A 72089-nucleotide genomic window follows, 5' to 3' on the forward strand; every position below is an offset into this window, starting at 1 on the left:
CTCGTTTTTAGGAAAAAAGGTTTTACCTTGCTGATCATCGAGTTTAAAGACTTCCGAGATGGATTGTGGAGTAATTTGAATCTTTTTACCCTGTATGGAAGAGTTAATGGCTATGACATTCTCGCATTGTTTGTCAAGGGTAGCATTTTTCCAAAACTCTCTTTGGGTTTATTGGTAAATTGGAGCATCAGTAGTTAACAAAGTTTTTTACTTTGAAGCTGAAATGATGTCGATGATGGAATCGAAGGTGTGGGTGGTGGTGGGTTTTGTGAGTAAACCCAAGTAATTGTGAGGGGATTTGTATGGGATTTCTATGGGTTCAGCGGTCTTTTGAGTGCCCTTTTTGGAAGATGAAGATGAGGATGATTTTGATTTTGATTTCGTCATTTTGATGAAGAAGAACGAAGAATGATTTGAGATGGAAAGTTGGAAACTGCTTTGAGAAGAGAATTTTGGAATTCAATTCGACAGTGTAAAGCCCTGTTTGGGGGTTTTGGTCAGGGTTTTATTTAGGGAAAAAGTGAATGCTGATGTGGCAGCGGTTACAAAGATCTGATGGCTAGAAACTGACCATGTGCCAACCTCTGTTGAAAAGATGAATAATGGAGGACAGTTGTTTAGAGAACCACTGATGAAGCAAATATCAGTGGTTGCAACGGTCAAAGTGAAGACAGTGATGATTTTAACTATCAGTGAATAGCTTTATCAGTGGATAAAACACTGATTTTGAACAACAGTGCTTATCAATAATATGAGAGAACAGGGGTTGACATTCAGCAGTGGACAGTATTTAGGAAACAGATGTTTGAGCACAACAGTAGTTAGGGGTAAAGAAATGGTAAGGGTTTGAAAGACTATTAAGTCAGCAACTGTTAGTGCAACAATGAATAAGCTTTTGACAAAAGTTTTGAGCATCTGCTTGTTCTGATGAAGGGAATGATTTTGTCTTGTGTAACCACAATATCATGTCCAACATCTGTTGATGGTGATTTATGAAATATCTGCAAGAATGCTATCCTCAACAAAATACATTTTAGATGCAAATTGTCAAGTTTAATATGTCAGCAGTTTCTACAGGAATTTGTATTCAAGGTTTTGCCACATGTCTATTACAAGTTTTGAAACTTTTATAAATTCTTGACAGTGGTTTAGTACCCCAGATGATGGAAACCCTTTTACAATGGCTACTCATTTTGTGTCATAATATTTTAATTAGGACATGAGTATCCAAGTATTTTAAGGTCTGTTAGCAATCAATCTTTTATTTGTGTTAAAACAAACTTGAGTTTGACATGACCTTGACACTTGTACCATTTCCTTATGATCTATTTTCAAGGATGATATTACCACACAAAAAAATAAGGGTTCTACATCCTGACAGGAGATTGAAACTTTTAATATCAAAAACAGGTAAAAGTACAAAATATATCATTCTAAAGAAAAATAATGAATAATATATCCTGTTTTATTTGAGTAAAAACCTTTTCAAGAAAAATAATTAAAGGTTATTCTGAAAACAACATCAAAAAGGATCTGGTATACTTTCCAATTAAGCTCATAATCACATCATTCTCAAGTTTTATGAAAATGGTCAATGATTTGAAATACATTGTAATAACCACTGTTTGAGACCATTTCCTTGTCAATTGATTGCAGAAATGGGGAGACATGTACACATAAGTTTTGAAAGTCCTCTTATAGACTTTGTTACCATGTGATGACGCTGAAAAACTTGCCTAGTCCTCTTTTAAGTATAATCACTGGTGATACTATTGTTACCAGGTCTTCCTTGAATTAATGAATGCACACAGTTGCTTGATGACCATTGTTCACCCAATTTTGGACTCTTAAGTGTTTTATATTTATACTCTTTTCTTTTGACTTCAAAAGTTTTGAGACAAACACACTTTAGAGTTTTTGTGATTTTTCTTCTTCCCATTTTACCCTTCCCATTCATAAGTACTAAAATACTCATAGGGAGGTCTTTATTGAAGAAATGCTTAACCCAGAATCATTTTGCAGCAATGTTTTGAGAGATCTGGCCATATTTGTACTTGCTTACATCAAATCTCACATTACGTATGATTTGGACTATTTTAACACTTGATTTTCTTAATGCATTTTTAACAAAGTTGATTTGATCCTTTTTAATAGGATTCTCAACCTGTTTTTCAACACATAAGATCTAATAACTAAAGTTTTAATCTCCCTCCTTTTATGTTAACAAAAACACTAATGTTTTTACGAACATAGGTTTTTGTTGACCAGAGGTTTACACCTTAGTATCAAACATGATGGAAACAACACAAACTTCATATCAACACTTGAAATCAAATTTGTAAAGAAAATGATTATACCATAGTCATCAGTCATATTTTCAGATCTGAACACTATAGGTGGTTTATGCATGATATCACTTGTTATGAGAAGTTTGTGTGTCTTATGACATCTTGGTTGTTTTATAGAGTTTTTTTTTTTTTTTTTTTGAATAGCAACTTTGAACGTGCTCACTCGTTACTCTGTTTTTCAACAAAATACGATCAACCTTAGCATCAATGAATTTTGAGCTGAACTGTTATGTCAAATTGATTGTTAGATCGAATTTGACTGTCCAAGCTCTGATACCAATTGTTAGGATCGGAGGCCCTCATGATTGTGTTTGTTTGTATAAATTGACCAAATCATTAAAGATATGAATAGAGATTAAATGCAGCGGAAATGAAAACAAACTTTGTAAACACAATCAAAGGAAAAATAGTTTTGATAAACACATGCTTCTCATTGAGTCAAATGATTACAATCAAAAGCTTACATGCATGCTTACAACAGAACTCCCCCTCAGCCTGATGTCCCCTGGTTGATCGCACAAGATGAAAGGATTGGATTAGAGGAGAAGAACTCACTCAATCAATTGAATGTAACAGTACAGGGTACTGTTCCATTTATAGGCAAATCAAACCACTGAAGCATCTAAGCTGACGTCACCATGAAAGTGACATCTAACAACCTAACAACCTTTAACCACTGTTACATATAACTATTGCTAGCTAAACACTGATACTATTACAATAGACAAAGTAAACAACTGTTTCTTCATTCCACTGCTTCATTCCAAGCAGGGCTTTGGTCTTTAGCAGCACTTAACTTAGGGCAGTAGATTAAAGAGCAGCACTTTGTCTTCAGCAGTTGTTATAGACAAGCAGTACTTAATGGACAGCAATTGTAGTATACAAACAGTGGATGAGGGCCATCAGACGTTAAAATTACTTTTAAGGGGAAAGCCTAATGCAAACAACTGCCTATGATGAATCCACTGATGTGAACCAGTTTTGGCTCTTATTATATGTTCCTCTGATAGGGTTCAATCCCAACACCACTTGATAGTGCGTGTAAGGATCGATTCCGATGCACTTGAATGCTCCTTTGATTGCATATATCTCGTATCTTGTGCGGAATCCAAGTACAAGAGTGGATTGAACAAAAACAAGTAATTAACAATGATTTCTATTACTGATTTGATGTTACAGAACCGTGAAATCACTTGGACAGAGTTTCATTACTCAAGTCCACAAAGATACAAATGAATAATACCTAACCACTATTTATAGATATCCTAGATCCACACCAAACAACACGCACGGATGAACCTAGGTTCGTGCGGACCTACTAAATGCGCATATGCGGATCAAGATCAAAACCCTAGAACTGTGCTGCCTTGGTTCATGTGGATCTGCCTGTGCAGATCCATGCAGATGGACCATGATCATGTATTCTTCACTTTAACACCAAGTCTTGATCATTTGATAGCTACGATACGTGATTGACGTAAGCAATAGACATATGCACTCACAAACTGTTAAAAATGGTCGATTTCGAGGATTAAACTTAGTCACACAAAAATATTTTTCTTCGTTTCTGTAAATTTGTTTTGTAAAATTGTTTTTCGTTTATTCTTTTTATTTTCAATTTTAAGCAAAAATTTAGGGGGATGTAGTCTCTCAGAAAAATACAAAAAATACAAAAACATTAAAAAATCAGAAAAAATACAAAACATTAAAAAATCAGAAAAATACAAAAATAGTTTTTGCTAAGCCTTTGACATAACCCGGGAAATGAAATAAATTTTCAATATGTGGATTAACGCTGACTCATGTAAGACCAATATTGAAATGGTCTAACTCTAGAGCGATATGTTGGTAGGCTTTATCCTGATGGCTGGACGCTTTGACTGGTTCTATGCAGAACACTAAATTATTCTATGACCTCAGGAAAGAACGTCCCTTGGAATTAGGACATGGCTATTTGAATGCGTGTGTGACATCCCGATACACACAATTTTGTTCTAGTTCTGAAATCTTTTCTGACCAACTCGTGTATCTCCTCTGTTTTGCGTGAGCAAAGACCTGGAGGTGCTAGGCAACCTCAGCTTCTGTTTTGCGTGAGCAAAGACCTAGCTGTATGTTGTTGCACTATAGATCAATCAAGTGCCCAAAAGAAACCCGAAAAAAACCTATATCAAACTAAGAAAACTCAACTGATTTGTACATTATATCCATCTTCGCAAATGATCTATTTTGTTCTTTTCTCAACCCAGTCCCAGTCAAGGTTTCAGAATCCTAGAACAGGCTTGTGAATTATGTGGTAGGAAAACTGCATGTATGATAGCGTGTTCAGATTAAAATTCCAAGATTTGATTATGATTGAATTGACTGTGCATATTAATTGAACATAAAAACATGATAAATCATTTGCAGACCATTATATGAAAAAGGCCTAAGGAGATAAGTTTAAGTGGACACATATACTGGCAATCACTCAGATCACCTAAAGTAAATTAGTGTTGATAAGTGTGGTCTAGCCTAAAACTCCGTGATTTGGTCCCGTAAGAAAAGTGCGTGCAAAAATTGTGTAGATTTGTTTGAGAATTCTGGTGTGAATATATTGTGTTTATTTAATTAATTTGTGTAAATATAATATATTTAGAATAGTTTATATTATGGTGTATATATATTAATTTTATTGAAAATGTGACCTTGTTTGAAAATCGAGAGAGACCGTGTTTTTCGAGAAAAACTATCTTGCACAGATTTTTAAATGTTTGGTCTTGGGATTCGAGTTGGACCCACCGCACACTTGGTGGGTCCCACAAAATCCAAAACTGATTGAAGAAACCTGTTATGGCCCCCGCACACTTGGTGGGCCCATTGGTTCAAAAGGGAGACTAGGGTATTAATGATCACATACTTTGACCGCTGCACAAAAATCAAAAGGGTTTTCAAAAATCAGTATCACACAAACACAGTTCGCACATTCTCTCATCTTCATTCTTTAAAAGTTCAAGATTTAAAGATACTCAGAAATCATGTCTAATCAAAAGGGAAAATCGAAAGGTTAGTATGCTTAATGCTTTGATTTATTATGATGTGTGTACAGGATATGTGGAGGGTAAATATCTTGAATCTACAGATGTTTAAGGGTTTTGTTGATGAACTTAAAAATGTTTAGGAATTGTGTTAAATTGATGACTGACGATGAGTGTTGATGAGATTAGAAGGACATTAGGGATTATAGTTGTTACAGATTGATAAAATTTTGAATCTTGACCGAAGAAGATGATCGAACCCTAAAATTATGCCGGAAATTGTTTGAATTCATCGGAGAAGGTGCTCGAAGACGGCGTGTGACTTGCATGCACCGAATAAGGAAACTGCACAGTGGTCAAATTACAGAAATGCCCCTCGCACACCTTAATTAAATAACCTGGTTACCTTTGAAGGGTGTGCAGGATAAAAGATGTGACCTGTTTGGACACTTATGTCCCTTGTACAGTCGGGGAAAAGACATATATACCCCTCGCACACTGAGTTATTACTAGTGTGCGAGTCAGGTGGTTTGATTAACTTTTGTTGACCAGTTGACTGTGCGGTTGACTTCTGTTGACCGTACACGGTGTGCGACTGACCTGAATTTACATAATTGCCCTCAAAGTTCCATTTGGTGTTACTGTTATACCCTCGCACACTGGAGTGTGGGTCGCACACTCATGTGCTAGACCGCACACTCCCTTATAATTAGGCCTGCTTCATCTATTTGGGCACGTATTGAGAAAAATTGGACTTAATAATTGTTTACTTATAATTTGCAGGTTTTGTTAATAAAATTGTTCAGCAACAGTTATATTTTTTAAAAATTGAAAATTATTCTTAAAAAATTAGACTTAGTTTGACCAAGTTTACGGTCAAACTCGGGAATCTCGAGTTTCAATATTTGTCAAATGTGTCTCACTTAATCTGTTTGGTGCAGAAACTGGAAAAGCAGCAGCTGATATTCATATCCCGTCTTGGGAAAAGAGCATGAATGTGACATGTTACATGACGGACCCTCCAAAAGGATTCGAGTCATACAAGTCGCTGATAGTAGGATTGAACACTTGTCGATTAGCTCATGCATTCAGATAGAATCTAGTTATACATGAATATTGGATACGCGACTTTTGGAACAATGCAACGACAAAGAAAGGAGACACTGTGATTAGATCAAAAGTTCAAGACAAGGAGATTGTGATTACAGAGCAGGTTATTCGTGAAGTGTTACTGTTCGGAGATGCTGCTGATGATCCGGTTGAGTATTCAAAGGAGAAAGTTATGGGGGGTTTTAAGCAAAATGAGTTACGAGGGATCTTATCCTCCCACAACCAAGAAGTTATTGCACCCATACTGGAGGTTCTTGGCTCATGTCTATTTAGTGTGCATCAGTGGGAATAAGAGTGGCATTGATACGCTGACTATCAGGCAGTCTTCGGGGTTGGTATCACTGGTCGAGAGATGGAAATTCAATTATTCCAAATGCATATTTGATGATATGATGGCCAGTATCAGAACTCTAAACAAGAAGTACTGGTTCAAGTTTCCCAGATTTCTTCAGATGATCTTGGAAACTAAGTACCCTTAGTTGCAGCCTACTGTTACCATATATGACACCAAGATGATGAATCACATGGTCTTTTCTATGCTGAATCAGAAACCAAGAGATGATGTTAAAGTGACGTATTAGAACAAGAAGCCGTTAGCCAAGTTTGGTGCATTCTATGAAGTTACTGAAGAAGTACAGGCACCGGTGAATGCTATAGTTGCTGATGAGCATGATGTCGAGATTATAGATGCTCCTCATAAGTCAAGTGAATCAGTTGAGAATGTAGATTTAACAGGAATTGAGAGTGAAGATGATGTCGCTGATGAAAGGATGATAGATGATACAGAAGTGAATGAGAATGTGGGAGACAGTGAAGCAGAGGTTAATGTTGAGAGCCTCACAGCAGAAGCTCAAAATGTTGAAGAGCCGATTAGTGTGAATCCTCCTCATGCTAAATCGGTTGTGATTAGTTCTGCTAAACCTGAGAATGTTGATAAAGATCCCACGGCTTCTCTTCCTCCTAGGAAACATAGTAGAAGGGATCCTAGGATCAACCGTGAGGTTAGTACTGAAACAAGAATAACCCAGGAATTGACTATGCCCGTTGACCACCCATTCAAGTAACGGGAACACCTATTAGTCCAGCAATCATTGAATTTATTCAGAATGAAAGAGCGGCAATGTTCATGCCAACTCCTAAGCCTGGTGAGGGTTCAAGCAGCGGTCCATTAGATGCCGATGTAATTAAAGCTGCTGAATTATTACAAGATGTTGCTAGGGAAGTTGAAGCAGCTCATAGTGATGATTTGTTTGAAGAAAATGAAACCACAATCCTGATGAGAAGAATTATTGTTCTTGAAGAAGACAAAATCTTTAAGGATGCTTAGATTGCCAGCTTGATGGAAGAAATTGTCCTCAAGAATCAGAAGCTTCAGAAGCTCGAGACAAATTTGGGATCACTTACAACTGTAGTTATGGATTTGAAGCAAAAATTAGAAGGAAAAATTTCCTAAGGAGTTTGGTGATCCTCCTAAGGAATCTACTGCTGAAGAAAGAGCTAAATAACAACAAGAACATGAGGAGGCGATAGATCGTTATATTCAGAATCCTCCTCGAACAGGGAATCAGAAATTGAAGAAAAAGATGGTTATCATGAGGAATGTGGGAGCAGAGAGGAACTTGGAATTTGGTGATAAACTAGATAGGTTTGATGATTACGGGAACAGGTCGGGAACAGGTTGGGTATTCTGAGCTGGGTGTACAATGAAGAAAAAGGAATGTTCATAGTGAAAAGAGGCAATGGGGAGGTGGAGTACTATGATCATTCTGATGCCTTTGAGTCTTGGACGGCTATGGATCTGAGGGAATTAAGTCGTGCTTCATATCATGATCAAACTATAAGCCCCAATTGCAAAATTGATGGAATTTCTTCAACAGGCTACGGCAGCAGGCCAAAGTTAATTTTAAAGATATGAAGCTAGCTAAATCCATTCTTCTGGAAGATGAGGAAGTTCTAGATCCTGCGACTAACAAGCCCCTACAAAAAAAGTGATGTGTCCTGCAACTAAGCAAACAAAGACTATACCATTGCTTAAAGAATTTCCCGACAACAGCCTAAAGGATCTGCAGTTTTGGATGTACGATCCTGTTACTGGTCAGGCTGTGATTGTCTGTGATAACGCTGAGTACAGGATTATGGACACTAGAGACCTGATGCGCTTCGGGAAGAATGATATCAAGCTTCTTGCACAAATGCAGATCAGAAGTGATCCTCAATATGAAGTTATGAAGTGTGTGCTAAAAGCTTCACAGGTGCAATTGCTCAGATTATGCTATTCAAGTTATGGTCGGGTCAGCGGACAAAAGTGGAGACTCAGCTCTTTGGTCCTTATGTTGGATGAACGCTACCTGACTTACAGAAGAAGCAAAAGAAGCAACAAAAGAAACGCAAGTAAAGAAAGAGCTGCCAAGACAACATAAACCTAGGGGATATTGTAAGGGCATAAACTTGTGTAGGTTTAAATTTGTCTTGCTTTACTTGTTTTGATTTGGTTAATATAGAATAGTGGGCTTTGGATGGTGGTTAAGAGGTCGATTGGGTTAGGGCTTGGCCCATTGTATTAGGGCTTCCTATGTACTTATAAATAGGATGTTCCTTAGCTTGTTTCGGTTGTTGATTCTAGCTAAAACTTTGTGATATTTGCGCAAGTACCAGACGATCCTTCATTGAGATCGTGTGCTTGTTTGAATCAATACAATCATTCTCTTTCAATCTTCTACACTTATTCTTGTTATTCCGCAACTAATTTAGGTATCATGATATCCGATTGTGAAGTATTCTGGACTTACAATTTGAACCAGCCGTACCAAAGAATGCATGCTAAATCCAATGATCTTGTGATGCAACCGCTTCAAGCATCATAGCCAGTTTTTTATGATAACCACTAGTGTGTTGGCCGCGCCACGCAGCTGGACAATTTTCCCACTCCCATTTCATACAATCTAAACTACCGATCATCCCAGGGAAACAATGTCGATCTTCATGAATATTTTTTAAGTATAGATCAATGACATACTCACAAAAATAATGAACACTTTCCCTCGCCACTCGTTCCGACATTTTTATATTATCATCCACCCGTGCCATAAGCCAATTTTCTAATCGTTACCGTGACTTTTTGCAACGTGCTAAATGCCATACTGCCACGCGCATCGGGTTTTTGATGGAAAAATTCATATTTAATTTGTAAATCGTTTGCTATTCTTAAAAATAAACCTCAATTCATACGAAAACAACGCCTAAAACTCCTATTATAATATGTTTTGTTGGGTGAAAAAATAATCACTTACCAATAAGTCATGTGCGCTGAGTCGATTGCGTATTATATATTTCCTCCTTTTAGGTTGTGATGGCCCTTCGTCTTCAAATATAGTTTGAACAACTTACAGAACGATGAAGATGATGAACTTGAGCCTTCCATTTTTTAGAGAATGATAAAATTGAGGGCGAAAAAATATGTTTGTAAGTAGAAATAGGTTGGATTTGTTGTATGTGTATAGAGAAATAAGGTTGGGTTGGTTTAATATATAAGGTTTTTAGAAAAAAAAATTGATAGCCGTTGAATGGCTACTTTTTGAGCCAATCCATCACCACTACGTCACCACCTTACGCCCCTCCACTCCGAGCAAAATTCCCACGCCTCCAAAGCCACGCCATAGGAAGGGGCGGTGTTATAACACCCCAACCGTTGGTCGAAACGTCAGGGCGTCACGTATAGTAGATTGCTCAAAGACACATGTCACTAATTAAAGTTTCAAATATAATATTAATTCAAATTCATGTTCGACAACCAAACAACTTGTCCAAAACAAAACATATAATTTGCTTAAAAGTTAACCAAGCCAAACCGTTACTAACGGTTTTCGATAATAAAAAACCGAAACGAAACGTTGAAATTCGAAATCGAACCAAACCGAACTGTCACTAACGATTTGATTATGGTTTAGTTTCACGGTTTTCTACTCTACTGGGAAATTCATATTCACTTCCATTATCATTCTCATCTGCTATGCAAATACATGACTAGGACCAAAGGCTAATGATTTCTTTAAAAACAAAAGTCACTTTAACTAAAAAGGCGTGTTAAACAAAATCAAAGAATCAAACAAATTACAACAGCAAGTGAAAACAGAATACAAAAATAAATAGTGGTTCAAATTCTAATTATAAGGTTAAGGGGTATTGAGGCATTGGGCATTGAATGGGTCATGGATTGCCACCTAGGATGGTAGATGATGTGCTACACCACCTCCTTTAGGAACCACCACGGCTAGCATGGATTAAACCATGACAACCATGCACCACCTTTCCTTAATTAGTTAAATATAGTTTACATAAAATAAATTAAAAAAACTGGGGATGGTGATTTGGGTTATGACCACACCATAGGATGGTCGATTTAAGTGAGATAATATGACGCTAACGTGAAGTGTCATAAGTCGTAACCACACCCAATAGCTTAATAGGATATATATTCCAACATCGTTGATTCAAGTGATTTAAATAAACAGCTGGAATTTGATTTTAAGATTTCCAAAGTGTTAGAATGTTAAAAGAAAGGCCCAATCCTTAAGGAATTAAGGGATTAGCCCATATGCAGCTAGAGGCACTTAATCCAATTAATTTCATCTAACAATATAAGTATTTTCAAAATTTTAAATATAAACAAAATTTACGGTCTGATCCAATTTTATACTGTCAGTTCTTGGTATAAACCACAAATCAAACCGTTCACTACAATTTGAATTTTTTAAACCAGCCGACCGAAAGTTAAACAGTAAAACCAATCATGAAACCAAACCAATGACAGGTTTTAACGTTTTCACGGTTTTAAACCGAACCATGAACATCTTACTTGGTCTAGTTGGCCGGAGGTACGGTGTGAATTTCTCACATGATATAAACATACAACAAAAATACCGGGTTCAAGTTTTGATTAATTTTAGGTTGAACCTTCAACAATATAGTTAAACGAGTCATGTTTCCGTCATGGGATTAGTCTCAAGAAATTCATCAACCATAATACGAGGCTGTCAGCAAATCCAACCCACAAGATCCGTTTGTTTGATTTAGACTTCTTTTACAAGAATAACGGTAAACAAATATTCTTCAACCCACTCAATTAGTCTCAGTTTAAATATGATTTGAATTAATCATATATTTATTTATTCTACATAAATCGGGAACCTAAAAAAGTAGGCGAATATATGAATATATAAAAGAGGGTGACAGTCGAACACAGCCCAGGACGCGGAGAGGCCGAGGTGGCTTAGGCTGGATTGGACCAACTTTTTTTTTATTATAATTATAAATAACACAACTTCTTCACGGAATTTGCATTTCCCCCTTTTTTTCGCTTTTTAACATTAAATAATATACGACAATAAGTTTAAAAGTTTAAACAAAAAAACCATAAAAATATTGTTATCAGAGCTTTCACAACTCAATCTCTGTGGTGTGGTACGAATTTGAGGACCTCACCCCACGGACCAACAAGCCATGTAGGTTAAGTCCTGACACCAAGCCCGTGATCTTGGTCCGAGGCTGCAAACCAAGTCCAAACACCCCATGTGTGACCCTATTCAAATTAAAAAAAAAAACAAACAAACAATTGAACATGAGGTAATATAAAGAGTAAATTGCTAAAATCGTCCCTGAGGTTTGGGTATGTTTTTCATTTTGATCCAAAACAACTTTTTTGTACCATATAGTCCTTCACTTTTGGGATTTTTTTGTCATTTTCATACAAACGTCTGACTTTTTGCCAAAATCGCCCCTAAGATTTATGATTTTTTAACATTTTCATTTAACATTTTCATCTAGATATTTGATAGAAAAAATAAAACAAATTAGATTTTGGATGAAAATAGCAAAAAATCCAAAAGTGAAAGATTATATTGTACAAAGTTGTTTTGGATGAAAATGACAAAATGCCCAAACCTTAGGGACGATTTTGCCAATTTACTCTAAAACAAAATAGATAAATGTAAAAGTCTGTGATAAGGTGGAGTGTGAGGTGGTAGTTATAAAGATTTGGTGTTCTGAGAAAAAGAAAAGCTTTTTAGGGAATTTGAAAGCTTACGTAGCATGTTGAGGCGAAGTTAAGCATTGTGTAAGCTCTCAATATTGTAAATTAAGGATCAAATTACAAAAAAAAAAAACGACTGATTTTGTCGATTCGGTACCTTATATTTGGATAGACCGAAAAATACCAAAACCGAAATATGATAAACAAATACTAGTACAGTTCTGTTGGGATTGAACCCTATAGAGGAACAGATGATGTAAAGCCAAAACTGGTTCAGAACAGTGGATTCATCATAAGCAGCAGTTTACACTAAACTTTCCCCTTGACAGTGGTAATCTAACAGCTGATGGATCTTAAGTACTGCTCACTAGAACAACTGATGAACCAAACACTGATGAAACTCTAAAGACTGCTGAAGACAAACACTGTTGCTCTATCTATTGTCGTTTCCTAAGTACTGCTGAAGACACAAGCACTGCCCATTCAAAAGACTGATCACCTTTGAAGAAAGCACTGATGCTCAACATCAGTGCTCAGGCTACAACAGCGGAACGTGAAGCAGTAGTTATTTCTTGTTTTGTATTGTACTTATAATCAGTCGTTAAACATCAGTAGTTTGTATAGAACAGTGTTTATAGTTTGTTAGGTTGTTAGATGTCACTACCATGGTGACGTCAGCTGAGATGCTTCAGTGCTTTGGTTTGCCTATAAATGGAGCAATACTGTGTACTGTTACGTTTGATCGTTTTGAGTGAGTTCTTCTCCTCAATTCAATCCTTTCATCTTGTACAACCAACCTTGGGGCATCAGGCTGAGGGGGAGCTTAGTATTGTAAGCATGCTTGTAATCATTTGCTTTGAAATTCAATCATTTGACTTAATGTGAAGCAATTGTTTATCATATTATTCTCTTCTTTGGATTGTGTTTACAAAGTTTGTATTCATTTCCGCTGCACTTTTCACTGTTTAATATTCTCTGAATGATCAATTTACACAAATAAACACAATCATGAGAGCCTCCGATCCTAACCATTGGTATCAGAGCTCGGACAGTCAAATTCGATCTAACAATCAATTTGACATAACAGTTCAGCTCAAAATTCATTGATACTAAGGTTGATTGTATTTAGTTGAAAAACAGAGCAACGAGAAATCATGTTCAAAATGATGACTCAGATACTCTGAAAAACAACCAAGATGTCATATGACACACAAACTTCACATAACAAGTGATATCATGCATAAAACACCTATAGTGCTCAGATCTGAAAATATGTCTGATAACTATGGTATAATCTCTTTATTTTACAAAATTGATTTCAATTGTTGTTATGAAGCTTGTGATGTTTCTATCATGACTGCTGCTAAGGTGTTTACCTCATGTAAACGAAAATCTATGTTCGGATGATAACATTAGTGTTTTCGTTAGCATAAAAAGAGGGAAATTAAAACTTTAGCTAATTAGATCTTATGTATTGAACAAACAGGTTTAAAATCCTCTAAAAGGACCAAAAATCAACTGTGTTAAGAATACATTAAGAAAATCAGCAGTCAAAATATCCAGATCATAAGTAATGTGGATTTTGGCATAAGCAAGTGCAAAAATATCCAAATCTCCCAAAACATTGCTGAAAATGATTTCGGATTGAATATTCTTTCCTTGAAAACCTTCCAGTAAAAAGTTTCATTACTTTTTTATGGAAAGGGCAAAAATGAAAAAAATTACAAAAACTCAAAAGTGTGTTTATCTCGAAAACTTTTTTGAAATTAAAAGGAAAAGAGCATAAATCTAAAGCACTTAAGAGTCCACAGGTTTATCCTACAAAAGGAAAACCAAAAATAGATCTGCATTTTTGGTCAAACATATGTCATCAATCAACCATGCTCAATCACTGTTTCAGGGAAGTTCAGGTAACAAAAGTATCTCCAGATAATTTTCAATAAAGAGGAATAGGCCAAATTTCTCAAGAATTATTCACACGGTAATAAGGTTCACAAAGAACTTTCAAAACCTTTGTGAACAGGCTCCTCATGGTAACAATCAACTGACAAGGAAATGGTACCAAACAGTGGTTACAGGACTTTGGTTCAAACCACTGACCATTGTCCTAAGCTTGAGAATGAAATGATCTTGACCTTATTCGAAGTTACTTTAACTCTTGAGACACACCAGATCTAATTGATTTTGTTATCAGAAAACTTTTACTCTTTTTCTTTGTAAAGGTTTCTCCAAATAAAACAGGATATATTATTCTTTATTTTTCCTTAAGAATGATATACTTTGCACTTTTACTTGTTTTTGATAGTAAAAGTTCAATCACCTGTTGGGATATAGAATCCTTTTATTTTTGCATAGGGTGATATATTCCTTGATAATGAATCAAAAGGAGATGGTAAAATAGTTAGGATCATTTCAAACTCAAGTTTTCTTCACATATCAAAGTTGATTGTTAACAAATTTCAAACATCTGGTTGCTCATGTTTTACACTAAGTTCTCAAAAGGAATATTAAAACACAAAATGGGTGATCAAAGCTAAATGTGATAATCAACTGGGATACTCAACCACTATCAAAATCTATAGAAGTGTTCAAAACTTGAAATAGATAAGTGGTAAAACCTGAATGCAAGGGCCAGAAAATTTTCTACATTAAAAATCCCTGTAAACCCTGTTGATATGATTAATTCTGATAAATTAGCATCTAAAATGTGTTTGTCAAGAATTTGATTCTGCAGGTAACTCATAATCACCTTCAACAGATGTTAAACATAATACTAAAATCATTTCCATCATCAGAGCAGCAGATGTACAAAACAGCTGTTAAAGTTCATCCACTAAGGTGCAAACAGTGTTTGACCAAAATCCAGTATCTCATTCATCCATCATCACTTGACATCAGACACCACTTTGTGGGGGATTACTATAAAAGGTTTGATTTCATGTTAACATGTCCATCCTAAAGATCAGATGGTAGATGTACAAACTTAAGAATTGGATTCATCTACTGTTGAAAACCTTGATCCCTATGATTGGAGTGCTAAACTTGGATTAAAGCAAGCTTTCTTGTGTTCCATGTGTATATAGCATCAAAATGTTTTCAGAAAATCAAAATAAAGCCTTAAAAATAGTTAAAGTTGAATTTTTTTTTTCAATAAATCTCTAAAGTCTGATGAAACCATTATTTCCAAAACACAAGTAGAGGTTCCTGAGCAGACTTTAGCAGCTACCACTGCTCCTCAGGCACCTGCTGCTGAGCCCACTGCTCAAGGTGATCACAGCAGCAAGACAACTGTTGTGAAACCCACACCTAAATCCACCAAAACAAAAGAAAATTCAAAACCCCCCAAACCTACAATATAGGCAACTCTGGAAATGAGATCCCAGAGCAACTGCCAGTGACAACACAAAAGTCACTAGAAACCACTGCTGCTACTTCCTCACAGCAGATGGTAAAAAGGTCTCAACCCATGCCTCAAACTCCTCCTGCTTCTTCTCAAAAAGAACAGGTTGTAAGAACAGGGACACCAAATTATGATGCTCTGGAATCACTTGATTTCATCATCCACAGTCCACTGCCCGGGGCAAATTCACTTTCAACTCCCATCATCATTTCACAAATACCACCATCAATAATGACCTTCTTGCATGCTTTGGATATAACTCAGACATAAATCAGTTCCTCTCAACCACCTATCACTGAGAGTATACTCCAACAAGTGACTGAGTCTGATGCTTATACCTCTGCGATCCCAGCAACAACTGAGGAGGTTACACCCCTTGAGTTACAAGTAACTCTTGGTGGTAGTTCAAGTGAAGCAGCTACTATAATTGTTGAACCCACTGGTTTGCACTTGGACAGAAGTTTCATCAATAGGACTTCCTTGAAGGCAATTTCTTCACTGGGAACTCTTGTGTATCCAGTCTTCACTGATTCACTAAAAAGCGTTTCTCATTATGAAGAAAGAAGTCCCCAGTACCAAGACAAAGGGGCAACAGTGGATGATTTTTGGGATACACTTCCTCAATCAACCACTGTGACAACCACTGCTAGTGGGAAATCAGATGACCCCATGTAACACCTCGAATTTTTGTGTCCAATGATGTGTTAACACGTGTCATTTGATTGCACGTGGCATTGATATTAAATAAAGGACTAATTTTGACAAACCTTGAATGTATGTAAATTCGAGGGTTATAGATGTCAAACAAGGGTAAATATACTGTATGGTAACCCTAGATGGTGCTTGTACCTTCAAACGAATAAATCATGGATCGTACGGAAGCGAAACGCGGAAGAAAGTGAGAGATTACAAGCTACAGGGGTTAACTGTGTCAACATGTTTAATTATACCTCTGAGTGACCCTTTAACGTTCCCAAGGCTTTGTAACAGTATAATACGCTCACTAGAATGCAATATATAAATTTCGCGAAGTTCCGTTTTAAAACGAGAAAGTTATGATCGAATTCGTATGAAAAGGGTTAAAAGCGTCAACAATGAAAGTAAAGGCTTTCAGAATAATTAAATAAACTAACCAGGGACTTAACTAAGCGGGTAAATAACACGAGGTCCTTAGTTGTAATTTACCGAGGGCCAAACCGCAAAGTTACCCCTTCAAACCCGAAAGGTCAGGCACCTAAGATACGCGTCTGATTTTTAACATCAGGCGGCCCGCATTAAAACATGCATGGATCCTCCATGCGGGCCGCATTGGACGCCCAGATGCAGAAAACTTGGATTTTTATGCCTTTTGAGCTTGTGAACGATCAAAACATCAATTAATGAAGCATGGGCGCCCCCTACTCGACCCATAGCTCTATGGGACACCTGCCCATCATCCATGATCAGTTGTAGGGGTTGTGTGATGATCTTAGGTGCCTTGTTTCACTATAAATAGCCACATTTGGTTCATAACTATCACACAACTCAAATACACTCAACTGATCATTCTAAGAAGCTCTCAAGTATTCTTCTCTGCTCTCTAAGCAAGACACAACTTCTGTAAGTCGTTCACATCCATTGTGGTCTTATATTTCCATAGATTTAGCTTATAAACCAAACCGTCGTAACTAACGGTTGTTATAGCGATAATTCACAAATGGTCCAGTGAATTGTCGGATCAAAAGTAGTTATGAGTTGGTATTTATGTGGGTAATAAACCCCTAAAAGGGTCCCCTCTGATCACCACTCTAACTATGTCAAATGTCGAGTCAAACATGCACTTAAAAAGTCAACAGAAAGCTATTTTGCCGTTTTATACATAATCTGTAATGTATATGCTATGAAATCTGTTTTGACACTCATAAAACACGATATTAAGTATATAAACTTGTTTACGCTCATTTGAATCGACCATTTGCTATATTGACCCGGTTCGGAGCCGAATGTCGCAAAAGTTTGACTTTTGCTTTGACTTCAGTTCTGACCCGTTTTAGTGAGGTATAGATATGCCTTAGGACTCTCTTAGGACCAGGTTACATGATGGTATAGACCTCTGTGATCGGTTCATGAATTGTCCGAGTCTTTTACGCATTTCCGTTAATCGCCTAAAAGTTGACCGTAACGGCCTTTTAAAAATAAAACGAGTATTTCGGACACGTGAATGGACCATAACCTTGCTTACTAAATTATAAGCATGCCCTTAAAGTTTCACGTCAATCCGAGGTCTAGAATGAGAGTTATGCTAAATAGCGCATTTATAAGAAACTTTTGTAATAAACGGCGCAATTAGCATAACCCCTATCTAAACCAAGTTTCCGTCACCAAAACTTTTACCCACTGTTATAAAATAATATTTTTGGAATTTTAAATATTTTTAATAATTTTTACCTTGCTCATAACCTGCGGTTATGGCTACGGTTCGGTAAATACCGAATATGCCCTTTTCGGCCAAAACGTGAGTTCTACAAGGTCTTTTGACCCGATTCCAGTTGCCACTGATTTTAAATAATAAATAAAGTATTTTAGACTTTATAAACTGTTCGGGAAACTCAGATTTCCTGTAGAACTCGAAAAGCTCTTTAAAAAGTCTTTAAAATGACCGAAAACCCCTACGGGGCGTAATGTTAACTTAAACTCGTTACGGGCATCACAGTAGGTATCCTACTGATACCACAACCTCTTTAAGGCATATTGACTTAGGAAATAAGCGTAGGACTCTCATGGTTAACCGTTTCGCCTATTGCGCGCACGGTTCGGCTTATGAAACTAGTTTTCATAAATTAGCCGATACGGGTCAAACTATATTATTTTGACCCCGAAATACAGAGTGTGAACATTGAACCCATATAAAACAAGTCTCTGAACTTGTTTGGGGCAGAATCACATTCCATGCCCGGTTTTCGCCTTTTCGCGCGATTAAACCGTAATTATAATTCGGAACCAACCGGTCTAGGCTACGGCCAATATAAACACTCGTTAGGATTCTAATAGGTTAATTAAAACCTTCGTTCCAGATTAGGAGCCCCAGTAAAAGCTATCGGTGATTTAATCAAAATAAGGAATATACTTGCAAAGGTAAATACTTTTAACTTATTTCCCCTATACGGGCTTGGGATACGGTATAATAATACCGCTTGATTGAGCATCATATCTTCCATCGCTGAGGTGGTTAATTTGTATAATGTGATCGGCTCATTTAAACAGTTTTGTTTCTTAAAAGCCTTTGGGGGGTTAATGACCGTTGTCCCGGATATCCTTGGCATCATTTTACGAAATGGCCACGACCTCGGCATCCCGGTGTAGGCGTACACCCGGTATATATTGTCGACATTTAATTAAAAGACGTAGCCGTTGGTTTCTATACTACGGTTTTACGCAATGTGGTGTGTCTATTAATCTTTAACCCGGCACGATCCGGGCTACTGAACGCATAAAAGAACATGTAATACGTTCACAAGATTTTAATAATTTCCCAAGTTATAAAAGAGTTTGTGCCTCGTGCATTCAAATCAAGTTTTAATAAACATTTTTAAATGTGTCAGTTGAACGTATTTACCAGTGTAAACTGACGTATTTTCCCCAAAAGATTAAGTGCAGGTACTCTACGAAATTGGCTGGTAATAGCTTCCTAAGCATCACGAATAGTCTCGCAAACTCGATGCCGTATCTGATTGAACAATATTTTATTATTATTTTGATCCGTTGTGGATACATTCGACTTCTGTAATACTTTTGATATTACAACCAGAGGTTGAAGTATATATTTATCTTTAAGCTTCCGCTGTGCATTTATATAATTGTGTGGTTTGACTATATTGTTGCCAACTACGTCATGGTAATCCCCCACCGGGCCCACCGGTGATACACGTGGAAATCGGGGTGTGAAAGGTTGGTATCAGAGCCAACATTGAGTGAATTAAACACGTTAGGCAATGTGTTTAATCTCAATGACACAATTGCACATACTTGAGTCTAGACAAGAACTTAGGACAAATTCGAATTGTTATTCCAATTTTGTCTTTTTCTTTTATTATTGGTATTTAAAGTTTTATAAAGCAGGAAACATGCCGCCAGTAATATTCCGAGGAAGAGGAAGGGGAAGAAGAGGCAGAGGAGAGATCGTTACTCATCACGATCACGAAGCCGGACCTTCTGGTACGCGAGCTCCTTCGACTACAAGGAGTGAAGAACCACAGAGGCGAAGAGACCTTTACGAACCCGCGAGGCATTCCACCTCGCACAGCTCGACGCCATCGTACCGGCACTCCTTTGGGCCAAACTCAGAGAATGATCCCAACAACCCACAACCTTCCTTCATACCTCTACAACGTTCGGTATCACACCGAAATTACGACGACCCTACTCCATACTTCATAGGTCAGTTTAATCCAGCTGACTACATACAGGAACCTTCAGGCTTTGTTCCATTAGGGCCACAAGATCACTTCTCCGAAGACCATATGGATGAAGATACTGATCCAACAGAACCTGCTCGTGGTACGCCCACGCATCCGATAGAAGTCTCTGATGGGTCATCCTTCCATGGCACACCCTATCAGGGACCAGATAGTTTCCAAGCGTTGTTCGACCGACATGAGTGGTACTACACACCACCTCAACAGACATCACAACAACCGCGACATCCACAGGATCCCTCTGAGGATTCACGCTTTGTGGCAGTTACGCCACCACCTCCGCCACCGGCGCAACCAGTAATGCCTGATCCGCCAAGGCGTAGGAGGACAAATGCTCGTATGTCCACACGAGGAGGAGGAGGTATCCACTTCAGCACCCCTCGACACTCTAGTAGTAGCCACTATCCGCCACTACAAGAAGAAGGACCTTCAAGTCCTATACAGGAGGCGAACTCCGCACCAGCTGCACCAAATTCGCCACCATTTGGGTATGACCAACCCATACCTGCTTACACGGGTCCAACGGCTTACAACCCGTTCGAACCGTCTCAGGCACATTACAACTACAATTATGAGCGCGACCCATATGTGGTGTCGGCTAGATATAATGCACGATATCCTGACGGAGCTCATGGGAACATGGGAGCACCGGACTACTCAGCTCATGGGTATCCAATACCTCCCAGACCTCCAGTTCCGCAACAAGCGCCACAACCACGTTTCTCTCCTCCTGAACAGGAAGAGATACTCCATCGACTAGATCGTGTGGAGAGAGAGTTCGAGGAAGAGAAAAAGAGCCACCAAGGATTTCTCAAAGGCTTGGCGAACCTACTAAAGGGCAAAAAGAAGAAACGTGACCACTAGCCCTTAATAGTTGTACTAATTTCTATTTTGAAATAAGTCCCTGCGTGGACACTTATCGTATTTCAGTCCCTATGTGGACTTATCTTTTAGTCCTTGCATGGACACTTATTTTATGTTAGTCCCTGCGTGGACTTGTCACTTATTTTAAACCTCTATGGAGGTATGTACTATTTGAAAGACCCATTTAGGGCAATATGTGATTGTATTTGAGATTATGGAATGTATGTTATGAGTTTTGTTTTAATATGTATGAAATAAATCAAAACCATTCCTTTTAAATTGATCTGCCTAAATAAAGAATCTTACGAGTGAAACTTAGCCTGGTGTCTTTTAAGATCCGGCCAAGATGGTAGGACTTAATTAAAAGATTCAGATTCCCTGTTAACCGCTGCAAGCATGTTAACAATCATTGCAGATGTGATTCGTTAAAATCACGCACGTCATTCTTATACAATAATCCTTTAAGGATTTCAAAACCCAACTAAATGATTTATAAATCGTGGGTTAAATCACCAATGAAGGTGATCAATCATGTTAAACATCCATTTGTGATGTAGTGCCTACGGGCCAACCTTATTAAAACATCCATTAGTGATGTAGTGCCTACGGGCCAACCTTATTAAAACATCCATTAGTGGTGTAGTGCCTATGGGCCGTAATAATCGTCTTATAAAGACAAAAGACAGTGGTGGTCTATGACTCCCTGCCAGAAAGGGGTAAGAGAACTACGGTTCAAACCTCTATGCCTTTGATTCTCTGAAATCTCGGCTAAAATTATAAAACATCCTCGTGATTAGGCTTTATGCCGCCAATATTATTGATATAGCTAAAATAGGATATATTCAAATCCTAAGATTAAATGAGTAATAAGTTAACCAAATATGGTCTCTGTTACCATGGTTGACAAATTGTCATAAAAGACAATTATATAATAATCTCCTGAATAAAATTTTGTTATCTTCTGTAACAGATTCAAGTTACAATGGCGGATCCCAATGGAGAGAATAGCCATACAAATGAAGATGACTACGACAATGCGCCAGTGCATTTGATAGGCGCACAGTTAAAGGCTCTGATTGACAACGCTGTTCAGGCAGCTCTGGATCGTCAATATACTGAGTCCCAAGGCAGAACCGTATCAAAACCACCCTCCAAACCAAAGTCACAATCCAAACCACTCTCCAAACCCAAGAAAGATGATGATAACCACTCGTCCGCTGAGAATAGTATTCGTCGTGAACGAGAATATACTGATGCGTCCGGTGCCAAGGGTTGCACCTACAAGTACTTCGTGTCTTGTAAGCCCTGGGAATTCACAGGGGAGAAGGGTGCTGTTGACTGTATCACCTGGCTGGATGAGATGGACACTATTGTGGACATCAGTGGGTGCGCAGAGAAGGATGTGGTGAAGTTTGTGTCCCAGTCATTTAAGGGCGAGGCCCTGGCATGGTGGAGAGCGTTGGTGCAGGCATCAGGTAAGTCTGCTTTATACAAGATGACATGGGAGGAATTTATTGCTCTCATTAAGGAAAACTACTGCCCTCAGCATGAGGTTGAGAAGATCGAGGCTGACTTTGTGTCACTGGTGATGACGAACCTGGACTGCCAGGCTTATTTGACGAGCTTCAATACGATGTCTCGCCTGGTTCCGTACCTTGTGACACCAGAGTCTAGAAGAATCGCCCGTTTCATTGGGGGCTTGGAGCCTGCGATAAAGGCTAGCGTGAAGGCCTCTCGGCCGACGACCTTCAGGTCAGTTACTGACCTCTCCTTGTCTCTCACTTTAGACGCGGTCCGTCTGAGGACCCTAAGGAGCAAGGAGGCTGAGAAGAGGAAACGTGAGGATGATACCTCACGAAGGTCTGGAAAGAAGCACCGTGGAAACGGTGACGGCAAGAGAGGGGCTGAGACGAAGAAGGATGGGCAAGCTGGTGAAAGACCCAATTGCAAAATCTGCAACAAACCCCACTCTGGGAAATGTAGGTTTGCGTCGAATTCACAGTCGCAGCCAAAGACTTCCTCCTGTGGACTATGCAAGTCCAAGGATCATAAGACTGTAGATTGTAAGAAAATCAAGGACGCAACCTGCTACGGTTGCAATGAAAAGGGGCATATCAAGAGTAACTGCCCTAAGAACGCCAGGAAGGCGGAGGAGACCAAGAAGACAAACGCGAGAGTCTTCCGCATGGATGCAAAGGAAGCAGTACAGAACGACAATGTGCTTACAGGTACTTTTCTCGTAAATAATATATTTGCAAGAGTACTTTTCGATTCTGGCGCTGATAAGTCCTTTGTAGACCAAAAGTTTTGTAAACTATTGAACATGCCGATCAAAACCCTAGATATGAAATACGAGGTAGAGTTAGCAGACGACACAATAGAAACCGTCTCCACTGTTCTGGAGGGATGTGAAATGTCCATTAAGAACCATTCTTTTCCTCTATCTCTACTTCCCTTCAAACTAGCGGGTTTCGACATTGTTCTAGGCATGGACTGGTTATCCCGTAATCAGGCCCAAATCATTTGCGGCAAAAGGCATATAGTATTAAAGACTCCGAGTGGTGAATCGCTTACCATTCGAGGAGATACGCAGTACGGATTGCCCGAGGACGTATCTATGCTCAAAGCTTCTAGGTGTTTGAACAGAGGCTGTGTCATTTACATGGCTCAGGTAATAATTGAAGAGCCTAAGCCGAAGATAGAGGATCTTCCTGTTATTTCTGAATATCCCGAGGTTTTCCCCGAAGAACTACCTGGTTTACCACCAGATAGACAAGTGGAATTCAGAATAGATATCATTCCTGGAGCAGCTCCTATAGCTAGAGCGCCCTACAGGCTAGCTCCGACGGAAATGAAGGAATTAAGGACCCAGTTGGATGAACTATTGGCAAAAGGTTTTATCAGACCTAGTTCGTCTCCCTGGGGAGCACCTGTCCTGTTTGTAAAGAAGAAGGACGGATCGATGCGTTTGTGCATCGATTACCGAGAGCTAATCAAAGTTACCATAAAGAATAGATATCCTTTGCCAAGGATCGACGATCTGTTCGATCAGCTGCAAGGAGCAAGCTATTTCTCGAAGATCGACTTAAGGTCGGGCTATCATCAGCTAAGGGTCAGAGATGAAGATGTACATAAGACAGCATTTAGGACTCGCTATGGTCATTACGAGTTCCTAGTGATGCCTTTTGGGCTCACAAATGCACCGGCTGCGTTCATGGATCTCATGAATCGCGTCTGCAAGCCGTATTTGGACAAATTTGTCATCGTCTTCATCGACGATATTCTTATATATTCCAAAAGCCAAGCTGACCACGAGAAGCACCTCCGTTGCATTCTCGAATTACTACAGCGTGAGAAACTCTACGCCAAATTATCGAAATGTGAATTCTGGCTACGAGAGGTTCAGTTTTTAGGTCACGTTGTAAGTGAGCGTGGTATCCAAGTGGATCCCGCTAAGGTAGAGGCAGTCATGAACTGGCAAGAGCCAAAGACGCCTACTGAAATTCGTAGTTTCCTGTGATTAGCAGGATACTACAGGAGATTTATTGAGAATTTTTCAAGGATTGCTGCGCCCCTGACTTCCTTAACCAAGAAGAAAGAAAAATTTATTTGGGGCCCAAAGCAGCAAGAGTCCTTCGAAGTTCTGAAGCAGAAGCTAAGCAACGCACCTGTGTTGACACTACCCGAAGGTACAGATGAATTCGTAGTTTACTGCGACGCATCACACACAGGCATGGGGTGTGTGCTTATGCAGAAAGGCAAGGTGATCGCCTATGCTTCAAGACAACTAAAGGTGCACGAAAAGAATTACACCACCCATGACTTGGAGTTGGGTGCCGTTGTATTTGCACTGAAATTGTGGAGGCATTACCTTTATGGTATTAAATTTGTGATTTATTCTGATCACAAAAGCCTCCAGCACCTGTTCAACCAGAAGGAGTTGAACATGAGGCAGCGCCGTTGGATGGAAACCTTGAATGACTATGATTGCGAGATCAGGTACCATCCCGGCAAGGCGAATGTAGTCGCTGATGCCCTGAGCAGAAAAGAAAGGGTAAAACCTATTCGAATCAATGCCAAGAGCATTGAGGTCAAGAACAATTTAATTGAAAGGATATTAGCTGCACAGCGAGAGGCTGTGTTGGAAGCTAATTATCCTAATGAAAAGTTAGGAGTAACTGAGGAGCAGTTGACTCTTAGCAAGGATGGAATCCTTAGACTGAACGGACGTATATGGGTTCCGATTTATGGAGGACTACGAGATGTTATCCTCCAGGAAGCCCATAGTTCCAAATATTCTGTCCATCCTGGTGCAGACAAGATGTATCAAGATTTAAAGGCAAACTATTGGTGGATAGGCTTGAAAAAGTCTGTGGCCGCCCATGTAGCAAAGTGCTTGACTTGTGCTCAAGTCAAAGCCGAGCACCAAAAGCCGTCTGGCTTGCTACAACAGCCTGAGCTTCCCGAGTGGAAGTAGGAATGCGTAACTATGGACTTCATAACCAAGTTACCAAAAACCAGGAAAGGAAACGATACAATATGGGTTATAGTCGATAGGCTGACTAAATCAGCTCATTTTCTACCCATCAAGGAGACGTATAGCTCCGATATGTTAGCCCAACTTTATGTTGATAAGATTGTAGCCTTACACGGCATACCTGTGTCTATTATCTCCGGCAGGGATACTAGATACACGTCTCATTTCTGGAAGAGTTTCCAGCAATCTTTGGGCACGCGTTTGAACTTCAGTACGGCTTACCATCCACAGACGGACGGTCAGAGTGAGCGTACCATTCAGACGTTAGAAGACATGCTTCGTGCATGTGCGATCGATTTAGGAGGTAACTGGGATAAGAATCTACCCCTAATCGAATTCTCCTACAATAATAGTTACCATACCAGCATAAAGGTTGCGCCTTTCGAGGCATTATACGGTAGGAAATGTAGATCGCCTGTTTGTTGGGCGGAAGTAGGAGAGGTCCAATTATCGGGACCAGAGATAGTTTTCCAGACAACGGACAAAATTGTCCAGATACGGGAACGTCTCAAGGCTGCCCGCGATAGGCAGAAAAGCTACGCTGATCCGAAGCGTAAGGACCTTCACTTTGATATAGGTGAAAAGGTGTTGCTTAAAGTGTCGCCCTGGAAAGGGGTGATGCGTTTCGGCAAGAAAGGCAAACTGATTCCGAGATACATAGGACCTTTTGAGGTCATTGAACGTGTCGGGTCAGTCGCCTATAAGTTGAACTTGCCTGAAGAGCTCCATGGAATTCACAATGTGTTCCACATCTGCAATCTCAAAAAGTGCTTCGCCGATGAATCATTGGTGATTCCACACACAGATGTGCATATAGATGAAAGCTTAAAGTTTGTAGAAAAACCTTTGTCGATTGAAGATCGACAGGTGAAGAAGCTTCGAAGAAAGCACGTACCGATTGTAAAGGTCAAATGGGATGCTCGTAGAGGTCCCGAATTTACGTGGGAAGTCGAAGCCACAATGAAAGAAAAGTACCCCTATTTATTTGAGTAAATCTCGGGTCGAGATTTATTTTAAGGGGGTGAGGATGTAACACCTCGAATTTTTGTGTCCAATGATGTGTTAACACGTGTCATTTGATTACACGTGGCATTGATATTAAATAAAGGTCTAATTTTGACAAACCTTGAATGTATGTAAATTCGAGGGTTATAGATGTCAAACAAGGGTAAATATACTGTATGGTAACCCTAGATGGTGCTTGTACCTTCAAACGAATAAATCATGGATCGTACGGAAGCGAAACGCGGAAGAAAGTGAGAGATTACAAGCTACAGGGGTTAACTGTGTCAACATGTTTAATTATACCTCTGAGTGACCCTTTAACGTTCCCAAGGCTTTGTAACAGTATAATACGCTCACTAGAATGCAATATATAAATTTCGCGAAGTTCCGTTTTAAAACGAGAAAGTTATGATCGAATTCGTATGAAAAGGGTTAAAAGCGTCATCAATGAAAGTTAAGGCTTTCAGAATAATTAAATAAACTAACCAGGGACTTAACTAAGCGGGTAAATAACACGAGGTCCTTAGTTGTAATTTACCGAGGGCCAAACCGCAAAGTTACCCCTTCAAACCCGAAAGGTCAGGTTAATAATTACGAAAGATTTCGTTATTAATTACCAGATTCTGTTCATGATTATAAAAGATTTTAAAAACCTGAAAATCTACCCTCTCGCGGGCCGCATTAGAGTTTGGGTTAAGTGAAAGCGGGCCGCGAGCCACCTAAGATACGCGTCTGATTTTTAACATCAGGCGGCCCGCATTAAAACATGCATGGATCCTCCATGCGGGCCGCATTGGACGCCCAGATGCAGAAAACTTGGATTTTTATGCCTTTTGAGCTTGTGAACGATCAAAACATCAATTAATGAAGCATGGGCGCCCCCTACTCGACCCATAGCTCTATGGGACACCTGCCCATCATCCATGATCAGTTGTAGGGGTTGTGTGATGATCTTAGGTGCCTTGTTTCACTATAAATAGCCACATTTGGTTCATAACTATCACACAACTCAAATACACTCAACTGATCATTCTAAGAAGCTCTCAAGTATTCTTCTCTGCTCTCTAAGCAAGACACAACTTCTGTAAGTCGTTCACATCCATTGTGGTCTTGTATCTCCATAGATTTAGCTTATAAACCAAACCGTCGTAACTAACGGTTGTTATAGCGATAATTCACAAATGGTCCAGTGAATTGTCGGATCAAAAGTAGTTATGAGTTGGTATTTATGTGGGTAATAAACCCCTAAAAGGGTCCCCTCTGATCACCACTCTAACTATGTCAAATGTCGAGTCAAACGTGCACTTAAAAAGTCAACAGAAAGCTATTTTGCCGTTTTATACATAATCTGTAATGTATATGCTATGAAATCTGTTTTGACACTCATAAAACACGATATTAAGTATATAAACTTGTTTACGCTCATTTGAATCGACCATTTGCTATATTGACCCGGTTCGGAGCCGAATGTCGCAAAAGTTTGACTTTTGCTTTGACTTCAGTTCTGACCCGTTTTAGTGAGGTATAGATATGCCTTAGGACTCTCTTAGGACCAGGTTACATGATGGTATAGACCTCTGTGATCTGTTCATGAATTGTCCGAGTCTTTTACGCATTTCCGTTAATCGCCTAAAAGTTGACCGTAACGGCCTTTTAAAAATAAAACGAGTATTTCGGACACGTGAACGGACCATAACCTTGCTTACTAAATTATAAGTATGCCCTTAAAGTTTCACGTCAATCCGAGGTCTAGAATGAGAGTTATGCTAAATAGCGCATTTATAAGAAACTTTTGTAATAAACGGCGCAATTAGCATAACCCCTATCTAAACCAAGTTTCCGTCACCAAAACTTTTACCCACTGTTATAAAATAATATTTTTGGAATTTTAAAGATTTTTAATAATTTTTACCTTGCTCATAACCTGCGGTTATGGCTACGGTTCGGTAAATACCGAATATGCCCTTTTCGGCCAAAACGTGAGTTCTACAAGGTCTTTTGACCCGATTCCAGTTGCCACTGATTTTAAATAATAAATAAAGTATTTTAGACTTTATAAACTGTTCGGGAAACTCAGATTTCCTGTAGAACTCGAAAAGCTCTTTAAAAAGTCTTTAAAATGACCGAAAACCCCTACGGGGCGTAATGTTAACTTAAACTCGTTACGGGCATCACGGTAGGTATCCTACTGATACCACAACCTCTTTAAGGCATATTGACTTAGGAAATAAGCGTAGGACTCTCATGGTTAACCGTTTCGCCTATTGCGCGCACGGTTCGGCTTATGAAACTAGTTTTCATAAATTAGCCGATACGGGTCAAACTATATTATTTTGACCCCGAAATACAGAGTGTGAACATTGAACCCATATAAAACAAGTCTCTGAACTTGTTTGGGGCAGAATCACATTCCATGCCCGGTTTTCGCCTTTTCGCGCGATTAAACCGTAATTATAATTCGGAACCAACCGGTCTAGGCTACGGCCAATATAAAGACTCGTTAGGATTCTAATAGGTTAATTAAAACCTTCGTTCCAGATTAGGAGCCCCAGTAAAAGCTATCGGTGATTTAATCAAAATAAGGAATATACTTGCAAAGGTAAATACTTTTAACTTATTTCCCCTATACGGGCTTGGGATACGGGATAATAATACCGCTTGATTGAGCATCATATCTTCCATCGCTGAGGTGGTTAATTTGTATAATGTGATCAGCTCATTTAAACAGTTTTGTTTCTTAAAAGCCTTTGGGGGGTTAATGACCGTTGTCCCGGATATCCTTGGCATCATTTTACGAAATGGCCACGACCTCGGCATCCCGGTGTAGGCGTACACCCGGTATATATTGTCGACATTTAATTAAAAGACGTAGCCGTTGGTTTCTATACTACGGTTTTACGCAATGTGGTGTGTCTATTAATCTTTAACCCGGCACAATCCGGGCTACTGAACGCATAAAAGAACATGTAATACGTTCACAAGATTTTAATAATTTCCCAAGTTATAAAAGAGTTTGTGCCTCGTGCATTCAAATCAATTTTTAATAAACATTTTTAAATGTGTCAGTTGAACGTATTTACCAGTGTAAACGGACGTATTTTCCCCAAAAGATTAAGTGCAGGTACTATACGAAATTGGCTGGTAATAGCTTCCTAAGCATCATGAATAGTCTCGCAAACTCGATGCCGTATCTGATTGAACAATATTTTATTATTATTTTGATCCGCTGTGGATACATTCGACTTCTGTAATACTTTTGATATTACAACCAGAGGTTGAAGTATATATTTATCTTTAAGCTTCCGCTGTGCATTTATATAATTGTGTGGTTTGACTATATTGTTGCCAACTACGTCACGGTAATCCCCCACCGGGCCCACCGGTGATACACGTGGAAATCGGGGTGTGACACCCCATTAAGTTGGATGATGGTTTAATGTACCAAGAATTGACGGCTAGAATTGATAAAACTGGATACATCTGTTGCAGACATCAAATACACGCTGCAACAGTTGTTGAAGGCACAAAGGGTACCATCCACTACTGCATCACCTCCAACAGCTACTCCATCATCTGCTCCTACTCCAGATGAGTTGTGGAATTTGTTTCAACCCCTGCACCTATCTTCAAAAGAGTTGATGATGCCAAAAAGGGGGAGAGAAACTGTTTCTGAGGAAAATCTCTCAGTAACTTCTGCTGAAACATCTGTCAAAGAAAAGGAAAAGGGAGGTGATGAAACCCTGAAAATTCAAGCAGATGATGAAGATACACAAATGAGGATCGTCCAAAGTCAAGTCAATTCAGTTGGTCTCAAAACCACTGCTGATATTAAAAGGGTAAGGGATGAGAGCAGAGCCTTGGTTGGAAAAAAAAATAGTTCTGCAAAAAGAAAAAGAAGAGGTTGGTACTTCATTTAAAGAAGAGTCCTGTTAAAAACAAGGCAATCAACCACCACAGCTTCTAAAACTAAGCCAGTTACTACTTCAACCACAACTTCTGTTCCCACAAAATCTGTCACCCAAACAACTGCCACCAATACCACATCAACACACACCACAACCACTGCCATCCCCAATAAATCAACCACTGCCACATCTAAAACATCACCACCACCACAAACACCACTTGCTGCCATCCTTTATCAAAGAAGGAAACAAAGCAGATGGATGCAGAAATACCAAAAGAAGACCAAGCTTCAGAAGAATATATCATGAAGATGGTTCTTCAGACACTTAGAGCGGAACTACAAGAAACAACTAAATCTCAAGACACTGCTCAAAGCTGTCACCACCAGGCCACAATCTCCAAACTCATCAAATAACACCTCTCCCAAGAAACCCATTGGATTCAAAAATACTAAAATGGTTGTCTGATCAAAAGACCCATGTATTGACTCTGCTCAGATCCAATGGTGAGGTGAAGCATATATCAAGGGAAAATACACTTGGCCTGGGTGTAGAAGATTTACAAGATCTCCTTGAGCTTACACTGTGCAGGGATGAGGGTGATAAGGATTCCATGAACTTTGAATTACAATTCAAAGCTCACGTAAGGGGACTACTGATGAGTCAATAAAGATCCTGAATAATGAAGTGTTTTGGCATCATCTGTTCCAGGGGAGATTGTTGGGATTGAACCCTACAGAGGAACAGATGATGTAAAGCCAAAACTGGTTCAGAATAGTGGATTCATCATAAGCAGCAGTTTACACTAAACTTTCCCCTTGACAGTGGTAATCTAACAGCTGATGGATCTTAAGTACTGCTTACTAGAACAACTGATGAACCAAACACTGATGAAACTCTAAAGACTGCTGAAGACAAACACTGTTGCTCTATCTACTGTCGTTTCCTAAGTACTGCTGAAGACACAAGCACTGCCCATTTAAAAGACTGATCACCTTTGAAGAAAGCACTGATGCTCAACATCAGTGCTCAGGCTACAACAGCGGAACGTGAAGCAGTAGTTATCTCTTGTTTTGTATTGTACTTATAATCAATCGTTAAACATCAGTAGTTTGTATAGAACAGTGTTTATAGTTTGTTAGGTTGTTAGATGTCACTATCATGGTGACGTCAGCTGAGATGCTTCAGTGGTTTGGTTTGCCTATAAATGGAGCAATACTGTGTACTGTTACATTTGATCGTTTTGAGTGAGTTCTTCTCCTCAATTCAATCCTTTCATCTTGTACAACCAACCTTGGGGCATCAGGCTGAGGGGGAGCTTAGTATTGTAAGCATGCTTGTAATCATTTGCTTTGAAATTCAATCATTTGACTTAATGTGAAGCAATTGTTTATCATACTATTCTCTTCTTTGGATTGTGTTTACAAAGTTTGTATTCATTTCCGCTGCACTTTTCCCTGTTTAATATTCTCTGAATGATCAATTTACACAAACAAACACAATCATGAGAGCCTCCGATCCTAACAAGTTCTCTATAAATTTGTAAAAAAACAAAAAAAAATCATTCCTAGAGTAAAATATGAAATTGACAGTAAGATCTTTTATTTATAATAAATTATATATCATTTGAGATTCATTTACAAAACAAACACTTGTATCATTTTGTTTGATATCTGTCAACAGATATGAAATTGACAGTAAGATCTTTAATTAATAATAAGTTATAGAGTAAATTACAAGTTTTCTCCTTTATATTTATATCAAATTGCAGGCGTTGTCCTTTTAGCCAAAAGTTTAAGGCAATGTCCTTAACCTTTCAAAATCTTGCACGTTTTATCCTTTAGTCCAAACCTGGTTAGAAATCTCAGTTAATTTTTATCATGTGCAATGCACATGAGGACACAATGGTCTTTTTATCTCTCAACCCTTTCATTTATAACCCTCACCACCTCAAGTGCAGTTCTACCACCACAATCTTCAAAAATCCCCTGTTTCTGATCTGGGTCATCGAAAAGATTCGATTTTGTACCCGGGTTTTGAAAAAGTTCTAATTTTGAATCCAGTTTTCCAAAAAGAATCGATTTTGAATCCGGGTTTTCAAAAAGACTTGATTTTAAATCCAGGTTTGCAAAAAGTTCCGATTTTGAATCAGGGTCAAGAGTCACTGCTCAAGAAACCGTCTCCGGTGGCAGTGGTAAAACAAGAAGCACCACAAAGTTCTGTACCGCCATCCCACCACCACCACTAAACCAGGTTATTTGTGACCAGTTATTCGCTGTGGCTGAGCTAATGCTCTCTGGGAACCAGTTATTATCTGTGAACAGAATTACTCCACATTTTAATGGCATGTTCAAGATGGGAGCTTATAAAATGTTTTCTGAAGTTTCTCCGGTTATTCAGTTTATGAATTTCACTTCAAACCAGACACTTCTTGAGGCTCTTGGAGATACGAAAAACATTCACATCATCGATTTTGATATCGGGTTTGGTGCGCAGTGGGCGTCTTTCGTTCAAGAACTTTCGATTACAAACAATGGCAGTGATGGTGGAGGATTGAAGAGATGAATTGAGGGTTGGTTAGGGTTATAAATGAAAGAGTTAAGAGATAAAAAGACTATTGTGCCCTCATGTGCATTGCACATGACAAAAATTAACTGAGATTTCTAACCACGTTTGGACTAAAGGACAAAACGTACAAGATTTTGAAAGGTTAAGGACACCGCCTGTAAACTTTTGCTCAAAAGAACAACGCCTGCAATTTTATGTAAACATAAACGACAAAACTTGTAATTTACTCTAAGTTATATCATTCGAGATTCATTTACAAAACGAACACTTGTATTATTTTGTTTGATATCTGTCGAGTGATATTTGTACTTTAGCTAACTCACATATTTTACGTTAAAAAAATCCTTCTATATATATTTTAAATTTTAAGTTACAAAGTTTTATAATAAAAATGGAAAAAAAGGAGAGAAAATATCATTTTCCACCTGCAAACTGTTGTCTGTTGCTCATAATTGCTTTGACTAAAATATTTTTTTGTTTGAAGAGCGACTTTATGTACATGACTTAGCTGTTACCGGGAGCCCCGCATTTGAGGACGAGATGTTCTATCGGGCCTCGGCTCCCGCGCAAGCTGATTCCCCCTGAAAACCATACTGTCCTCACACGAGAGACTCGCTGGGGTAACAGTTGGGTAAAACCGGATATACCCTCAGGACCGCACCATGCCTCGGTAGTATACGATCCATCATTGAGACGTACTCTAATTGATTTGACTAAAAATATACGAAATTGATAGTAATAAGATTTTTTATAATAACATGAAATTTGCTGTCAGAAATTCGAGCAAGTATAGTAAATGAACTTGATGGTTAGCATTTTTTATAATAATTAATAATTGCGATGAAATTTATTAAAAAGTAAATAGTTAGCATTAAGAATAATTTTTATAACCAAGCATGTAATTTGCTGATGAAATCCGAGTAAAAACGGTACAAATGAATCATAACATTGATGAATTTTATTGAAATCAAAAGTGTTTAAAACCAGATCATCGAGGTATTGGTGGAGTGGTTAGGGAAAGATTTTGTGTTCTTTGTGACCCCAAGTTCGACTCTCACTCTCCTCGTTATTTCCTGTGACATCCAGATGAAGAGCAAATATGAGTGATAGTGCCCCCTGTAGGAACCACGTGCCCCAAGCCTTCGCTAGAGACACATAGTCCAACTCACAACTTGGAACGGGCAAGCCAGTTTGTGCGCCAATGGAGCCAACCTGACTGGACTGAGTCACTGTTCAACCATCTTTAATACCCTCACTTGAGTTACAGGCATGCGTAGGTTCGTTTTGGATAGGATACGAAGTTTTACCGACTGTCGTGCCTTTAGACAGGTGAAGGTCGGGTTTCCGCACATCTAGGAGAGCCAATGAGCTGACGGCGGGCCGAACTTAGCCACGCCCGATATCACGGTGGTTAACACATCTCCTTGCCGTTAAAAAAAAAAGAATAGATGAACAACATACATCTATCAATTGATTCCACAAAAACACAACAGATTATCTAACATCTAAGAAAAGAAAATAAACTATAAACTAAAACTGTAACAATAAATCACAAAGAAAACTGGATAAACTATAGATGATCAAAGGATGTACATGATTCCGATTCGATTTGATATTCAGTATCCTATCACTCCAACCCTAAAACCACACAAAAAAAAAAAAAAAAACAAACCCTAACACATCTTCAAACCTTCACCACACCATAACCTAATGATGATACGGAGCATGCGGCGGCAACCTCGCCGTAACAGAACTAGCCGGCGCCGGAGAAGAAGGACAACACGGAGAAGATCCAGGAGACGACGCCGCAGCGGCTGACGTCATCGCCACCAAACAACCTTCACTCCACGACCTTCTAACCGGATACGATACTTTCGGAGGGAGAGCGTGAGAACAGTGATGGTTTTCGCCGGATTTGTGAAGAGCGCAACTGCAGTTGCGGTGGTATGGACGGCGCTTGATGCCGATGTCGTCGCTGGAGATGCATCCGCCGAATACGTTGCCGAAAATGGAGTCTCCGGCAGCTCCAGACGCCATTGATATTGAGGGAGATGTGAAGCTTCTCTGGAGATCTGGGAAAGATCTGGAAGAGGAGGTTAAAATGAGTTAATGGAGGTGGTGGGGTTTATATAGAGGAAGAGAGAGAGAGTACGTGTTGACTGGGGTGTGTCGTGGCCAATACGTGCTAACAAATTTCAGATGCATTCAATTCACTTCTTTGTTTTTTTTCTCCATAACTTGTGAATTATTATTACATCCGTCGTCATAAAGCCCCTGTGTAGGCGTTATGCAACACATGTCGTGTTATGTGGGCGGGTGGGCGTTATGGGGCGTTATACATTTAAGACCGTAATCATAAAGCCTTTACCCATTATTACCTAATTATTAATTTTCAATTTTATTATTAATTATAAAAACTCTATTCTATTTTTTGATTGGCCAAATGAAGTAACCAAACAAAAATAACGCCGCGATATGTATCGCGCCGCCCACCAAAAAAAACCCCATAACGCCGCACATCGCGATGTTCAGGGCGTTATGGGGCGTTATGAGAGAAAAAGGGCGCCACATGGAGCCCCACTACACATTACCTTAGCTAGGGAGTTTTAGTACTTTGTCTTAACGGGATCTACGTTAGAGAGTTCACTCGCACACTAGATTCTCAATTTAAATCTCTCAATATGAAACTATTATCACCCAGACTGGAACTTGAAAATAAGAATAATAGGCATTTTTTTAATTTTACAGAAATTATAGGGAGAATATGAAAATTTTGAATTTTATTTAGGGTATGTTTGGCATGAAGCTTTTAGAAGATTCTAGCTTTAAGCTTTAAAAAAAAAAAAGTCCTACTCAATAAAAGTTTTTGTTTGGTTGAAAGAGCTTGAATCTTTTAGGTTATGAGCTTGATTCTTTTGGTTGAACGCTCCTACTAGTAGCATTTAGAAGAAGCTACAAGTTTTTAGAGAAAAATGACTATTTTAACCTCCGAAGATAATGAACTTTTTAGTTATGTTTTTTAGTTATATACATTTTGGTCATTTTATACATTTTATTAAAAGTTCCATCTACTCTGCCAAACATCAAAATATATCTAAAAAGCTACAGTTTCCAACCACCAGCTACTTTTGCCAAACACACCCTTAATCCTTCTTCCTCCCCAAGAAACAAACACGCTGGCAATCCAGATTCCTACCAAAAATCTATTCCCTCTGGTGAACCCTCCCCCCCCCCTCTACGTGGCTGGGACCCACCACAAACACTCCCCCTCATGCCATTCCCACGTCCACGACTGCCCTCACCCTGCCCCCATTGCCGCCCCACCTGTCGGGTGCCGGTGTCATCCGCCTTCCCACGTCAGACCCCATGTCATATGGCATGGGGCATTGCACCATATGATATGAGAAGGCCTTAAAGGAACTAGGGGGCCCTTGGAGGTGGGGCCCTAAACGGTTGTTTTACCTTTACACACTACAGGGTAGAGCTGGCAAATCGTGTCTTAACAGGTTTAACAGGTATCTAATAACGCGAACAACAAAAATTTTAAACATGTATATGACTCGTTTAACTACTTTATATCCAATGTCTATAAGACAGATGTATATTTTATGCACCTAGGAGGAGAAATAATGGATCCTAACTTTCAAATTTTGATTATTTTTAAAAACGTAAAAAATCACATAGTGTACTTTTCTGTTATCGTGTCTTAGTAGGTTACGTACAGGTTACCTATTGCCAGCTCTACTACAGAGTTAGTCCTGTATACATACCTGAATATCACACACAAAAAAAAAGATAAATAATGAAAGGTTAAAAGTTCAACTCGGTTTACATATTTGGTTCCAACTTTAATCTTCGGTAAAATGTTAAACCGTCAAAACTCAAGTTAGATGCAAAACAATATAAATCTCAAACCGAACAATGCAGCCGACTTGCACTACTTTGAATAACCAGATTCGTTTTGACGGTTTATTAAGGGTCCTAATATTAATACATGGCAAAAACTTATTTACACATGGTGTATACGGGCCGTATACAGTTATACGGCCCGTATATAATAAAATAAAACTAACAAAGTCTGTGCCTTCAGACTTTGTCAGTTTTTTTCATTCCATACGGGTCGTATAACTGTATACGGCCCGTATACACCATGTGTAAAGAATTTGCCTGGTCGTATACAATGGATACGAATACTGTATACGGCCCGTATGAAAAGAAAATTAGATTTTACCCAAAGTATTTAATGGATTTAAGGTGTCAATCACCTTAGGTGGTCAAATCTTTCTAAAAGTAGAAAAAAAAAATAAAACTTTAACAAGTAACAAAGACTGAAAAACAAAAAAAACGTGTCGTATGACTGTAATAAAAAAGGAAGGGTGAGGCATTTGATGAGAGTCGTAAGGAGAAGCGTTTTAATCACTTGTTTTCAACGGAGATGTAATGCAATGATTCTGCTAGTGGTCGGGCTTCCAATGCTTACACAGGGTGATAAACAACGCTGATATGAACCCAAACCAACTGCTTTGTCATGAGTCATCGGGAAAACTTTTCCTCAGGGGAGGGTGAGTAGTATGAGTCTGAGTCCATTATGGTTCGTGAATGTTTCGAATCATCATAGAAGACGTGTCGGGTTCTGCTAGAAGAGTATAAGGATTTTGTTGGTTTGTTTCCAAGTCGGGTTTAGAATGTTTGAAGTATTCTTGGTTCAATACCAACTCTTCTGAAAGACAAGAATACAACGTTCATGTATCACAAGGAATGACTGATCTAAGGCAGAGAACCTGATTTAGATACACAAATTCATCACCGGTTTCTATAGCACAAGCACATACACAGTTTGTGTAGAGATCTTTACGTACAAATTTGCATTATCCTTACGGTTACAAATGAAGTATTAAGAGATATTAGTTTCTTGACAATATGGTTTCTCGACAAATGAAGTATTATCTGTCCTTGCTGCCTCTTCGGTTGGTAAAAGACATAGGATGGTTTCTAATACAGGCTCTTTGTCAGTTGTGGTTGATTTATAGCAGGAGGTTATGAAACGAATATATGTTTATGCGAATTCACAACATACTTGCTTTATTCTCTTTAATCTATTAGAACGATCCTTGTTTTGTCACGTACATGCGTTTAATTCCCAACATCATCTGTTCATCATTATTCTTGAAGATGAAGATGAAGATGAAGAAACGAGGGTTTATTCTCATTAATCTATTAGAACGATCCTTGACTTGAATTTGTGGATTTCGGTTGGATCAGAAAAACTTAACAAGAGAATCAACTAAAAAAATACAATTGATTACTCGGTCGAATAACCGGTCCGTTAAAGTTGAGCTTCCTGATGCAACTTTCACAGTGGTACCAATGTCCTACTACTACAATCCTTCCAACGCCTGATTCCGATACAACCCTCGATGTTGATGAGTGAAAGAGTTAACATTCTGATTCAGATTCAGGAAGCAGATGTTTATGAGTGAAAGAGTTAACATTCTGATTCAGATTCAGGAAGCAGATGTTTATTAGTGTTTTGAGAAACTAACAAGGTAAACCTGAATTTTCAAAATTTTAGATACTTACTTGAATCGTTAGTAATGCTAGATGTCATTTTGGCTGAACCACAACCTATTACCATTTTTTACCATGCGTATACGGGTTGTATACTGTTTATACGGCCGTATACGACTGGTAAAAAATATTTTTACCGATCGTATACTATGTATACGATGATTGTATACGGGTCGTATATTGTTATACGGCCCGTATACTATGGGTAAAAATTGGTTTATTCTCTTTAATCTATTAGAACGATCCTTGTCTTGAGAACCTGATTCTAATTTAAACAATGGAATTTGTGGATCAACAGAAATAACTGAAAATAACTCGCCATTCTCTTACATCTGTATACGTTGATTGTGGATTTAAGTTGCAAGAATTGTGTCTGTCGCATGGACTCAGACTCATACTACTAGCAGAACCCGACACGTCTTCTGTGATGATTCGAAACATTCACGAACCACAATGGACTCAGACTCATACTACTAGCAGAAGAACCCGACACGTCTTCTGTGATGATTCGAAACATTCCGAATCACTAGCAGAAGAACCCGACACGTCTTCTGTGATTATTCGAAACATTCCGAATCACTAGCAGAAGAACCCGACACGTCTTCTGTGATGATTCGAAACATTCCGAATCACTACCGTTTTTTCTCTTCCGGTTACCATGCCTATCATCTCCGTCTACGTTTGGTTTCAGCTACTGGAGTGAAATATTTGTTGGAATATGTGGATCAACTGAAATAACTGAATACAACCGGTCAAATCACACACTATATAAAGTGTAAAGTTATCGTGTGTTGTAGCTTGTAATAGATTAACTAGACCCCTCAAGTTGTCATTCATAACAGCTAAGCGTCTGGAGAAGAGTATGTTGATATAGGAGTGTTGATGCAATTTTACAAGCATTTTATCGTGTGTTGTAATTTTAATGAAGCAATGAAGATTGATTATGCTGTCACAGTTGTCAAGACTGTTTGTCGGGTTTCCAACGTTCTACAGCACAAGTTCATCACCGGTTTCTACAACACAAGTTCATCACCGGTTTCTACAGCACAAGTTCATCATCGGTTTCTACAACACAAGTTCATCACTGGTTTCTACAGCACAAGTTCATCACCGGTTTCTACAGCACAAACACATACACAATTTGTTGGAAGAACCCGACACGTCTTCTGCTAGTTACTCTTTTCTTCGATTTCAACAAATCTTTGAAGGTCTTAAGTGATGGACGATTTCAACAATACGTTCACGAACCACAATGGACTCAGACTCATACTACTAGCAGAAGAACATGACACGTCCGGTGATTGTTGATACATGGAAAAACAAGGACTATTCACCTCTTTTAACCTACCAAAACACCAAAATCCGTACCGGTGATTGTTTATCCATACTATTCTTCATAGCCATATTCCCACTCACAAGTTGTTGATACTGAGCTTCTTGATACATATCGTTCGTAAGAAACTTTTCGTGCACTGAACCTTCAGTTGTGTACTCTTCAATCTTCTTGAGTATTTTTCTAACTTTATGCTTGCATCCACCACAGTGAATATTAACTTTGAGTGAAAGAGTTTGGAAACCGGACAGTATAAACAAAGTAACTGTTGGAATTTGTGGATTTCGGTTGGTTCAGAAACTTAACAAGAGAATCAACTAAAAAAATACAATTGATTTCTCTTCATGTTACGGAGAATGTTCTAGAAATTGAAGGAAAAGGAAAAGATTTGTTGAAATCAAATTCAACAGAGATAACTTAATACAACCGGTCAAATCACACACTATATAAAGATTACAGAGGTTTTTACCATATGTATACGGGTCGTATACGGTTTATACGGCCGTATACTCTCGGTAAAATTTTTTTTTACCGATCGTATACAATGTATACGAACGATGTATACGGGTCGTATATTGTTATACGGCCCGTATACTATGGGTAAAAAATGGTAAAAAATTGGTTTATTCTCTTTAATCTATTAGAACGATCCTTGTTTTGAGAACCTGATTCTGATTTAAACAATGGAATTTGTGGATCAACAGAAATAACTGAAAATAACTCGCCATTCTCTTGCACCTGTGTCCGTCACATGATAGAAGACGTGTCAGGTTCTGCTAGAAGAGTATAAGGATTTTGTTGGTTTGTTTCCAAGTAGGGTTTAGAATGTTTGAAGTATTCTTGGTTCAATACCAACTCTTCTGAAAGACAAGAATACAACGTTCATGTATCACAAGGAATGACCGATCTAAGGCAGAGAACCTGATTTAGATACACAAATTCATCACCGGTTTCTACAGCACAAAGTGACAGAATGATGTGGAAAAACAAGGACCAGATATCGATTGTTGAAAGTTTGAACTGATTATTTGTTATCAGGTGAGTTCCAATCATTTTATCGTGTGTTGTAATTTTAATGAAGCAATGAAGATTGAATATGCACTAGGGTTTTTTCTCTTCCGGTTACCAGGCCATTATCTGCCCTTTTTCCTTTGGTTTCTGGTTGATTTTGAGGGTGAGGGTTTTGCATTGATTCCTGCGCTCCAATCATCTGCTTCCTGAATCTGAATCTGAAAGTTAACTAGACCCCTCAACTTGTCATTCGTAACAACTAAGCGTCTGGAGAAGAGTATGTTGATATAGGAGAGTTGTGAACCCGACACGTCTTCTGTGATGAAACGAAACATTCCGAATAACTAGCAGAACCCGATCCACTTACATTCGAATAACGCTGAGAATCCACAACGCTTATGGCCAGATTCTTTCCTTCAATCTTGGCAAAATCAATGTCTGCTTGTTTTATTATCACGAAAGTACTGAACAACCGAGATAGGCACAATAACGACAACAGCTTTCTATGATTTGGAGACTGATCGGAATCGAATCAATGATTTTACTGGAAGCCGTTTGATTATTTCTTGTTTTATTATCATGAAAGTACTGAACAACCGAGATAGGCACAATAACAACAACAACTTTCCATGATTTGGGGACTGATCGGAATCGAATCAGTGATTTTACTGGAAGCCGTTTGATTATTTCCTCTTGGATCTCGAAAGGCACGTTGTCTGATATCTTGATTTTGATTACTAACTCACCATATCAATTTCTAGGTAGTTAACAACGCTAATTAGAAAAAAACGTGATTCATATACACAACGGTCTCTTTGCTTCGTCCACTAGAACTATTTGTGTATGCATTCTTTTGGTAGTTAACAACGCTAATTAGAAAAAAAAAACTGTAAAATTAATCATATCAATTGCTATAATAGGATGGATGTGACACACACAGATAGATAAGCTGTCACAGTTGTCAAGACTGTTTGTCGGGTTTCCAATGCTCACACAGGGTGATAAACAACGCTGATACGAACACATGTGTTTCGAAATAGGCTTTGTTCTTGGTTTAATGAAGTTACACGTAACATCTACTTATATTGAGATTTAAACAATGCCCGCCTCAACTGAGATAACGGACATCCATCAAGCTCAAAAAGAAAACTTGTGTTTCCCATAGTCACAAAAGATTGCGGTTTGTATTTCGCATAGCCACCGTTTCCGTAGTAAAAAACGGTTGCGGTTTGTATTTCGCATAGCCACCGTTTCCGTAGTAAAAAACGGTTGGGTTTGCACATTCAATCTTCAATACTTCATTAAAATACCACTAGTAGAAGAACCCGACACGTCTTCATGTTACGGAGAATGTTCTAGAAATTGAAGGAAAAGGAAAAGATTTGTTGAAATCGAATTTGACAACTATGACAGCTTATTAAAGGTAGCAATCACCTCCAATCATTTCCTGGTCAAATCACACACTATAAAGTTTAAAGTTATCGTGTGTTGTAGTTTGGAAAGATGACCGAATAGAGATCTGAATAACAAACTGTGGAAAACTTGTTTGTGTCGGGTTCTTCTGCTAGTTACTTGATCAACGGACTGATCGGTAACGTTACTCTACTTGTGCTCCGATTTAAGCAGCGTGTTCCGATCAACGTTGTTTAAAGGTGATGAAGAGTTTAGAAACCCTAGAATGATGGTGTTTTTACAGGAAAAAATGTGATAATTGAAAAACATCAATCTATACGGCCCGTATACAGTTATACGGCCCGTATACCTTTGGTAAACATCAAAAACCTCAGAAATAAATCCATTGAGCCGTATACTTTTTATAAATCGTATACACTTGTATACAGCTCGTATAACAATATACGGGCCGTATATAATAAAATAAAAAAAAACATTCTCTGCGCATTTTCCTATTCAAAAACATTCTATACGGGCCGTATATTTTGTATACGGCCCGTATACACTAGGGATGTGAAAATAAGATCTAGGGGGTGTGGGAATAAGGGGGCCTTTATTAAGACTATTCACATCAAGGATGTTTGTAGGTGATTCTTGGCCTATGTGGAGGGCATTTGTGAGAGGGATAGATTAGTGGTGTTGTAAAGGATGACATGGAGGGTGTTCATTCTTAAGGATTCTTGGGGAAGAATAGTGAAGAATGGGAGAATGGTGGGTCCTTTCTTTTTTTTATTTAGTTTAAATTTAATAAAATAATTATAATAAGGTTGTTTGTGGAAAGGATATATATGTTATTGTTGTGGGTAAAAAGTGTTTGTGGAAAGAATAAGTGAAAAGCTGATGTGGCATGCTGATTAGGCTGTTTGTAGAAAGGATGGTGCGGATAATCTAATTAACCATACTTTCAATCTCTCAAAAACAAAAAGGAATCTCTAGTTTTGGAAAGCGAAAATGTGAACGCCGTTTGTCGTTTTTGACACCTTTGAAACACGCACTCAACGCTTTTCTAGAGTTCCTAGCACTTGTCCTCAAAGCTTCAACATTTTTTCTCTTGTCACCATCCTTTAAATGTTATTTAATGTTTTTTCCCAATAAATTAACTTGGTTTATAAAAAGGAATTTTACATTTGATAAAATTTCATCAGTTTAGCTATAAAAATTAGTAACATTTATAGATTTTCCCAATAACTTAACTTAGTTTATAAAATTAATTTTATATTTGATAAAATTACATCTTAATTTTAGTTAAGCTATAAATACTAAGAGCATATACAGACTTCTAAGTTATAGTTTTTATATACATATTTTTTTTATCAGCCATATCCGTTTCTATAATTAATAAAAGAAGGATTGTGTTAAGTTAATTTTTATAATTTTACGATTAAAAAGTTTTATGAATCATTGATTTGTAGTAGTAGTACGTAAACTCGATCATAGCTATGTTTATGTTCAAGATTATTTTTCTAGGTCTAGTGATTACGACAAATTTTTATGAATAAAAAAACTTCAACAAAATGAATTTTGATGTAGAACTAAAAAATCGAACCAACAAAAGAGGCAATCTAAATTATACTTGTCCATAGCTAGATCCATTGGCGAAGCATAGTGGGGGTGGGAGGGGCGGCCGATCCCTGAACTTTTCGCTCAGTAGTGGAGAGTATGTAGTTTTTGTATAGAAAGTTTTGGGTATACACGTTTTCGACCCTCCGGTTTTATAAAATTTTTTGGGTATATACGTTTTCGACTCACCGGTCAGAAATCTCAAGCTTCGGCACTGGCTATATCTTTAATTAAACTTGCAATTAAAAATGTCATTTCTACCTCTTGAATGATGATCAGCAATGGGCAATGGTCCAAAATCATGTCACTTCATCGTTGGTGATATTACTTTTGTCTATTAGAGTGCCCAGGATGGCTCAACATTTCCGGACACCTAAAGCAAACTCTAAAACTGGGGATTTTATCGAATTTCATTGATATCAACGCCTCACGGTCACAAGATGAGAAACAAATTTGATAGTGTCACTACGAGTATGGCAATTGTTCTAGATATGCAACAGTTTCCAAGTCATTAAGAGTTTGTAGTGAATATTGATGTTTAGTTTATAGGAGAAGCTTTAGTGATAAGTTGAAGTGAAGATACCGCTCTATGTTTAGTTCATGCTCTCAAAATGTACCGAAAGGCAGTTTAAAAGTAGTTGAGAAAGAAGGGAAAATTAGTTGTTGGAAATAAATACATAGATAGGTAGTTAGGCTATTCGGTATAGGGGACGTCCTTATTCAAATTCTGCTTTCGAATATTCGAATTCAGTAATCAAGTTTCGAAATAAATATGAATTTGTCATATTCAATTCGATTCGAAATTCAAATTATGCATTTGTTTTTATTTATACATATACAAATAAATACACACATCCAATAAATGCATGCATAAAGATAACGGGGTAAGATCAAATAAAAAATTTATTTTGCCTAAATAGGATGAGAATGAATCTTAACCTTTCATTTTTCAAATCAATGATTAAGATGAAAATATAGGGAAAAAATAGTAGTGTAAGGGTATCTTTAGAAATGGGTAACTTTGTAGAATAGTAACCAAGTTTTAAAAGCGTTCCAATTAGGTCACTAAAGTTTCAAAAGTGTTCCAATCAGGTCACTCATCATTCATTTTTCATTAAAATTAAGGGGTTTTTCATCCATTCCATAAGTAACCATAGTGATGTGGATTTTTGTTTCTTTTTTCCCTTTTATTTGATGCTAACTTTGAGTGATGACGTGAATTGTAACTTGTTTTTTTTAATTTTTAATGTAATTAAAGTGTTTTTATTTTTAATAAATATAATTTCATATATTAAAATAATTCGACCTCAACATCTTATTCTTCATTTTTTTCTTGACACATAGAAAAAAAAGGACATGACTCGATTTGAATGTTAAGTTATTTAATTGGGATAAAAACGATATGAACGACCTAATTAGAACACTTTTGAAACTTGGTTACTATTCTGTGACATATTCCTTAAATTCTATTATTTTACTCTCTCTTCACATGCAAGACACATATATATATATTCCACCCTTATTTTTTAAACGTTCATAACTTTTTTTATATGATATTTTTTTTTCATAAAAATTCACCATAAAATCGAGCGCTTTTTTATCTTTAATTTGAATACCATATTGGTATATAAAATGTGACAACTAAAAAAAACCTACAAAAATGTGTTGTATTATCACGTTGTATAGCTTACTTGTGATGAATATTTGTACTACATTTTTGTGCTAAATTTTTTTGTCTTAATTTTTTTTTTGTTGAATTTTTTGTGCTAATTTTTTTGTACTAAATTTTTTTTGCTATATGTTTTGTACTAGATTTTTTTTGTGCTATATTTTTTTGTACTTGATTTTTTGTGCTATATTTTTTTGTACTGGATTTTTTTACTTGATTTTTTTGGTTGTATTTTTTAGAAAACAAAAGAGGTGTCACATGTTATTTTTACACTCTTACTTATAAGGATCAACATGTTTATCCTGTAAACGAACCGAACGAACACGAACAAGGCTATGTTCGTGTTCGTTCATTAAGGAATTTTGGATGTTCAATCGATTGGAGATAGGCTGAAAGAAGGAGCGTGATATCAAAGAGGGAGAGGGCCAGAGAGAGGGAAATACATATGGGGGAAAGTAAAAAATTAATAAAACATTAAAAACTTTTAGAAAAATAAGCATAGAAAACCGAACACGAACGGACATAAACGAACGAACACGAACAAACATAAACGAACATATTATCGAACGTTCACGAACGCAGTCGAACGAACAAGACCTTTGTTCGTGTTCGTTCGTTAAGCTATCGAACGAAATTTCGTGTTCGTTCGTTAAGCTTATCGAACGAACATACACGAACTTCCCGCCGAACGGTTCACAAACTGTTCGCTGAACGTTCGGTTCGTCTACAACCCTATGTTTAAGTACCAAAATATTCTTCCTTCTTACTTATAATACTTATAAGGAGTGCCACATGTGACTACCAAAATCTATCTTAGACTACTTAGACAAAATTCACTTTTTATTGAATCTTTCCCTACACATAACTACAAAAGTGTTTTTTTATACTTTGTAATATTTATATTCGATCTAATGATCAATCCCAAAATAGTACCCTAAACTAGTAATCGACTTTAATAATTTGTATTTGATTTCTAGTTCATTTAGTTTGTTACTTCGTTTAATGGTTTGTTATTTGATTTTGATTTCTATGGCAGTTTGTCAACTACATGTGTTTAGTATTCGAATCAAATTCAAAAGCTTAGAATCGAATTCGAATCCATATCAAATTTTCAAAATTCGAAGAATTTGAGTATTTGAAATTCGATTAGTTAAATACTATCATCCACATATGCAAAAACAATTTGAGCATTATATTAGATGATTGGTGTGCATAACATGTGATAAATTAAAACACTCAAAGCTTCTCTAACTTTCATTTACAACATGGCAGAAAATGGGCTTCAAAGTAGATCATATCTAAACGTGTAAAGTGAAATGTTATTATATATATTGATTTGTAGAGACGATAAATAGTAACTTTATTTTTATAATAATATATAGTTTTTCTATTATTTTATTATTTATTATATTATAATATTTTATTATTATATTTACTTTTACCAACATTTTTTGCTTTTTTTTAAACGTATATTTCCTTTACCTTTATTTTATTAATTGTTTTTTTTCTTTTTTAACATATATTAATTTATCCATTAATTTGATACTTCTTTAATAAGCTACGTTTATAACTTTTTTTTTTCTAAAAACTTAAGTACGTAGTTGTGTTTGATTTCTTTCCCTGACATTCCGTTATAAGTTTTGTTAAAACGAGGTTATACTCAAAATAAAATATTTATTTGGTATCATAAAACGATACGATAATAAACTAAATCATTCTAATGGTTTGACTTTCTAAATAACATGCTTTATTTTCAAATCACGTTTGTTTTACATTATCATTTGCTCGGTTTCGTCGCAACGCGCGATATAAAAATTATATATATTGATTTCGAGGGACGATGAATAGTAACTTTATTTTTATAATAATATATAGTTTTTTTATTATTTTATTATTTTTATATTATAATGTTTTATTATTATATTTACTTTTACTAACATTTTGTTCTTTTTTTAAACATCTATTTCCTTTACCTTTATTTTAATAATTGTTTTTTTTCTTTTTTAACATATATTAATTTGATACTTCTTTAATAAGTTACATTTATAACTTTTTTCTAAAAACTTAAGTACGTAGTTGTGTTTTATTTCTTTCCCTGACATTCCGTTATAAGTTTTGTTAAAACGAGGTTATATTCAAAATAAAATATTTATTTGATATCATAAAACGGTACGATAATAAACTAAATCGTTCTAATGGTTTGACTTTCTAAACAACATGCTTTATCTTCAAATCACGTTTGTTTTACATTATCATTTGCTCGGTTTCACCGTAACGCGCGATATAAAAAAAAGTAGTTGCTTTTTAAAGCAAACTTAAAAGGAAAAAGCTTCAAAATTGTTTTTTTAATCAAAAGAAGATATCAATTCATTGAGAAAAGGAATAGGGACTCTATGATAAGCTTTTAATAACGCTTGTTAGGATCTAAGGCTCTCATGATTGTGTTTGTTTGTATAAATTGAACAGTCAGAATATATGAAATGATATAAAGTGCAGCGGAAATGGATACAAACTTTGTAAACACAATCAAAGAGGAAAATAGTTTGATAAACAAATGCTTTTCATTAAGTTGAATGATTGAAATACAAAGCAAATGATTACAGCATGTTTACAGAACTAAGCTCCCCCTCAGCCTGATACCCCAAGGTTGGTTGCACAAGATGAAAGGATTGGACTGAAGAAGAAGAATCCACTCAGTCAATCAAATGTAACAGTACAGGGTACTTCTCCATTTATAGGCAAACCAAACCACTGAAGCATCTCAGCTGACGTTACCATGATAGTGACATCTAACAACTAACAACCTATATACACTGTTTTAAACAAACTACTGATATGCAACATCTGATTATTGGTACAATACAAACCAAGAGATAACAACTGCTTCACGTTTCACTGTTGTAGCCTGAGCACTGATGTTGAACTTCAGTGCTTTCTTCAAAGGTGACCAGTCTTTGAGTGGGCAGTGCTTGTGTCTTTCAGCAGTACTTAGGAAACAACAGTAGGTAGAGCAACAGTGTTTGTCTTCAGCAGTTCTTTAGAGTTTCATCAGTGTTTGGTTCATCAGTTGTTGTAGTGAGCAGTACTTAAGATCCATCAGCTGTTGGAATACCACTGTCAAGGGGAAAGCAAAGTGTAGGCTGCTGCTTATTGTTAGTCCACTGATGTGATCCGGTTTTGGCTTTACATTATCTGTTCCTCTGGTAGGGTTCAATCCCAACAATCTCCCCCTGGAACAAATAATGCCAAAACCCTTCATTATTCAGGACCTTTATTTCTCACCAAAAGTTCCTTAGCTTGTCTTTTAAATTCAGCTTCAAATTCTTTGGAACTTAGATCATCTTCATCCCTACACAGTGTAAGTTCAAGGAGATCCTGCAAATCTTCAACACTAAGGCCTAGTGCTTCTTTCCTTGATATGTACTTCACTTCACCATTGGTTCTGACCAGAGTCAATACGTGGGTATTTTGATCAGATATCCACTTTAGTATTTTTAAACCAAATGGGTTTCTTGGGAGAGATTTATTCTTTGATGAGTTAGGAGATAATGGCCTTGTGAACACTTGCAGACTTTCAGACATTCTTTTGAAGGCTTCTTTAATGACTTTGTTTGCTGCAGCTATGTCTTCTGCAGTTTCTTTCTCAATTTGCTCTTGCCTTTCAATTTCTGACATGTCTGTTGCAGTGTTTGGTGATGCAGGTTTGTTTAATACCTTCTTAACAAGGTTTTGAAGCTTTGTTGAGCTGTCTTCTTTTAGACCCATTTTCATGATGGTGTCCTTGAAGTACTCAGCTTCCTTTTCTTTGACCTCTTCTTCAGTCAGCTGTTTACCTTCTTCTTGGTTTGACACAAAAATAGGTTTGTCTGCTGATTTGAACAATGTTCTGAGGTTTTCAATATGCTGTTCAAGCTTCATCATTTGTTCACGTTTCTTTGAAGCACTTGAAACAGTTATCTTTCTTTTCTTTAGCCTTTCATAGGCTTCATCAGTCTGATGCCTGGATCATTTTGATATGGCTTCAGCAGTATCCATTTTTGCATCCACCAGCTCCTTTTTCTTTCATTTATACTCTGCAGTTAGGTCAGCAATGAGCTTTTTGTATTTACTCCAGTTCGGAGCATTCTTCCTTTTTGTAGGATCATTCTTGATTTTCTCAATCCTTTCTGCCTCATGCTTTAGAGCAACTAATGGCCATTCTTTGAACTGTTGTTCTTCAGCAGGATAGAATTTCTCTTTTATGATGTAGGCTAGATATTGTTTTCTTAACCTTTTCTTTTGATCAGCCTTTTCTTTGTTTAGCTCTTGTGCAAATTCTTCTATCTGCTTTACTTTTGTGAAGTAGAACTCCAGTCTTTTAGCAATGCCTTCGTCGCTTAGACCTTCACTTTCACTATCAACCTTAGCTTTTACTTTAGCTTGCCTTGCCTTGATCTTGAGGTAATCATCCATATCTTCTGGTGCCATGTAGCCTATGAGTGAGGAGAATCTTCTTTTTGAAGGATCTTCTTCTGTATAGAATTGTCTCATCTCATTTTTGATAGCTTCAAGTTCCAGTGGATATTGTGCAGCATTAGGATCGTGTATACCCTCATTGGCAGAGATTGGCTTTCTTTTTCTACTGAAGAGCTTTGGTTGTGATGTAGGAAAGGTGAGAGCAGTGGTGGATGGTTGACTAACAGTTGTTGAAACAACTGGTGCTTCAACCGCTGTTGTCATTACAATTACTGATGTATCAGCAGATGTCTTCTGCTTTTGAGCAGGGGTTATGATGGCAGTTGTTTGAGTGGTGATAAGTGGCTGACTAACAACAGTTGAAACAACTAGTGTTTCAACCACTGTTGCCATTACAACAGATGTTATAACATCTGTTGTCTTCTGCTTTTTGGCAGGGGGTGATGATGGTTTGGCTGTTTTTGATGGTGATGGTGGTTTTTGTGCTGTAGACACAGATGGTGGTGGAACAGTAGTTGTGGTGGTGTGTGGTGATGTGGTGTGTGTTGATACTGCAGTTTTGGTTTGGCTACTTTCTGACTCAACATATATACCATCATCAATTCCCTTTTTCTTCCACTTGATCTTCTCCCCCTTTTTGGCATTATCTGAGAAGGGTTCGTTCATGAAGAGAACAGTGGAGGGAACCTTTCCAGAGGCACTTTGAATATGAGCCTTTATAGCTTTTATATCCGCCTGAGTATCCTTGAATCTTGATTCCACCATATTTGTCAGCTTTTGAACATGTATGGCATGCTGCTGATCTGCCATCTGCTTTTGTCTTTCCAGCAGTGGTTGAAAAAGATTCCATAACTCATTTGCAGCAGGTGCTTGTTGAGCAGGTGCTTGAGCAGGAGGAGCAGTGGATTGGGCTTTCTGAGCTTTTAATAGCTGCTGCACCATATCTTTTATTTCAGCAACTGAGGTTTTAAGGTTTTCGACCCTGCCCGTCAATTCCTGATATCTTGAATCATCACCTGAGTTAACATGATCATCTGAATCCCCACCAGCAGTGGTTTTACCAATGAATGACTTAGGAACAGTGTCCCAAAAATCAGCCATTGATGCCCCTTGTTCTTGGTACTGGGGACTTCTTTCTTCAGCACTTGATAACCATTTGATGTTGCCAGTAGTTAAAACAATCTCACTGGTGGTTCTCAGTGGTGCTATTGAAGAAATTGCCTTCAAGGGAGTCTTATGAATGTAACCACTGTCCAAATGTAAACCAGTGGGTTCAACATTTGTAGTGGCTGCTCCACTTGAACTACTGACAGAAATTACTTGTAATTCCTGTAGTGTAACCTCCTCAGTTGTTGCTGGGATAGCAGAAATGTCAACATCAGACCCAGTCACCAGTTGAAGTATACTCTCAGTGATAGGTGGTTGAGAGGAACTGGTTTGTGTCTGAGTAACATCAGCTGCATGCAACAAAGGTATGGTGGATGGTGGTATTATGTGGGGTGAGGGTAAAGGAGTTGAAAGAGACATGTCCTTGGGATCAGGACTGTGGAAGATGGATCCGAGTGGGTCCAGAACTTCATATTGTGGAGTCCCTGTGCTTACAACCTGATCCTTTTGTGAGGATGCAAGAGGAGTTTGAGGCAATGGTTGAGATCTTTCTTCCATCTGCTGTGAGGAAGTAGCAGCAGTGGTTATTGGTGACTTTTGTGCTGTCACTGGCATTGACTCTGGGATCTCATCTTCCAGAGTTGCCTTTGGTTTGGATTTGGTGGGCTTTCTAGATGTTTATTCTTTTGTCTTTTTAGTGGTGGCAGGTGTGGGTTTCAAAACAGTGGGTGTGCTGCTTTGATCACCTGGAGCAGTGGGCTCAGTAGCAGATACCTGAGGAGCAGTTTCATCTGCTAAATTTTGCTCAGGCACCTCTGCTTTTGTTTTTATTGGTGCCAACATTCTAAAGAATGTTTCAGGTGTTAAGCAGTTTATTTTAAAAGAGGCACCTTGTTTGGGCAAATCTGCTTCTTTCTCTACAAATTTTTGTTCAAAATAGTAGCTTAAAAATCTTGGAAAGAGCAGAAATGCCTTATTATTAACGTCTTTTTACCAAATCATCAAATATTTCCTGGGAGTAATTAAAGTTTTTATTGTTTAAAATTGCATACCCCAGGCATTGAATTTTTGTTGGTATTTCATTAAAAGACGTTGTTTTATTAGAAACACACATTAACAGTGTGTGAAATAAAAATCTGGGTGCAGAAGGAAAATAACCTTTTTGTAAGGTATCCCTTTTAGGTTGCTCTGCATAGCCCCTGTTTATGAAATCCTTTTTCAACTCGTCTTTAGAAAATGAGGTTTTTCCTTTCAAATCATAGAGTTTAAAGATTTCAGAAATGGATTGTGGAGAGATTTGAACCTTCTTACCCTGTATTGAGGAGTTGATGGCTGTGATGATGTCTCCTTGTTTTTCAAGGGTGGCATTTTTCCAGAACTCTCTCTGGGTTTGAAGATAAATGGGAGCGTCTGCAGTTATCAAAGTTTTGTACTTTGATGCAGATAAGATGTTAAAGATGGAGTCGAAGGTGTTGTCAGTTGTGGGTTTTGTGAGTATACCCACATAATTGTGAGGGGCTTTGTAACGGATTTCCGTGGTTTCGACAGCCATTTGAGTGGCGTCTGTTGGGGTGGAGGAAGAAGATGGTTTTGATTTTGACTTCGATTTTGGTTTCGTCATTTTTGATGCAGAAGATCGAAGAAGGTTTTTGTGAAGAAGAGTGGAAAACTGCTTTGTGAAGAGAATATTTGGAATTCAATTCGACAGTGTGAGCCCCTGTTTGGGTTTAATCAGGGTTTTATTTTAGGGAAAAAAGTGAATGCTGATGTGGCAACGGTTATAATGATCAGACGGCTAAAAGCTGATGGATCAAGCACTGATGGATCAAGCATCAGTAGTTACAACGGTAATGAAATGAAGCGTGGGTGTATCAGTGGATGGAACAATGATTTTAAACATCAGTGTTTTTAAAAGAGCAGGGGTTGACTATCAATAGTGGACAGACTTTAAAGAGCAGATGTTGAAGCACAACAGCATTTAAGGTATAATAGTGGTTAAAAACAATAATGAGGACCATTAGTATAACAACTGTTTGTGCAACAGTGTTTTGACTTTTGACAAAAAATTTTAGCATCTGCTTGTTCAGATGCACGAATTGATTTTGTCTTGTGAAAGCACAATATCTTATCTAACATCTGTTGAGCACCAGAAATGCTATTCTTAACAAAATACATTTTAGATGTATATTATCAAGATTAAATTGCCAGCAGTCATCTACAAAAATTTTTGTTCAAGGTTTTGCCAAAAGTCCATTATTCCAGATAGTGGTTTAGCATCCCAGATGATGAAGACATTTCTACTAAAGCTACTCATTTTGTGTCTAATTACTTGAACTAGAACATGAGTATCTCAGTAGTTCAAAATCAATTTGCACTCAATTTTTGATCTGTGACAACCAAACTTGAGCTTAACATGACCTTGATATGTGTGCCATTTCCTTTTGATCAGATTTAAGGATAGCAATTTCACACAAAAATAAGGAAATTGCATCCTGACCAGAGATGAACTTTTACTATAAAAAATGAGTAAAAGTACAAAATATATTTTATAAAAAGTGATATATATATCTGGTTTTATTTAGAGAAAAACACCTTAAAAAAATTAAAGGAAGTTTTGAAAATCATCAAAAGGATCTGACAGCTTTTCAAATAAGTTCATGATCATATCATTCTCAAGTTATTTTGACCATTGTTTGGGGTCATTTTCTTGACAATTGATTGCAAATTCTTCTTTTAAGGATAATCACTGGAGATGCCATAGTTACCTGAACGATTCCTGTATTTGATGAAAGCACTCAGTTGGATGATGACCACTGTTTACCCAAACTTTGACCTCATAAGTGTTTTATGCTTATTCTCTTTTTCTTTTGGATTCAAAAGTTTTAAGACAACCACACTTTGAGATTTGTTCATTTCCCTTTTCCCTTTTTACCCTTTCCATTCACATGTTCAGAAATACTCACTGGGAGATTTTATTTTGAACAAGCTTAGTCCAGAATCATTTTGAAGTAATGTTTTCAGAGATCTAGCCACATTTGTACATGTTTTATTACCAGATCTCACATTACGTATGATTAGGACTATTTTGACACCATATTTTCTCAATGTGTTATGACAAAGTTGATTTGGTCCTTTTGAGGATTCTCAACCTGCCTTTGAGCACATAAGAAATTTTGACTAAAGCTTTATTTCCCTCTATCTATGTCAGTAGAACACTAGTGTTTAGATGAACATAGGTTTTGCTGATCTGAGGTTCATACTTTAGTGTAAAATATGAAAACATCACAAATTTCATAACAACAGTTGAAATCAATTTTGAATGAAGATGAGCACACCATTGTTACCAGATAAGTTTTCAGATCTGGAAACTATGAGTGATTTGTGCATGACATCATCAGTTGTATGAGATTTGTGAATCTTATGACATCTTGGTTGTTTTACAGAGCTTTTGAGTCAACATTTTGAACATGATTTCTCGTTACTCTGTTTTTCAACTAAAATACGACCAACCTTAGTATCAATGAATTGTGAGCTGAACTGTTATGTCAAATTGATTATTAGATCGAATTTGACTGTCCAAGCTCTGATACCAATTGTTAGGATCTAAGGCTCTCATGATTGTGTTTGTTTGTATAAATTGAACAGTCAGAATATATGAAATGATATAAAGTGCAGCGGAAATGGATACAAACTTTGTAAACACAATCAAAGAGGAAAATAGTTTGATAAACAAATGCTTTTCATTAAATTGAATGATTGAAATACAAAGCAAATGATTACAGCATGTTTACAGAACTAAGCTCCCCCTCAGCCTGATACCCCAAGGTTGGTTGCACAAGATGAAAGGATTGGACTGAAGAAGAAGAATCCACTCAGTCAATCAAATGTAACATTACAGGGTACTGCTCCATTTATAGGCAAACCAAACCACTGAAGCATCTCAGCTGACGTCACCATGATAGTGACATCTAACAAACTGACAACCTATATACACTGTTTTAAACAAACTACTAATATGCAACATCTGATTATTAGTACAATACAAACCAAGAGATAACAACTGCTTCACGTTCCACTGTTGTAGCCTGAGCACTGATGTTGAACTTCAGTGCTTTCTTCAAAGGTGATCAGTCTTTGAGTGGGCAGTGCTTGTGTCTTTCAGCAGTACTTAGGAAACAACAGTAGATAGAGCAACAATGTCTGTCTTCAGCAGTTCTTTAGAGTTTCATCAGTGTTTGGTTCATCAGTTGTTGTAGTGAGCAGTACTTAAGATCCATCAGCTGTTGGAATACCACTGTCAAGGGGAAAGCAAAGTGTAGGCTGCTGCTTATTGTTAGTCCACTGATGTGATTCGGTTTTGGCTTTACATTATCTGTTCCTCTGGTAGGGTTCAATCCCAACAACGCTTTTAATGGTTTAGACATTGGTTGAACAATTAATGATTCAGAATGTTTGTTTTACGAGCAGATGTCTGAATAGTTCAGACATTTGTCTTTAAATGCTTAAACATTATATTGAGTCTGAATGGTTAAGACCTCTAATCTGAATTGGTCAGAAATTTACCCTTGAATAGTTAAGCTGCATTATACTGACTCTTAATGGTTCAATCCACGCCAACCACCATAAATCATTAAGGGGGATGATGTAGTCTTCCATTCATATTTTTACGTGTCAAATCATGTTCCAACCATCATCCCTAATAACATCTTGAATTCATAGTGTGAGTTGTGAAATTTGTCTTATGTCCTAAATAAATATCACATGATGAAACATCTTTATTATCACTCTCGTTTAGAATATGTGTATAACTAGTAAATAGTGTCCGCGCTTTGCGGCGGATTTGACACTAGCACTCGGTATAACCGAAGATATAGCCCACAAGAATATCTACATGTGTTTTATAGAAACATATAAAAACAAATAATTCACCGATGTTGTTCGGCAAGTATCGGTCTGGTCCGTCACGGTATCGTTACTGTACTGACACTCGCTCTAACTTACAATATTAAGATTCACACAATTGAAAATATCAACACGTGTTTAACATCACTAAAGCTTACTCTTCACGAGCTTGTGTCATTAACGTATAACCTATGTTAAGGAGAAATTTACAAAATATGCTTTTTTCGCTTTTGGTATTTGTTTTCTTTTTGTTATTTTGGTAAAAAAAAAAAAAAGAAAAGTATGTAATATGTTAAATAAACTAGGTTTAAAGAACTTCGCCGCGTTGCGGTGAATTACTTTTGTTATTTAGTCTGTGTTTACATGTATTTTGAAATCACTACGAGCGTGTTGCGAACGGAACTGCTGACAAGAATAAAAAGAAATTGTAGAAAAAAACACTAAAAGATAACCGAAAGAAAATCAACCAAAATAGTTGTATGGTAACGATGTTGTTCGTATGAATCCTGTGGTCAGAGATGAGCAAATTGTTCTGGGTACCGGTACTAAATTTGCCGAACCGAAAGATCTTAAGTACCAATTTGGTACCGACTTTTGACGTTCCTGGTACCGGTTCACTACCGTTTTTTACCTTCATATACCAGTACCCTAACCGGTATTTTCGGTATCAGTACCGATTCTGTATCGGTTGGCACCGAGCTCATCCCTACTCCTGAAACTAAAAAAGAAAAAAATTAAAAGTTGAAGAAAATCAACAAAAAAAGTTATACGATACCGTTGTTCGTACGGTAACCGTGATCAAGGATGAGCAAATGGTACCGGGTAGCAACACTGAATTTCCCGAACCAAAATATTTCCAATATCAATTCGGCACCAACTTTTGGCGTTTTCTGTATTAGTGTCGGTTTTTACCTTCATGTACTGATACCGAACAGGACCGTCCCGGTATTTTTGATACCAGTACTGATTCGATACCGGTTGACACCAAACTTATCCCAACCCTGATATTAAAAAAAGGATTAAAGTTAAAAAGTAAAGAAAATAACTATTATTATAATATTAAATAATAAAAGTATTAAAAAAAACTATATATTATTATAATTTTAAAATCACTATTCATTTCAATTCAATATATAGTAATATATAGTAATAATATATAGTAATGAGTGAAAACAGCACTATATATAATGAGATATAAGTATAACTTAACATTTAGTTATATTTATTATCTATACTTACTAATATAATAAAGCTATTTTTGATGATTTGTTATCCATACATTACCAATTTAACAATACGTGGCAACTTTTTTAAAACGCACAAAAATTTCGCCAGCCTCTAATTCATGCACCCGAGATTTTCATTAGTATCCCCACGAATCATTCAAACCCTATTCACTTTTACAGCCGCTTCATACAATCGATCTTCTGTGTTCTCTCTGTAACATATCGTTCTTTGTATCAGTTTTCCTCTTTCAATCCATGTGGAATCGCAGGAAGATTATATCCGCTGTGGAACATAATCATATTGATCAGGTTAGGAACCCCTTTCTCATAATCATATTGATGAAGTTGTATTACTTTAGATTCAATCATGGATAAATCAGGTTTTGGTCACCAATTTGAAACCCTATTTGTACTTGCAAGTTTTTTAGTCATCTATTTAATTACTTTATTGGTTGTTCTGTGTGAAATTCTTTGATGTGGTGATTATTGGGTTTTATATTGGCATTGATCGGGATTACAGTGCCTGATTTGGTGGGATTAAACCCATACTGCAACGACATATCAGATTCCGGTCAAGGCTATGGTTCCGACGAGTACTTAGGTAAGCCTTTTCGGTTTCATGATTCTATTTTCCTTTAGATCGGTAACATCAAGGACGTTTGGGTTCTGTTTTAGTGCTTCACGACTATTCCTGCAGTAACTATTCAATCATCTAAAATGTTGTATTATACAATTAAAATTAAAATAATTGAATCTTCTAGATCAAAATCAATGGTAAACTGTTGGGTGTGTTTTGAGGTTGAAAGTTAAGGTCAAAATTCACCTTCCATATGGTCAATTTTAGTTATTGGGAAGATTTTACAAGTTTTTTTTGTGAACCTTATAGGCCTTGACTGGTCAACACCAAGTCATGATCCTATTTAAAGATCCAAACTGCTTGCAATCTAAATTCATAAATTAGGCCTTGATTGGTCAACACCAAGTCATGGTCCTATTTAAAGATCCAAACTGTTTGCAGGTGGTCAGACTAAAAATACATCTCAAAAGGCAGGGGATCTTACACTACCTAAATAGTCTGAAATTAACGAAATTTGTTTAAGTCATTATGATCTCCCAACAATTTATCAAAATATGTTCTAGCGTTGTATTGTTCTAGACATTGAAAGGATAACTACACTGATTTAAGACTTTGACTTTCTTAGTTGTCACTGTTTTGGTGGTTCCTGCTTTCAAGATAGTCAAAGCTAGCCCTGTAATCCTTAATTCACTATTATCATGGGTTTCTAAAATTGATAAGATAACCGATATATGATTATTTCAGATAGTAGGTTTCTTTTTTGCGGTTCAGCGCATCCCTGTGTTTTATAGTGTTGTTGAAAACGATGCTGGAAGTTTACTATGTCAATAAGCAAGCGCTAGCGGTGAAGGAACGAAGAGGTTGTTACAGGAGGATCTGCCATGATGCAGCTTGGTGAGTGTTTACAATGAGAAATGTAATTTGGCTACACATTCGATCATGGTTTTGACTTTCTTTGCTAAATGAACTTTTAGAGCTTATGATCAGGAGGCAATCAAGTTTTGGGTGAACTGATGCTGAGTTAAACTTTGATTTAAGTGACTATGAGGATGACATAACTCACGTTTGTGGTGGGTAGTAGTTGCAACTTGCAATCTCCATGATCATTAAGAGAATTAATTTACTCAAATTGATAGACGGGGAACTTATCAAAAGAAGAACTTGATCATGACTACGTTGATGAAGTAAAGGATTCTCATGAGGAAGTTCAAAATACCGAGGATTGACCCATCACAAATGTGGTAGATGGGAAGCTCGCATGGGTCAGCTTCTAGGAAAAAGGAAGAATCCATTGCAGGAACTAAATTATGTGATTTTAATGCAACTGAAATAATACTGTAGTGGTAGTGACGTGATTCATCAGATAATAAGACTACATGCTTATTATGTTTAGGGAAGTGTTTTGGTAAATAAGATTAAAATGCTTGGTGGCAGGTAATTTTACCTTGGATTATTCAACAGTCAAGTAGAAGCTGCAAGCTTCTTGGAATGTTACCAACCGATTTGTTCTTAACATTTGAAATTTCTAATCTGAAATTTTGTATCTTCGAACATAATTATTAATTTCTATACTGAGGGCATGTTTGGCTAAGCTTATTTAAGTTAAAAAGGACTTTTGGGAAAAGGACTTATTGACTTATGACCTTTTGAAAAGGAGTTTTTAGAAAAAGTGTTTGGATTAGCTTATGGGGTGGGAAAAGGCAATAAGTCAATAAGTTGTTTTTTTTAAAAGTGTTTGGCTTAGCTTATTGATGTAAAATGACTAAAAGCTAATAAGTCAATAAGTTAGTTCAAAAAGTCACAACATTCTAACTTTTCAAAAATGACTTTTTGATAACTTTTTCTCCTTCTCAAAAAGTCATTTTGAAAAGGACTTTTGCATTTGCCAAACACTAAAACTCCTTATTGGCTTTTTGATTAAGTCAATAAGTCAATAAGTTGGTTGAAAAAGCTTAGCCAAACATGCTCTGAATTGAGGGCTTATGACTAGGCCACCATTAAATGTAACGGAAAAGAAGCTATGGCTAACTTTGAGCCAAACACTTATGGGGCAGATGTTAATTATCCAGGAAAGGAAAGGATGAAGGTACTGATTGCTTGCAAATTCCGTGGTTTACTTTCCTATGTATTATCTTTTCCAACTTGATGATAAATAATCTATATTTGTTCATGTGTTCTTGCCATGTGTGGGCAATAGGTTGTAACAATATTGATCTCAACATATGGGTTGCGCCCACCAAATGTGACGATTTCCACGTATACATAAGAGTTATAAAACAAAACTGTAAGTTTCAACTGTCCAGGTTGTTTGAGAACTACTATCGAGCTGGAGAGTCTGACCGGGAGCTACCTCTCTAATCATACGGGGTAGAGGTAAGATTGTCTAAATCTTACCCTTCTCATATCCTATCTTAGGTTACTATTGGTGGAATTTACCGAGTGTGATGATGATTCGTTTGACTTTTATTATTATACGTTTTCTCAAACCACAGGTACGATCTCTTATTGATTAGGGTAGATTGACTGAAAGCTTCTAATATTCAAATTACCATTTGATGGGTTAATGGTTCAATTGTGTTATTATTATTATTATTATTATTATTATTATTATTATTATTATTATTATTATTATAAGTTGTTGCAAATGTTGGAGGAAGATCTTTTAGAACTGAAGTTTAGATTGTTTGAGGGATCTGGCGTTGGTCCATTTCGATACTCTTTGGCTTCCATGGTTGCGATGCTCAAGGAGAGAATTGTTAGAAAGTCGCCCAAAGGGATGAATTGCTTCATTTTTGTGTAAATTTGATTATTCATTTTGATGTATACTTAACATCTGTTTGTTTTGAAGATACACACCATTATGCGGCTCTTTTAGTACTTAGTTTAGATGTACTGTGATTTCTTTATCTTATCTTATCTTGATTCTTTATTATTTATTTTTAACTTTTTATGGGAGTTGGTTAGAACAATTGTGTTACAAAAGTCAATCATGCATCCATTTTGTTGGAAATTAGGAAGTTTGTACTATTGAATTTAAAGATGAACAATATATGTGGCAATTTTGTTTAATACATTAACTTTATATGTATAATAATAATAATTATAACATTATTAAGAATATAAGCAATTTTCTTCACTCCGTCAGATATGATTTATAATAAAAAGTTTAAACATAAATAATTTCTTGAAAAATTTGCTACGTTTTACAATATATGCTTCAAATTTTAACGTATAAACATAGTTGGCTCTAATCACAGTTATGCATGTAAAATTTAATCATAAATATAAAATGTATAAATACGATAAGTATTTATTTGTTATGGTTTTTTTATTCATTTTAAATTTTTTTTTATTATACAACCCCGTGTACTACACGGGTTTTAACCTAATTATTATATATATAATTTACCAATTTGTTAGCTAAAGTAACTCTAAAATCATATGTTATTGAGTCGCAATCCAACAGTTAACTGCCACGTGTCTTTTGGCTTTTTTTTCACATGGTGCACTAGCAATCAAGCACAAGGTACAAGTGATGCTGCATTTTTTTTGGAATCATGGCCGAATGTGGAGGCTTTCTGTGTTGTTAAGAGATTCAAAACGGCTCGAGTATGGAGGATTTTTGTGGAGGTCCATGTGGCGTCGGCAAGGGCTTCGCGATGGTGGATTGGGGTGACAACAACCACAAGCGAGGATTATAGGTTTTGAGACCAACTAGGGGGTCTGTAATAACAGTTGCATATCGCTGCGACGAAAATGGAATTGGTGGTCGACGAGGGAGGTCGTCTAGGTGGTGCCGGTCAGATCTGGTAGCAATAGGTGAAGATGAGCAGTGTGGTGGTAAAATTTGGAAGATTTACCGATGTCGATGGTAGGTCTAGCCGATTGGTTGCCAAGTCGGATATGGCTTCCTTAAGAGAGGAGCGTGTGTGTGTTTGGTTGTGTGTGTGCGCGTGTGAAAGAAAGAAAGATGAGTGTATGTTATGAGTTGTCCTCATTTTTTGCTAGTTATTGAATTTTGGTTCCTGTTACTAATAAAATATTTTTTGATTAATTTCAACTTTTTGGTTGTTGTTACCAATAAAATAATTGTTGATTAATTTAAACTTTCAGGGTGAGGAAAAATAAAGGAGTTAACAATCCCACATGGTAATATCTTATTCTTAGATGGTGTATACGGGCCGTATAAGGTTAAAACAATATTTTGGAACAAGGTTCACACTCGGTTTGGTAATTGCAGACCTAGGGTTTCTACACGTTTTAGATTCAATTCAATTACAAAGTGATTAACGGAATTAGTGTCACGTGGCTTAGGTGCCAAGAGCTATCAACGTCGTAGACGACGGACCGCAAAGCACTTCGTTAACAAGAACATGTAATTCCTAACCTTGACAAGGCATAAGTGCACAAATTCATTTCGCAAAGTCAAATTTTATAATCATTCGACAATTCACAAATTCAATTCAAACACATGACAATTATCAAAGGTTTCAAAATCAAAATACAACTTGTCACGAATAAAATCTCAAAACAATGTTTAAACCCTAAAATCTTACAAAAACCTACATCGGGGTGAAACCCGAGATGATTAGCCGCTCATGGTAGACGAAACTTTGATGCGTGTGTGGTGTACTATATTTTTATTTATGTTTTTAGTCCTTTTTAACCACTTTAGTCAAGTTTTAAATTTATAAAACACGATATTTACTAACACCAAACACACATATGGGCAAGTGCACCCATCGTGAGCGTAGTATAGTGTTGGTAAGATACCGAGGTCGTCCAAGGACACAAGAGCTTTTAATACCGGTTTATCCTCAACGTCTAATCAAATAAAAAATTTGGAAAAAGGTTTTAAACGAGAAAATAAAAACTAAAATGCTGAAAATAAAAATAAAATAAAAACAGATAGACAAGATGAATCACTTGGATCCGACTCGCCTTTAGTGTAACCTTTGATTATTTCCACACTTTTGCACATTTTAAGAGATTATCTTAGTTATTGTAGTAGGCCCCTCTTTTGAAGGTGACGTTACCCTCAACCCAGTAGTTTGAGTCAGCAAGGATACAATCCTAAAGGGTCGGATTATTGAAAGATAATTAATTAAGTTATTAATGCATAATGTGGTAGGCCCCTCTTTTGAAGGTGACGTTACCCACGACTAAGTAGTCTGAGTCAGCAGGGATACAGTCCTAAGTAGCCTGGTTAAAGTTTTAATAGTAGTTTACATATGAGGGGATCAAAGAGTTTGGACCCCCGCCATCCAATACCATTGGGTATTGAAGGAGGTCCTACTAAATTTGACACAGGTCCTTGCAGGATCTATACACTGAACAATGGCAAGACTCTTACCAAACCATTCCCTTAACCCCCGACCAGGTAGCCAACATATTTCCATATAGACCGTGGAGATATGAATGGTGAAAATCTTTTATTTTAAATAGACAGTAAAATAATGCCAAGACACCACGGACAAATGATAAGGAAGAATCACCTTCAACATAAGAAACTAGTTATTAAAGTCATCAATACATAACCAAATAAAAAGTGCGAAAAGATTAAAAATAAAAAGTATTACACTAAATGCTTGTCTTCACCAAGTGATGTAAGAGACTTAGGCAAACATGGCCTTTGATTATCAAGAACTCTTACGATCAATCTTGGATCCCGAGACTACTTACACACTCTATGATGGATGATGGATGATGGTGGTGGATGATGGTGTTGTGTGGGTGAAGTATGAGAGAGGTGGTGTGCCAAGGGATGATTTGCAAATGAGCCAAGCACCCCTATTTATAGCCTGAACAGAAGCTCGGGCACGGCCCCGTGTCCATCCCTCTTCTCTTTCTTCATTAATTGCAGTTTGTCTGCATTAGTTGACCACGCACCCGTGTCCGCTGAGCATGACCCCGTGTGCAGAAGCGTATCTGTACTATCAAGATTTCCTCAGATTCTGCGCATCTTATAGTTGATCACGGCCCCGTGTCCGCTGAGTGCGCCCCCGTGGTGGGTGATAGAAGCTTCTACAACTTTGTCTTTTCTGCTGACACTTGGGCACGCCCCCGTGTTCATTGAGCACGGGGCGTGTTCAGCCTTCTGTTCTCTTGTTTTTGCTTGGGAAGATGCTGTCGGGGGGTCGGGCATGCCACGTTTGTTCCTTTTCTTGTATTTATGTTAGATTTAGCTGCCTTTTTTGCTTCTTTTGTTCATTTGAGCTCATTTAGTCCTGAAAATACAAAAGGAAGACAAAAACACACTTTTTCCAACATTAGTACTAAAAAATGGTTAGTTTTATGCCACAATTGATGTAATTTATATGTTGCATTTCATACACATCAAATACCCCACACTTGAATCTTTGCTTGTCCTCAAGCAAAACTCTTTATAATGTGGCTTTTTACTCCCAAATGGAATGGGTAGAAGAGAAGGTTTTTGGGCTTGTCATAGAGTGTCAGGATTCCAAGATTTTTATTAGGTTTTATTTTTATTTTATTTACAATCCTATTCGTCATGATTTATTTAAAACATTACATAAGATAAATTACTTATTAGGGCATAACGTGCCTTTTTAAAATTCCATTTATATACAAGTTCACATACCTCACGGGAGATCACTCAACACTCGGCCGAAAATGTATTTTTGTGAAACACTCGAGAGCGGCATGGAACTTACTCCTACCATATGCTTGCCAAGCAATCAATCCTCCTCCTTTTTAACTATATACCTTTGTAAATATCAAGAGGGCTTTTGGGGTGAAGGGTTAGCCTTGGGTTAAAGGTAGGTGGTTGGGTTAGTGGTTAGTAGAAAAAGGGCGAAAGGCGTAAAAAGCGTCGGTTTTTGTAAGACTTTTTATTTTTCATAATAATTTTTTTATTTTGATGAAGCAATTCTTCAAACAAATTTGTTTTTGATAAACTTGTTTGTTTATTTCTTTTGGCTTCATCATTATCATTTTTTATAAGAAAGTCATACTTAAACCGAGCTTTGTTACTAAAATAAAGGGTTTAAAATAAAAAGTTTTTTGGTGGGTAAAAAGGGTGTTTGTTTTGGGTGAAGAAATGAAAAGGTTTAGGCTCAAAGGGTTTAACTAGGGGGATTTTGGGTAGGTGGTAAAAAAATAGAAAAATAATGGTGTAGAAATAAAAAAGGGTTAGTCCTAATGCCTCCATCATTTACTTACTCGGGTTTAAGTTGGTAAGGACTGGGAATGTATCGTCGTGGCAAGTTCTAGAGTCGTAAGAAACCAAGCGGCTATTCACACAAGAAACGAAAAATGAGCATTTAGTTTAAAGATATGTATTTATATGCTCAATAAAGGCTCAAAACTCACTTTTGTGGGAATGGCTTTTTATGTGATCAAGTATATATAATCAAATTTTAACTAGATTTGTCATGCCGTTTCATAATTTTCTTACGTTGGTTCTTTTTATCACGACGCTATCGGTTGTAAATTTGTAAAAACATAACCTTTTTAAAACTTGTAATTCCCAACTTAAACCAAGACAAGTAAAAAAAATGAAAAATTTTTGAAAAAATTTTGGGGTGATTAGCGGTTCCAATAGAGTTTTGTGTAAGGCTTGTGATTAGGACTTGTAAAAATTCAAGGTTTAGCATCCCCCCCACACTTAAATTACACATTGTCCTCAATGTGTCCCAAAAATAAGTTTTTTAGGTTGATTGAATGTGTAAAAAGGTGTGAAAAAGCAAAAATTTATGTTACTGGGCGTCTGGACACGACCCCGGGGTGTCCGGGCACGACCCCGTGTTCAGATCGCCAGTAACAGCAATTGGTAAAAAGAAACAGAAGCCTGGGCACGGGGACGTGTTCAGTGAGCACGCCCCGTATCCAGTTACCTGAACTGGGCGATTTCCTGCAGATGGTGCAGCACGGGGCCATGTTGGGTGGACACGGCCCGTGCTGAACTTGCTGTAACGAAGAAAAATTTTCGGAATGTTCTGTTTTTGTGCATGGGGTGCTGGTGCAAGTTTCCCTTGGTATCTTCACCATCTTGAGTGTGTTTTATTTTTGAAAATTAAAACTAGACTAGAAAACATAAAAATTCTAAGCTAAACTAAGGATAGTTCCGCGGAATGCCTCCGTGGTGCGCCACGTTTATAAGGGTCCATGGCTAGACCCAAAGCCAGTCATATGTTACCCAAGTGGGATGTCTTGCATCCCATGTTGCACCGTCGGGGAGCATCATCCAAACTTGAGTCTATGACCTTCATGTATTGATCGTCGTCTTCTACTCTCTTTCCAACTCCGAACTTCATTTCCTTGTTTCCAATCCTCAACGTTAGTGTTCCACCATTCATGTCTACTATGGCATGGGCCGTGGCTAGGAAGGGTCTTCCTAAGATGAGTGGTACTTCGGTATCTTCCTCCATATATAGTATGACAAAGTCGGCTGGGAAAACGAATTCGCCGACCTTGACTAATAGATTTTCAGCGGTACCTTGTGGATATTTTACGGACCTATCGGCGAGTTGTATGCTCATTTTTGTAGGGCTTGTTTTTCCTAGGCGGAGTCGGTTGAACATTGATGAGGGCATGAGGTTTATGCTAGCCCCGAGATCGGCTAGTGCATTACGAATGGGGGATTCCCCAATCGAACAAGGGATTGTGAAGCTTCCAGGATCGATCTTCTTTTGCGGGAGTTTGTTGAGTAGCAAGGCGGAGCATTCTTCGCTTAAATTAACTAATTACAATGATTCAATTTTCCTTTTATTAGTGAGGAAGTCCCTCATAAATTTTGAATATTTAGGCATTTGGGTTAGGACTTCAATAAATGGAATATTAACATGCAACTGTTTTAGTAATTTTTCGAACTTTGTGAATTGCTCATCGGTCTTTTGACGGACTAGCCGATCGGGGTATGGAATCGGAGGATTCTTGGTCGGCTCTTGATTTGGTGTAGGAGCCGTCTCTTGTTGGAGTGTTGGCGAAGTTGTGGACTGGCTAGACCGGCTCGTTTCAGTTGAAGGCAATGGGGCCTCTTCAGGACCCACGGTACGGTTTCTCAATGTGATGAGATGTACTTGTGCCTTTGGGTTGGTTTCGGTATTACTTGGTAACGCGCCTTGTTGTCTCTCAGAGAAATTTTGAGCTATTTGATTTAATTGTTTTTCAATGTTTTGAATACTAGCTTGTTGATTTCTAAAATTCGATTCCAATTGTTGAAATCGATCCGAGTTTTTCTTTTCGGTGTCGGAGATGAGGCGAGATACAGTATCTTCAAGCCTCTCTCGTCCCCCTTGTTGTTGAGAGAAATTTTGTGACTCGTTTCTTGGTTGCTGAAAGTTTGTTCGTTGGTTTAGAGTTTATTGGTTACTACTATTGTTGGGTTCTCTCCAACCAAGGTTAGGGTGGTTACGCCATCCTTGGTTGTAGGCATCCGTTGGAGGACCCGACGGCCTAGGTCTATTATCAGTGTAATTTACCCTTTTTGTTTGATCATCTAATTCTTTCATACAACTCTAATTTTCATGTGGCCCACCACACCCTTCACAAGCCATAACCGAGGCCGTTTTTGCCATTTCTAACTTTTTGATTTTTGAAGAAAGGGCCTCGATTTGGGCTTGTAAAGAAGTGCTTTCGTCAACCTTATGGGCGCCTAGGGCAATAGATTTATTGCCTCGGGGAGTGTGCCACTGAAAATTGGTTTGAGCAATTTCCTCAATTTGATTATAAATTTCATTTGGGCGACGATTACCTAAAAGTCCCCCAGAGCTAGAGTCGAGTGTTTGTCTTGTGTGTGGCAACAATCCATTGTAGAAAGTGGATACTTGTTGCCAAACCGCAAGACCATGATGAGGGCACTTTCTCAGTAGCTCCTTGAACCTTTCCCAAGTTTCATATAAGGATTCCCCATTTAGCCGTTTTAGCAGGAGGGAAATACTTATATAGAAACTTTTGGGCTAGTTCATCCTAGGTGTTTACCGAGCCAACTAGGAGGGCATTAAGCCAAGCCTTAGCTCGGTCTTTTAATGAAAATGGAAACATTCGAAGGCGGATGGCCTCATTTGATGCTCCGTTGATCCGGAAGGTATCACATATTTCCAAAAAGTTGGTAATATGCAAATGGGGATCTTCATCCGCAAGCCCGTGAAAGGTTGCGGAATTTTGGAGCATTTGGATCAAATGCGGCCGGAGTTCGAAGTTGTTGGCATCACCATTCGGTGCATTGATAGCATCGCCAAGATTACCTACGGTGGGCCGTAGGTAATCCATGAGGGTACGTTGGTCCGCCATCGGAAGCAGGTTCCCCGAAACTTTCTCATGGTTTTTAGCTTTACGTCTTTTTCTTAGAAAGCGTTTGGGTTCGTCTAAAGGCTCTTTTATGTCTCTGTAGGAACTGGAGCTCATAAACTACGTAGAAGGTTCAGGTGTGGTGCCTGGGTTCCAAGTCCTGCAACAAAAACAAAAAAAGAAAGTTGGTCAAAAGGTTCACCACGACCCCGTGCTCAATGAACACGGCCCGTGGTCGGAGATACAGTAGTTGTTTTCCGGATCCCTGTTACTGGGGAGTTTGACACGACCCCGTGTTGCACCGACACAGCCCCGTTCTCAGCTCTCTGTAGCTCGGAAAATAAAAACTGCCAGTAACAACGCTGGGCACGACCCGTGTCCGACCAGGCACGACCCGTGCTGAGCTCTGCAGAAACTGAAAAATTAAGAAAAATAAGAAAAAATGATTAGGCCGTTGATTTTAAGCTTTCTTAAAATCCTTGTGTCCCCGACAACGGCGCCAAAAACTTGATGCTTGTGTGGTGTACTATATTTTTATGTATATTTTTAGCCCTTTTTAACCACTTTAGTCAAGTTTTAAATTTATAAAAGGCGATATTTACTAACACCAAACACACATATGGGCAAGTGCACCCATCGTGAGCGTAGTATAGTGTTGGTAAGATACCGAGGTCGTCCAAGGACATAAGAACTTTTACTACCGGTTTATCCTCAACGTTTAATCAAATCAAAAATTTGGAAAAAGGTTTTAAACGAGAAAATAAAAACTAAAATGCTGAAAATAAAAATAAAATAAAAACAGATAGACAAGATGAATCACTTGGATCCGACTCGCCTTTAGTGTAACCTTTGATTATTTCCGCACTTTTGCACTTTTTAAGAGATTATCTTAGTTATTGTAGTAGGCCCCTCTTTTGAAGGTGACGTTTGTGACATCTGTGCTTGTAATCATTGTAAACAGTTCAGTTATCAATTAAAGAATGTTATTTGACCCCAATGTTTGTTTTTTTATGTTTGATATTTTTCATGTTTTGGTTTTTGTTCAATTTCAAACTCTATATCGCTTTCTGGAGTGTTATACGCAAACTGGTGCATAAACGTAATCAGTTTAACGCGACAAATACTCCGGAACATAAACATATGCTTAACATACCTTAAATAACCTTTGCATAACTTAGAAATAAGTTTTGAAGGCTTTGGTATGGCAATATCAAGTTTATTCGCTTATAGGGACTAAATACGACAAACTGCGAAAGTACGCCGATTTGTACTGTAACGAACATTCCGGAACATGATCATAAGTTAAACACACCCTAAATATCCTTTACATAGCTTAGAAATAGGCTTTGAGGGGTTCGGTGTGCTAAAATAAACTTTATGCTCATTCAGGGACTAAAAGCGTCAAAAAGTGCATAAGTTTGCATTTTCGCGCATAACTTACGTTCTGAATACGTCCGGTCATCCAAAAATTTATGTAACCACTAATATATTTTATTTTAGTGTTTGGCTTGATAAAAATCCATTCATCGCGTAATTTGGATAGTTTTTCGCGTTCGTGCGTAATTCGTCGTAATTAAGCAAATAACGCGTTCGTACGACCAAACGAACCGACATCCGGCATATTTTTGAGCATGTTTCATGTCCTCTATGTTTAGGCATCATTGTTGGCCCTTAAAGTTGGCTTAACGAGCCTCAGAAGTGTCGGAAATGAGCTTAAAACACTACAGGGACCAAAACTGCTGTAACTGAAAGTTGTTTGCTGAACAGAAGCTCAGGCGGCCCGCGTAAGACCTCCTTTACTCTTACGCGGCCCGTGTGAAAGTATCAGATCTGCATAGAATCCATTTCCAGCTGTTTCCAACTCATTCTAGCCATATTTCTCACTTGCAAATGGTATTCTAGCTTACTATGGGCCATTTTTAGGTGCCCATGGTTTTGCAAAACCATGGGTACATGTGTATGGATGAGATTGAAGGTCGGTTTTCGATGAACGATCCTACCGGTTGTAAACTATAAATACCCCTCATGTTTTCACTCTCAACTCACACTTTGATCAGATTTTTCCCTAAGTTGAAGGATAAAACCTTCATACTTGGGAATTATTAGATCAAAACCTCCATTCTTGGACCTCTTGTAAGTATTCCTTCGTTCTTTTACGCATTCCAGGCACGAAAGTCAAACTGTGTTTGACTTTCAGCTTTGACTAGTTTATGGTCAACACGAAGTTCGTTTGAACTTCATAACGTGAGCGTAATCACGATGGTTTAAGTCTCTTATGACTATACCTACTAATTACCACGTTATCTAGGCATAGTGGCGAGTCGTAGTTTCGGCCAAAATGCGTATTCTTGTGTATTTTGTAACCAAACTACTTTTAGGTATCAAGACCCTTTGTTTTGATACCAAACCTGTTTTCAAACCTCGTTAAACATATTTTAACATGTTTAGCTCGTCACTTTAGGTTTAGTGCTTATATAGGGTCGTAAGGTAAGCGATCTAATCAATCGCTTATACTTTCGAACCCGACCCGTTTGGTCGATCATTAGGATCCGACCAAACACATTAGTGACTGTAGTTGTCTAGGGAATAACCTTCCAAGGTTATACCTTATGGTCACGTCGTTTAGTTAGTTGTATGATAGGTAGTTTATATGCCGTAGGAAAATTACCAAAATGCCCTTTTTACGCCAAAATTCATTTTAAGCATTTGTAACATATATTTTGACATCTAAACTGATTAGGTAACAATATTAGACATGTTAAGGCATATTTTACTTATCATAGGACTAGTTAGGCGGTCCAAACGCGTTTTACGCGAACGACGCGTTAAAGTAGCGTAAGCTACCCAAACGAGTCGTAATGGGTCGTAAGCACTTAGGATAGGTTCCGTTTTACAATGTGAGCTTTCTTAAACCATATTACATGAGTTCTTACACTCATTTGGGTTACGAAACCACATTTTATCCGATCCTCCGATTTAGGTCCGTTTATTAACGTAGTTACCTATATTAGGTGCCGTTTGATTCCGTGATCTTTCTAGCATTGCTTGGTGGTTATCTAAAGACTATTAAGCAATCTCAAGTGAGTACATAGTCCCCTCTTTTACTGTTTTTCAAATGTTTTGGGGTGAAACACATGTGCCTACTTGTTACTTTCGTGCTTTCCATGTTTTAATATCATATACTTGCTATGTTCACTAGTACGCATATAGTACATGATTTCATATTTGTTTTGCTATGTATGTTTACTTGCATGCTAGCACATTGATTTACATTACATTTCTTCTATGTATGTTTACTTAGCATGCTAGCACATTGTTTTACATTACATTTCTGCTATGTATGTTTACTGAGCATGCTAGCACATTGATTTACATGACTTTTCTGCTTTGTATGTTAACTTAGCATACTTAGTACATTGTTTTACATTACATTTCTGCTATGTATGTTTACTGAGCATGCTAGCACATTGATTTACATGACTTTTCTGCTTTGTATGTTAACTTAGCATACTTAGTACATTGTTTTACATTACATTTCTGCTATGTATGTTTACTGAGCATGCTAGCACATTGATTTACATGACTTTTCTGCTTTGTATGTTAACTTAACATACTTAGTACATTGTTTTCACATAACATGTTTACATTTGGTATGCCATTTGGTTTGTTCAACGGGACTAAAATACGTTCATTAACATTAGCTACGCCGCTCCGTAGTAAGTAGTGGTACCATAGGACTTGACAA

At 37.5% G+C, this 72089-nt stretch overlaps 1 protein-coding gene across 1 annotated transcript; it reads right to left on the minus strand.

The window, feature by feature from the left end:
* Nucleotides 1-34940: 34940 nt before the first annotated feature.
* LOC110943279 lies at nt 34941-35270 on the minus strand. The gene has a single exon (XM_022185027.1). The coding sequence runs from the start codon at nt 35268-35270 to the stop codon at nt 34941-34943; it is 330 nt and encodes a 109-aa protein (XP_022040719.1).
* Between the last annotated feature and the right edge of the window lie 36819 nt (nt 35271-72089).

This window comes from Helianthus annuus, chromosome 5 (genome assembly GCF_002127325.2).
Source record: "Helianthus annuus cultivar XRQ/B chromosome 5, HanXRQr2.0-SUNRISE, whole genome shotgun sequence".
Classification (NCBI taxonomy): Eukaryota; Viridiplantae; Streptophyta; class Magnoliopsida; order Asterales; family Asteraceae; genus Helianthus; species Helianthus annuus.

Excerpts from the sequence above, each read along its gene's own strand:
- LOC110943279 (XM_022185027.1), bottom strand. The coding sequence starts at position 35,270 with ATGGCGTCTGGAGCTGCCGGAGACTCCATTTTCGGCAACGTATTCGGC.